General features: G+C 42.6%; 3 protein-coding genes across 4 annotated transcripts; all 3 read right to left on the bottom strand.

Annotated features, from left to right (window-relative positions):
* Window positions 1-5315: 5315 nt before the first annotated feature.
* TACSTD2 (tumor associated calcium signal transducer 2) lies at window positions 5316-6460 on the bottom strand. Its single transcript, XM_056845675.1, has one exon. The coding sequence runs from the start codon at window positions 6309-6311 to the stop codon at window positions 5394-5396; it is 918 nt and encodes a 305-aa protein (XP_056701653.1). The 5' UTR covers window positions 6312-6460; the 3' UTR covers window positions 5316-5393.
* A 23016-nt stretch (window positions 6461-29476) lies between these two features.
* On the bottom strand, window positions 29477-60022 carry MYSM1 (Myb like, SWIRM and MPN domains 1). Of its 2 annotated transcripts, XM_056845672.1 has the most exons (20): window positions 59916-60022; window positions 57958-58033; window positions 57326-57396; window positions 55463-55540; window positions 55302-55328; window positions 54710-54785; window positions 53172-53270; window positions 49717-50396; window positions 47108-47238; window positions 42975-43078; window positions 42037-42114; window positions 40217-40305; window positions 38932-38986; window positions 38801-38851; window positions 37696-37770; window positions 37165-37353; window positions 33026-33158; window positions 31341-31446; window positions 31191-31248; window positions 29477-29690 (listed from the first exon to the last, which is right to left on the bottom strand). In XM_056845672.1, exons 1-20 carry the CDS (start codon window positions 59984-59986, stop codon window positions 29526-29528), a joined length of 2412 nt encoding a protein of 803 aa, XP_056701650.1. In that variant the 5' UTR covers window positions 59987-60022; the 3' UTR covers window positions 29477-29525. The 2 variants fall into 2 exon arrangements, with proteins under 2 accessions (XP_056701650.1, XP_056701651.1); XM_056845673.1 differs by lacking the exons at window positions 55463-55540; window positions 57326-57396.
* Window positions 60023-68094: 8072 nt separating this feature from the next.
* On the bottom strand, window positions 68095-70350 carry LOC130473238 (CARD- and ANK-domain containing inflammasome adapter protein-like). The gene has a single exon (XM_056844765.1). The coding sequence runs from the start codon at window positions 70348-70350 to the stop codon at window positions 68095-68097; it is 2256 nt and encodes a 751-aa protein (XP_056700743.1).
* Between the last annotated feature and the right edge of the window lie 1739 nt (window positions 70351-72089).

Genomic DNA, 72089 nt, shown 5'->3' with positions numbered 1-72089 from the left:
AGTTTTCTTTTGTGGCACTGTTTTAATCATTTCTCTTCTGCTTAGCTATTAAACCAGTTTAGTTCTTCTCTCATCAATTGCTTTACGTTAGTTGGCTGAGGAAAATAGCAGCAGCTATGCAGGGGGAAAAGTGTATATTTTATATCTGACACACTGCGAGTAAAACTCTTTTTAAAGATAAATTGTCTTGACAAACAGGCGAAGCAGTTTAACCTGCTCTCCCTCTCAGTAATCATGGCCAAATAAGTCTTTATGGTCTCTGAAGATAAGGTGGTAGACTGCTCGCAATTATTTCAAAAATGGAGACAATCTGAAATATTTCATGTGTACTGAGAAGCTGAGCTGTATTCATAAAGATTATCTTCTTGAAAAAGAGCATTAGTGAAAATATATCAGGAATAATTATTTACTATGATTGAAATGGCAACTACAGAAAGTGGAGTTGGTGTAATTTTTTTCAGTCCCATCCTCACAGATCCTCTATATCATGCCCAGAGCTATGCTGTTCTTGGGTGTCTCCTGGGCCCTGGAGGCACCATTTTTGGCATGATGGGCTGCAGTGGGAGGTGGAAAGGTTGTATGCTCTGAGAGGAATGGTGTTCAGTCAATGTAGATGCTGAAGCAGCGGAGTATCCCCCCCACATAAAGCCACCTTTATTATGAGACAGGGCAACTTATTTTGCACCAGCTGAAACTCTTGACTTCAGGGAGAGTGTCATTAAGAGTATACCGCAATAATCTTGTTTATAGGCAACAGTGATACACACAATTCCAACATCCAAATTTGAATGAAAACATCGTTGCCTTCTTTATAGATGTTAAAGGCTACTGGCCACCACTGCAGTATAGCAAAATTCCAGGGTCAGTGGAAGAAAGCAGAAGCAAAATAGGAAAATTTGACGGGAGTACAGTACACCTAGGGTTGCCATCCTCCAGGTGGTCACTGGAGGTCTCCAGGGTTACAACTGACCTCCAGGCGGTAGAGAACAGTTCACCTGGAGAAAACTGCCACTTTGCAAGGTGGGCTGTATGGTATTATACCCCACTGAAGTCCCTCCCCAAGTCCTGCCCTCCTCCAGCTCCACCCCCAAAAAATCTTCAAATAAATCCCCCCAAAATAACATGGAGCTGGCAATCCTAAGTATTCCCTGACAAAACTCAGTATTGCTTTAACTGTCTATATACATAGCCTGGTGCTAGAGTTGCATTTTATGTTAAATATTGTTGAGTTTATTGATACAGCGATTGCCAGCAAAAGAGAACAAACATACCTTAAATACACTATAAATAGAAAATAAGCAATTACTAAAAACCCAGATAAAATATTCTCTCCCTTTAAAAAATGGCCAAAAATTTTAATAATTTAGGATTTAAAATTATTGACTCTACCCACCTTTTCTGAAATGTTAAATAAAATATTAGATTAAATAAAGACTGAAATGCAATGGGATGTTATCTGAATTTTCCATAAAAACTGGGTAAATGAATCATGGCAATTCCATACCACAGGGCTAGTATCAAGGCCCATCTTTATGAACTTGATTGTCCTCATGTTCCTGAGAAATATTCTCATATAACTACACCAGGAAAGCATGAAGGCTGTTTGCCTTTGACAATTGCCAAACATCCTTCATGCTACTCATACAACTTTAGGCTGAATTCCAGGGGAAATTAATGCTGTGTAGATTATGAAGGCAATTTTCTGTATACTCGACACCAAGAACTGAACAGCCTCTGCAGCCCAGCCTCTGATTCATGGGGCTGGACTGGGGCTGTCATGGGGTGTGACCTGATGAGATCATCCTGAATAGCAGTACTAATGGTAATACTTTCATATACCACTAGGAGTTGTGCCATATGGCAACCCAAAATGGTGCCTAACAATTAAGAGGTGAGAGGAGGAGGAGGAATAGGGAGAGAGGAAAGGTGATGAAAGGAAAGACCAGGGAGGAAGCTAGGGTTGCCAGGTCCCTCTTCACCACCGGTGGGAGGTTTTTGAGGCGGAGCCTAAGGAGGGCAGGGTTGGGGGAGGGGAGGGACTGCAATGCCATAGAGTCCAATTGCCAAAGCGGCCTTTTTCTCCAGGGGAACTGACCTCTATCGGCAGGAGATCAGTTGTAATAGCAGGAGATCTCCAGCTAGTACCTGGAGGTTGACAACCCTAGTGGGAGCGTGAAAGGACAGCAGGGCTGGGAAGGGTGGAGTGAGGGGAAGTGAGAGCTGGAAAGGGTGGTGAGCTGGAAAAGCATGGGTTCATGAGAGGACAAGCAGGAAGGGGTTTTTTTTGGGGGGGGGGAGAATGAGGGGTGAAAGGGAAAGCCAGAGCAGAGGGATGGAGGGAAAGCAAGCAGAGAGAGAGGTGGAGGCAGGAGTTGGTAGGGGGAAGAAAATACCCTTTGTTGAAATCCTTTCCGAGTCCCTCTCTAGTCTTCTATAAAAACAACAGTACCAAATTTCTCTCTGGGAGACTCTGTTCTCTCTTAGGTGATGAGTAATCAAAAAGTGAGGGACCTAGGAAGGCTCAGGAGAAGTCTCATGTCCCAGTTCCATCTTTCCTCTTGCTTTTCCTCTTTGCCTCCCTGGCAGTGCTTGCAGCCTCTCCCCCTCCCTTCTTTTCCACCTACGTTAACCTGTGTCCCCACTCGCTCGGCCACCTTTTTCCGCCCTCCCATCTTGTCTTCCCTTTTTATGTCTTCCGTTTCTCGCCCCTCTAGCTTTACTGTCTCTCCTCTTTTTTATACTTTTTCTATCTGTCCCTCCTTCCACCATGTGGACACCAATTGAACCAATCAAAGGTTGGTTACAGGTTGCCCAGCAACCCACAAAATAGCCACCAAGCTCTCCCAATGTAGTCTCATGAGAGCTCAGTACCACACTTTTCTTAAAGAAGCAAGCATTGCTTTTTTGCTTGGGCAAACCCCAGTTTTTTTAAAAAAAAAAATATTTCATGTTTTTCTGCAAACCTGGGCCTTCCCCAAAATTTGTAGAATGCCCCCCCCCCGACTGTCCCTCACCCCATTGTGTGGATTTTTGGATCCACACTCTATGCGTCAGTTCAGAATTGGATATAAGTATTTCCCCTCCCCCACCATTTCCTCTTTCCCTTCCCTGAAAGCCCCCATAGCCTCAACCCTTTTCTGGTTTCCTCCTCTCTTTGCCACCCACCAGGCAATTTAACTTCATCTGCCCCCATCTTCAGCTTTCTCTCCTCCTTCCCCCCACACCCCCCGGCAGCATCTTCATGGGAAAACTCTGGCCCCTTCAAGCCAGCAGCACAGAACTGGGCCCCGTTGAGCAGCAGGGAACCTGCAAGCACTTACCAGGTGGAGGGAGGTACCTTACCTCCCCCTGTATGCCCCTCTCCACACTATTTCCTCTTTCCTGCCTCAAGGCAAACCCCATCCTCACCTTCCTTTGCTTCCTTCTCTCCCTCCACCCAGCCACCACCCTGTTTATCTGCCCCTCATTTTCTGCTGTTTTATTTATTTACTTCCTTCATACTGTGCCTTACTTCCCAATGGGAACAAATGCAGCTTTACACCATGCTCCTTTCCTCCATTTTAAGCTCACAACAACCCTGTGTGGTAGGTTACATTGAGAGTGTGTAACTGGGCCAAAGTCACCCAGTGAGCTTCTACAGCAGAGTAGAGATTCAGACCTGGGTCTCCTATAATAGCAAGTTGGGAGGCCTGGGTGAGTCATGCGAGGCATGTGGTAGCAAGTGGCCCATCCTGATGAGTCCTCCCTCAAAGGCCAAAACAGCCCTAGAAACGGTTCCGCCACTCCCCATTTCCCCTGCCTTTTACTGGCAAAAAACTAGGCTTGAAGGCTGTGGTTGTCTAGCAACTCCCCACAATGGCCATAGTCAGGGCATTCGTTTCTTAAAGCTATGGGCTCTGCTTTTATTATTATTTGGGGTAGGGTTAACTCCCCAATGTATTTTTTTTTTAAGATTTCTTCCCTCCCCCCCCCCCCCGCCCCCTGCAACCTGTGTTTTTTCTCAGGCTTATAAAAAGATCTGCCTTGTCTGTTCACAGTCCAGTCTCTGGATTTAAGTATCCACAGATGGGGCCATGTTAAAAATTAGATATACTGATCATGAGGGGAAGCACTTTTCACAGCATGTTCTAAAATGCTGCGTTGAGTGGCTTTAAGGTTGGTAGAGTACACTATTTCCAATTAAACTTGTGAACAATGGTTAGCTAGGAAACAATTACATCATAGACTAGTGGTGCTCTTGAAAACTGCACCACATTCATTTCAAACTGCGCTGTCACCAAACAAAGACCGGCTGCCTTTTCCAAGAAATGTCAGTAAGTGGTCACTACATAATTGGATCATCTATTTCAGATACTGAACAACTTGATATCATGCTACTTTGTGCTGGCCAATGGCCGTAACAATAAATGTAAAATGTAATGATATCATGCGACTCAGTATAGTATTGGAAAGTGCTATAACAGAGCTGGGCTGAGGCTGATTTGGCAGCGATAAGCAAATTTACCCACACAGGAAACAGTTGACTATATTAAGGTCTACAAGCTGGGGGGGGGGGATCCTTTAGAATCACTTGAAGATTAAGAACACTTTAAGGATAAGAAAATTTATTTCAAGCAATATAACATTTTATATACATACACACACACCAATTCCATAGGAAAGGTTATGTTGACATTAGTTCACAAAAGATATTATTATCCTAAAAATTATTTTGGATCAGTGACAGAAATTATCATGTTTAAATGGTACAGGAAACCCTTTCAGGAAACCAGCCATTTGATCAAAAGTATAATAGAACGTCTGCCTCAGCTGAACAAATGAGTCACATAAAACATACACAATTTAGCAACATATCCAAAGAGCTCTGAAAACGTCACACACCCATATAGTGCAATCCTAGGTAAGTCTACTCAGAAGTCAGTCCCATATTATTCAGTGGAGTGTACTCCCAGGAAAGCATTTTTTTTTATTGCAGCCATAGACACACAAACAGATGTAGAAATGCAGATAATATAAATTAAGTTACCTGTGTAGCTGTGAAAGAATATTGTTTTCTTTTTTAAAAATCTAATTATGGAATTGGGAAACTCTGGGGTAAGGAACAATATAGGGAACTTTTCTCTGAGACTTCAATATTCATTTCAAATTAATTTTATCATATAGTATACCATATTAAAGGAAATGCTAACATTTCCATATCAATCTCCCAATCTGTTGTCATAGGAATTTCTAAAAACTGTTGCTTTTATCTTTGATTACAAATGTAAAAAATAACATTCAACACCCAACCACCCACCCACCCTCCCTCCCTCCAAAAAATATGGAATCATCTTGCCATCTTCCTTCCATTTCCTCCACGTCAAAGTCTCAGTTCTGCCTTCAAATTGAGGCAACTATGAATTTTGTCCGCTTCTCATTTCCCCCATCTCCTTAATCTCAACCTTCTTGTACTTGCCAGAATTCCGCCGCCTGGTAATCACAAGTACAGTAATTCCAATGATAATGGCCAAGATGACCACGACCACCACTGCAATGATCCCAGGTGTCAAGCGTTTCATAGAGAACTCTGGTAGTTTTTCGTCAACGTAGTAGATAAGGATTTCTTCAACATCAAGAGGTTCTTCACTGACAGAGAGATTAAAAATCCCACGATGAAAAGATTCACCCTTGATGTCTTTTTCAAAGTAATAGGCTACATCTGCTATATCGACATCTCCAACATCCTTCTTGGTAGCATTCTGCTTCAAGTCAATATGGATGACTGGGGGGTCATACTCAATAGCTGTGATGTAACTTTGATGGAGCGTGTATCTGTTCTGAATTAACTGCCGGAGACTGTTCACCAGTTCAAGCTTGGAGAAGGGAGTTTCTCTCTCTTTGTGTTTCAGATTAATGAAGATCCAGTTTGTTCTGACAAGCTCGGTGCATTTCATGCTTTTATCCCCCTTGTCAGTTCTTCTTACTCCAGCAGAGTTCACACACCAACAAGTGTCTGTCTGGTTGCATTGCCTTGCCTTGAAGTTGCCATTGTCATCACAGTCAGGGTTGTAAAGTCCATCATTGTCCAGAAAGGCACCTTCTGGTTTATGGAAAGCCCTGCCCGTTTTGCGGAACATTTCTGCTTTCATCAGTAAACATTTTGAAGTTAGTCTAGAACAGTCCACTGGCTGATTTGAACCTATTGCTGTGCATTCACAGGTAGAAACTTGGTTACAATTAGTCAATTTATTTGTTTGACAACTGCAACCATCCTGGGCTGTTGATGCAGTCAATAGTATCAGGAACAGTGTAGCCCCAAAAATAGACTCCATGGATTTGCGGCGGAAGAGCAGAAGTCTTCAGTAAAAGAGAAATGGATACAGCAACCTGAAGACAAGATCCATCCACAGCAAGAGCCTCCTGGTTTCTGTGTGGCAGGGTGCGGCTCCCTCTCTTTGTAAACTAACATCAGACTCGCCTGACCAGTTTAACTGGTGACTCACAATCAACCGGCCCGATGGTGACACAGTAAACCCACAGAGGAACAACAGTGCTGCACCTTTTTCGACTATGATCTTAGGGAGTGGCAGCAACTCTCCACTGCCTGCCTTTCTTTCCTCCCACTGAATGAGGAAGCATACCTTGCGAGAAACACAGAAACCAATACCAAATTAAGCTCTTACATATAGAAATGTGCCTCCCTCATGGACTGAAGCATAAGGCTCAGATTACTACCTACTGTCTGACCAAACCCCATCCACCCCCTTTCTGTCTGCTTCTTGCACATGCACAGCCACATGAGAAGGCTCCAGGCTCCTAGCAGATACCAGAGAGAAACACCAGCCCCAGTGGTCATTACTCATGGTGGATAGATTTGGGAGAGGAATAGAATAGACATTTTATTTATACCCTGCACTCTCCCAGTGAAAACTGGGCTCAGGCGGCTAACATCATAGGTTTACATACATAAAAAACAATTTTAAAACATTTTAAACAATGCTGAAATTAGGGTTGCCAGGTCCCTCTTCACCACCGGCGGGAGATTTTTGGGGTGGAGCATGAGGAGGGCAGGGTTTGGGGAGGGGAGGGACTTCAGTGCCATAGAGTCCAATTGTGAAAGCGGCCATTTTCTCCAGGGAAGCTGATCTCTATTGGCTAGAGATCAGTTGTAACAGCACGAGATCTTCAGCTAGTACCTGGGGATTGGCAATCCTAGCTGGAATTAATACATTTATCTATTAGTGGCACCACATCTATTATTTCCCTACAAAGAGAAATGTTATTATGGCAGCTATCACCCAACTGTTCAGTTTGATGTCATACCTCAAGGGGGAGGAGATGGAGACAAGAGAGAAACACAAGGAAAGGAAATGGCACGGGGTGGGGGAGGGAAGTAAAGGGAAGGGGATGGTCAGGAAGAAGAGAAGGGGGGAAAGGGGAAAGGAAGCCAGCTTCAAGATGGATACTGTTGCTGCCCTCAACCAACGAACACGATAGTTCTTCTTTTTGAGAATTTATTATATTATTGGGCAAAGCCTCTATGAATCAAGGTGAACTGCTGAAGCATCACCACATTTATCCAATTAAACTACAGTGAGATAATCATTAGGAGAGTCCTCAAACCTTGAACCAGTTGTAAGAGCAGTACTTTATATCTCAAATCTGAATCTGGTGCCCCAAATGCTGGTATCCAATACAGTTATACTTAGTGCCTTTCTCTAATGAGAACAGTGCTATGAGCTAATATGACAATCAACCGGGAATGAGATTGGATGCAGTTTCCTGCATCCAACACTACTAAAGCACAAAATGTTATGTGAACTGACCCATTCAGTGTCAACTGACATGTGAGGAATAGCACTCCAATGAACATTAATCTTTTTTGTGTCACGCCTCTTTGAGAACTACTGTCCAGCAATGGAAAGTTAATCTTGTGCAAATGAAGACTTTTAGAAAATCTGTGTTATTAGGTGAAAGACATTCCAACATGATGAGGAAGTATTGGTTATGGTTTCCTCTTTTATTCCAGCCACACTAGAGATGAGTCGAAAGATTAATGATTCAGATGTCTCACCTCCTTTTAAAGGAAGAAACTGCTGTGACAGAGCCAACTACAGGTGAAGACCATGGAATAGATGGTAGAAGGTAGTTTAACCCTTCCCCTTGCGCCATATTCCTGGAGCAAACTGCTTCAGTGGAACTGTTTGCCAACTAGGGAGAAAACACAGGTACCCATTCTATTTAGATCCTTTTCAGTCTTTCAACCCACATTTGCAACTCAAATTGCCTTCATCACAACAGCGGATGAGAACTGCACGGAGTACATTCCTATTGGTCCTTTTGGACCTCTCAGCAGTTTTAGATAACATTGACTATGGTATCCAAGCCAGGATGGAATTGGGAGGCATGATTTATTTTTCAAATTTATAATCCGCCCTCCCCAGCCAAGGCCAGGCTCAGGGTAGCTCACATAAATCTAATTATATAGTAAAATATAATAAAACAGGGATTAAAAATAGCCTGTACAACCTAACAATAATATTATTCTGAGGCACAACTAGGCCACAGAAGAGCCTGCTGTATTCCATATCCCCCAAAGATAACTATTTGGGGTGGAAGTGCAGGGCAGGGAGGCCAGCACTGATAGAATAAACCATAGCTGGCCTCAACCATAGGCCTGGTGGAATAGCTTTGTCTTGCAGGCCCTGCAGAAAACCCTAAGGTCTTGCAGGGCCCTGGTCTCAGTTGAGAGGCTATTCCACCAGACAGGAGCCAGGGCAGAGATGGCCCTGGCCCTTGTTGAGGCCAGCCATCAGCAGATTTGTATTTGAAGTATACCATGATGTTATGGTGATTTGTCCTTATGTATGTAGATTGCAGAAGATGGTGCTGCCCGAGGCTTTTTATCTATGGGGAATCAACCTGCAAGGTTCCATCTTGTCTTCCATGCTATTTATGCATTATATATCTAACTGCTAAGGGATATTACAGATTTGGACTTGTATCACCAGTATATGGATAACATCCTGATCTACCTCTGCTCTTTATCTAATCCCAGGGAGACAACTGAGACCCTGAGTTATTCGAGTTTAGTGATGGATAGGATGAGGAGTAACAAACTACCATTCCAGACAAGAGGGAGATGCTCTTGGTTGAAAATCTAATTATGGAGAAGGTACATTACTTGTGTTAGATGAAGATGCACTCCCCCCACCCTTGAGATTGGCAGATTGGGAGATACCAGTGCAAAGAGTGCTTTTTACCACCTAATGCTGGTTCACCAGCTGTGCCATTTTCTAGAGGGAAAGTGTGTAGTCATAGTAATTCATGTTGTATTGACTTCTCAATTAACATGTTCTAAAAATATGAGGAAGGTTTGACATGCAGCAAATACCCAGAAGTGATATCTTGTCTCTGGTGTGATAATAAGACGATACTCTGGGATTTGGGCAAAACTCTGTGGCTCTTCCCAAATCCAAGAGCATCACCTTGATGTCACATCCGTGATGTTATGTCAGTGCTGAGTATTCACTGGAAGTGATTTCACACCTCCAGTGCTATACCATTTAAAAAAAAATTCTTCTGCTTGCTCTCAGAAGTGGGGGGCGGGAGGTTTTATTATAGGCCCAGATAAATTGCAGTCAGGATAAATTGCAAGAAGGCGATAGCTGTGAGTCTATAAGAAAGGATTAACCCCTGAGCCAAAACCATTGATGTTAAGTATCACCTGCTGAGAGAGATGCAATAACAAGGACTTATTAACATGCAATGTTTTCTAACTGAAGAAATGGCTGCAGCTGTTCTCACTAAACCATTACCCAGAGATAGTCACTGGAACCTCCTAACAAAAGCGAAAATGATGTAATAGTTGGAGAAGCAACTGCATGTAATCTGTTTTATCAAACTGTAATAAAGGGCATGTTTGGTCCATTTAAACTTGAGGGGGAGCTGTAATGTATACTCTCTCTGTGTTCATAGCCTACTGAAACCTTATCTTGTTTTCCCTCTGCCTCTTGTGCTTCCCCTCTGCATGTAAGTTTTTGTATCCTGAACATCTTACTGCTGCTGGAAGGTCTGCAGTTAGGTCCTGCTTTTTGCAATCCTATTGTTGCAGTCAATTTTGCTGAAAACAACTCTGCATGTGTGGGATTGAATTATTTCCACAGCTATGCTAACAGGTTATGCATAATAAGATATTCTCAGCTGCGGCAGCAATACTGTGGAACTCATAATTCATTTACCCTCCTCTTTATTGGTCTTTAGATGACGGGTCTGTTTGTTTTGATAGATTTGGTTTTCTTTTGCTCCACTGTTTTGTTTTGGTCTGTTTGCTTGCTTCTTAATTAATTTCATTATTTTATGTACTTCTAAGCCACATACAGGAATATTGTAGAAGATTGAATGGGAATATTTAGCATTTGTGTTTTCCCACATGGAGCAAACAGAAGTTTGGATGAGGAGGGAGGAATAGAAATTTGAATAATGGCATGAGCAAGAGAGTTAATCCCCTCCTTCCCAGCTGTACTGGCTGGTCCAATGGCAGTGGTATTTATAATTAATTGATCAGAGTCAGTTACAGGTTTCTTTGTCAGTTAGCTTAACGTCTATTCCAGGTAAATTGATGGAAAGCATTATTAAAGATAGAATTGTTAAGCATATAGAAGGGTAACACCTGTTGAGCAAAACCCAATATGGCTTCTGTAAAGGTAGGTCCTGTCTCACCTATCAGAGATTTTTGAAAGTGTCAGTAAGCATGTGGACAGGCATGAGCCTGTGGACATTGTATATTTGGATTTCCGAAAGAAGAAGAAGAGGAGTTGGTTTTTATATGCCAACTTTCTCTACCACCTAAGGGAGACTCAAACCAGCTTACAATCACCTTCCCTTCCCCTCCCCACAAAAGACACCCTCTTATGGATTGAGAGGACTGAAAAATAGGAAGCAGAGAGTAGGAATCAATGGTCAGTTCTCACAATGGAGAGATGTGAGCAGTGGGGTTCCTCGGGGATCTGTGTTGGGACAGGTGCTTTTCAACCTGTTCATCAGTGACCTGGAGTTTGGGGTGAACAGCAAGGTGGCCAAGTTTACAGATGACACCAAATTATTTAGAGTGGTTAAAACAAAAATGGACTGTGAAAAGCTCCAAAAGGATCTATTCAAACTGGAGGAATGGGCAATAAAATGGGAAATGAGATTCAATGTGAGCAAGTGTAAAGTGATGCATACTGGGACAAAAAAATCCCAACTTCACATATACACTGATGGGATCTATGCTGGCAGCGACAGACCAAGAAAGGGATCTTGGATAGTTCGATGAAAATGTCAACCCAGTGTGCGGCTGCTGTGAAAAAGGCAAATTCAATGCTGGCCATGATTAGACAAGGACGAGAGAATAAAACTGCTGCTATCATACTGCCCTTGTACAAATCTATGGTAAGACCACACTTGGAATACCGTGTACAGTTCTGGTCACCACACCTAAATAAGGATATTGCAGAGCTTGAGAAGGTGCAGAAAAGAGCTATCAAAATGATTAGGGGGCTAGAGCAGTGGTCGGCAAACTGCGGCTTGCGAGCCGCATGCGGCTCTTTGGCCCCTTGAGTGCGGCTCTGCCCGGTCGGTTGGGTGACGGGAGACGTGGTGCAGTCGGGCCGTGGGGTACGCGGCGCAGGGGAGGCACGCGCAACTCATGCCTCTGTTCCTTAAAGTTAAAACTACAAGCCCCATGATGCGTCTGTATCCTCCCTGGCAGTTCCCTCTCTCCCCGCCTCTTATTCTCTCAGCCAGCGAGGATCCTCCCTCGACCCTGCCCTCCACCTTCTACCTGGAAGCTCCCCAAATTCACTGGGAGGACAATGCCTCCGCTCCCGCCCCGCCTCGCGCTGCCGGGCATGGGCGCGGTCATGCTGGCTCCGGGCTCGCCCGCAGGTCAGCTGTTGGGCGGGGACAATGCCTCAATGCCCGCCCTGCCTTGTGCTGCCGGGCTGGGGGCGCTGTCATGTCGGCTCCGGGCTCGCCTGCCAGTCAGCTGTTGGGCAGGGCGGACTTCCTCTGCCCGCGCCTCCCGTGAGTCGGCTGCGAGGCCCAGCACTGCTCCGTGTGCTGCGGGGGTGTCAGCACGCATCCATGGCATTGTAGTAATAATAATACTTAGCATTCATGGTGTACTTTCACATGCTCATTGTGCTTTGTACATGTTACATTATTTCTTAAAATATTTATAATCCACTTTATCTTCTTAGATTCAATTGAATCCTTATGACAACCCTCTGAGATGGGCAAATGTTATCCTAATATTGGGGATCAGAGGAGATTTGCCTCAGGCCACAAAGTAAGTTCATTTTAAATAGGGAATTCCTGGATCACAGTTTGCTGCTCTCTTAGCCAGTATGCTACACCATCTCTTAGACTGAGGGCACGTGCCCACACAGTGCTTGGAGCTTCAGCAAGTTGTTAAGACAGGCAGGACATTTTGCCATTTCTTTTTCTAGGCCGTATTATGTTGCAAGCTAGTTGAGAAAAACAGAAACTGCCCAGCAATTGAGGGCCAATCTAGCAATCTCATACCATCCACCTTTGCTCTCTTGAACGACCCAAAGAGGCAGCATCCTACACAGAGATACACTAACAATTCTAGGGTTCCCAACTTTGGGTTGGGAAATTCCTGGAGATTTGGGGGTGGGGACTGGAGGGTGGGGTTTGTGGAGGGGATGGAACTTAGTGAGGTATAATGCCAAAGAGTCCACCCTCCATACTAGCCATTTTGTCTAGGGAAACTGATCTCTGTAGTCTGGAGATCATTTTTAATTCCAGGAGATCTCCAGTCCCTACCTGGAGGCTGGCAACCCTAATTACAACCCTCAGTTTCCCTCACCCATATGAGGGAGTACTTAGGTAACCCAGCAAGTTAAAACAGTTCAAAATTACTATTCCTTGTATAAAACATTTACAGCGAGACTTGCCCTATCCTGTTTAAATGAAGCATGTTCCCTAAGAAAACACCGAATACGTTTTATAGTGGTAGATATTCCTTTTAAGATACCTGTCCTCCAGTTGCCATGGTTATGAACATGAGGCTGTAAATTTCTCAGACAGTATGCTAAAGGTTTGACATGGGAGCCTATATAAGATTTTTAAATTAATGTTGTTGTTGTTGTGTACTGAGTACACTTTCATCAGAGGATGCTGCTCTACCCTGTCCAGGAAACAGAAAACACTCAAAACATATCAGTCCATCACTAGAATGGGTTTCTGCCTTAACTTAGCTTGGAACAACCAATACTTTAATACTTCTAAACCATGACTCTAATACTCTACTCATAGGAATCTTTGAGCCAGTGGTGATACTTACTATTACCAGAGTATGTCTGATAGGGTTCCCAACACTGCCTAAGCAACTGTTGGCAGATGTAGGGGGCAGTGCCTAGGGAGGGTGGAGTTTGGGAAGGATGTGATGTCAGTTCCAGGTAAAGACCATAGAGACTTGTGGGAAATCCTTGATTGTCACCATGAAGACCATTCCACCACCACCCCTCTTTCTCCTCAGTTTCTTAAGTATGGGAAATTGGTGCTGGGAATTCCCTGTTGGGCCTGAGCACTTGAGAAATATTATTTCAGAAGAGTGTTGACTTTATAGATAATAGCATTTCTAGAAAAACAGAGTGGAGCTAAAAATACCTGGACAATAGCTGGCCAAATTGTAATGATCTGGAGGGGAACAGGTGTGCAGAAGTGACAGCCAGGCCCAGAAAATAACAGAAAATGGCAGGATTGAAAAGCAAAATGGTATCATTTCCACCTTGATTCGTCCATTACTACAATAAACCAGGAGTGGGCATAGATACACTTAAAAGAGTATCCTAATAAGTTCACTGGTGGAAGAAAATATTTGGAGTGAAATTTTGGAGGGAAGGAGAAAAAGAGAGTGATTAAACAAGTTTTACCATAGAGTTTTGCACAGATCTTAGATCATCACACTTATGTCACACCAGTGATGTGATGTCACTTCCAGGTATTTGCTGGAAGCGAGATTGCACCCCCCAAAGAGTTTTGCCCATATCCTAGAGTGTCATATTGATGCAATGTCATGCCACCAATGTGGTGCCATTTTTTAAACCCCTTTTCTCCTGCCGAACCTCAGTGAGCTGGTGGGCAATGGATAGGAAGAATGGTCTCCCTATTAGGGCATGTTTTTGCTTGTAATCCAGGTGGGGCAGATCTCATAGTAAGAGTTGTTTTATATATAGAACTGGGGGGAAATGCTGGCTCTATGTGTACAGTTTAAGTTGCTTTGATGTCATCCCAAATGTCAATCCAAATGTCTCTGTTCTTAGGAAGCAAACATTTAGAGATGACCAAGATGGCTTGGCATCCAACACAGCTTTTAATGAAGCACCCAACATCACCTAGAGAAAACCAACTTTCATTGGAAATGACAGTTGACTGGGTATGTTTGATTTACATGAATGCAGGATTATACTGTGTATAAAGTGAGTAATACTTTGTATCCCTTAGGAAAGAACGTTGCATGAAAAACCCATACCATTTAAGGGACCATGCAACACAGCAGATAAAAACATGATGTAGTAGTATTCAATAGCTTCTCTCTTGGCTCACTTAAAAACTCTGGGATTACATGGGCCCTGATTTGTCCAGTAGAAAAGTAGAGCACTAAACAATTTTTTTTCCAGCAAAATAGCATTGCAGTATTTGTATTCTTCTCTCCACATTTTCCTTGTCAAAATATTTTCTGCTTACAACTAAAGGGAGCTTTTCTCTATAACCTGACATGGAAAACAACCCAAAGTGTAATTTTGAGAGCACTGGCAATTTCTAGAATGTTAGTAAATAACTGAATAATATCAGTCCGGTAGATGACTGTGGACAACTAAATCCATGTAGTCTAAGTAACATTGAAGAAAGGCGGAAATATCAAGTATAGGTGAGAAATGCTATTGGGAAACCGCACACATCTCCGTCCCATGCAACCAGGGTAACACAAGAAACCCCAAAGTGTACAGGAAAAGCTCATGCTGACTCTGCCTCACACTAGATCAGTTACGTGGAAACTGGGTCAATGCTGAATCAACATATGTCACTAGCAAGTGCAAGAAGGAATGGGCTGCTGCATCTCCCAGTCTGCCTTCTGTGTCTCAGATCTGCAAATGCAGGAAGGATTGCCTACTGAAAGAATGTCTTCCTCCATACCTTCCTATGTTCCTATTGTAATTCTGTCCAGCATATCTGCTTATTGTGCTTGCCTGCTAGGGATATTTGTTCTTTTTTGGTCTGGTCTCTGGCTTTTTCTGACTTCTAGGAAAAGCTGGTCAGGAGAGTACAGTCACTTCAGGTTTTCCAAAAGAAATGTAAGGCATTCATAGTGCTTTTGGCTGATCTGTATAAGCCTTTCTGTTGATGAAGATTTTGTGATCAACAAATAATCAATATAACCTAGAAGAACAATGAACGAATTCCAGTCTGAACTTTTAACCTTTGTAACTCTGTTTTTGAGCAGAAGGGGAAATGACAGGAGTGACTCTGAAAGAACTCCAGGCTGAATAGAAAGAAGATCACAGATGTAGTAGAGATTTCTAGGGGCAAGCAACTGCAAGATGAAGGTACAAGAGTGAAGTGTGCAAAAACACCACGATGTTTTTAAGTATGCTACAACTGCAGCCAGAACGGTCTTGGCAAGAACCTGGAAACAAAATCATATCCCCGAAATAGAAATCTGGAAAGAAAAATTGTTGGAATATGCCAGCATGGCTAAGATGACTCACGAGATAAATTCAAAATCTAGTGAATCTATAGAGCAATTTGACGACAAGTGGGCGTTATTTTATACTTATATGACCTGCAACTGACTAGTTGAAATATGCTGGCATTGTATTATAGAATTCTGTTTTAAATAATTGCTAAGTTAAAAATAAACTCATATACAATAGAATAGTATTATAAATAGAATAACTTAATGACATACTGTATCAATTTTCTTTTCCTTATTATTATTACATAGAAAACGTTTTATAATATACAATTTGCAATATATCACTGAGCTTACTTGTTTATATCTATATAATAACTATATTTACTGTTTTTATATTTACAATGCTTTCCCCTCTCCCTTTTTTTTCCTGTACCCCTTCAATTATATCAATAAAAAAAAAAAAGAGTGAAGTGTGCACCAAAGTTCAGGATATAGAATGACAGAGTCAGCAGAGACAGGTGGATATGAAGTCAGTGGATGAGTAACAGAGTTCAAGGCTTGTGGGCTGACTGGTTCCAACCAGATTCTGCCAAGATACTTCCTTGTCCCTCCCTTCTTTTGTGGGTTGGTAAGTGTATAAGAAGGAGACCAAGACTAAACCAAGTAGGCAAGAATTCACTGAGCAATATTACACAATGGTGTGCACACTAAAGACTCTATTGTGTCAACTCTTCATGTTGTAGGGCTGGCAACCCCTAAACATAAACTCATGAAAACCTGAATGTGTGATCCTTCTGCGTGTTCAGATTATAATTTTAATTCCAATAAAAGTTTCATACACAGTGAGTGAACAAAAATCACTTGGCTTCTATGTCATTCTTACCTGCTAAAAAGGTCCCAGAGTTGTTAGAATTAGTCTCTAGTGAGTCAAGTACAGCTAGCTTTAATGGAAAAAATTATTGTATGCCTACACTCCGTTCATTTATCTTGCTCTTCCTACTACTGCAATCAGGTGTTACCATATCAACATTTTAGAATTTACCCGTACATACTCGGGTATAAGCCGACCCGAGTATAAGCCGAGGTGCCTAATTTCCCCCCCAAAATGGGGAAAAATTAGGCACCCATGTATAAGCCGAGGGGGAAATGCACCCCCCCCCCGCAGGCTTACCTGACTGGGCTCCAGGCGCGCAGACAGGCGGGGGCGGGGGCCGCGGCCCCCTCCCTGCGCTCAGGAGGCCCCGCAGGGTCAGCGGGCAAGCGGGAGGACCGGCCCGGGTGAGGTGGGGGGGAAGATACCGCCGCTGCCCAGCAGCAGGCGGGGTGGGGTGGGGTGCGGGGTGAAGAAACCGCCGCCACCGCACAAAAGGCGCGATCGCGCAAAAGGCGTGATCGGGTGGGGTGTGATGAAACTGCTGCCGCTGCCGCCGCACAGAAGGCGCGATCGGGTGGGGTGGGGGGTGTTTGGGAAGAAGCCACCGCCGCGCAGAAGGCGCGATCGGGTGGGGTGGGGGGGAGAAGGCAGGACAGCCCGCCCATCAGCTGGCCGGCGGGAGCGAGCTGGGAGAGGGCCCGGCAGGCGAATTACCGTATTGACCCGAGTATAAGCCGAGGTGAGTTTTTAAAGCCAAAAATCATGGCTAAAAAAACTTGGCTTATACTCGAGTATATACGGTAGAAAAATTAGTTGCTGACGGCAATTGTGCTGTATACTGATGAATGTGCCACAAAAGATCACTATCAAACAATTTCATTTTATTGTACCATCTCTCCTTTAAGAAAAATAATTGAACTTTTATTTCCTTTTACCTTTTTTAAATTACAGGAATCATTCCAAACACATTTTTGTACCAGCAAAACCTTTTCAATGTGTGTCATCTTTGGGGAATGTCATTGGTGTACATCTTTATAACCCTAAGCATTTTTTCTCAGAAGTAAGGCCAAAGTTGAAAAGACCTTACATATCCAAGTGTGTAGATATTATTGGAGCTTAGCTCTCCATTCCAAGATTCCTCCCCTGAAACACAAAACTTTGGCTACCAGAACAACACACCGACAAATAGGTGCTTTAGAGAGAAAAAACTGGTAGAAAATCGCAGGGTTCAATGAATAGAATGGTTGGATAGCCATGAGTAAACATTCTCTAGGGTGTTAGCTGTAAGAATTATATGACTACTTTCTTCATATAATGTTATTTGTAAGGATTAACAAGGAAAAACTTGTTACATAATGTGGCATACACACAATAACTACTGTTCCTTTTCAGAAGGCAAAAATAGCTGATTTGCTATTCTCTTTCATTTATGTTTAAAAAGCTCAGAATACTTGCACTACATCCTCCTGCCTTGTTGACAATTTCAAGGGGTCTGGGTTGAGTTAGGGAAAAGCTGCCTCTGGCATGTACAGTGATAACCAGGACATAAATCGTCTTGTACTCTTTCCTAGACCTTGTGGAAATTTCAATTACAATCCATAAGCAATAAGCAGATAAGTGAAGTTGTCATGATGAGACATAGATGGAGAAGCAGTCTTACAGATATGAGGGTCCAAGACCTTGAAGTGCTTTGTATGTGATAGCCAATACCTTGAACTGAATTAGGTAACTGATGGGCAGCCAATGGAGTGACTCCTGAATGGGTGTAATATGCAAGCTCTGCCTAATTCCTGATAATAACTGAGCTGCGGCATTCTGCACCAATTGAAGTCTCTGTGTTGATTTTGAAGGCAGACCTCTGTAGAGTGCATTCCAGTAGTGTAGTCTTGATGTTACCATGGCATATATCCAGATGGCTAGATTGGCTGAGTCAAGGTAAGGTGCCATTTTCTGGACTAAAGTAAGTTGGAAATAGCATTGTTTGTGGCTGCATTAACATGCTTCTCCAGCAGTAACGCTGGATCTAGTATAACCCCTAGGCTCTTAACAGTCAGCAGGGGTCAGCTGAACACCATCAGAAGTGGAAAGCATGATGTTGTTTAAGGCCTCAGCCTTCCTAACCAACATTAGTTCCATCTTGTCTGGGTTCAGTTTCAATTAGTTCACTTTCAGCCATTTAACCACAGCAGTCAGGCAGTGGCTCAAAGCCTCTACCACATCACCAGGGGATTTCGATAGAGGAAGATAGAACTGGGTGTCTCATGCATATTGATGCCATCCAGTTCCAAAGTGATGAATGATTTCTACTAAAGATTTTACATAGATGCTGAATACTATGGGGAATAAGATTGAGCCCTGAGGAATCCCACAGAACCGCTCCCACTCTTAAGATGACTGATCTCCAACTGTAACCCTTTAGAGTCCAACCCATGAAGAACAATTTATACCACTCCTTGACACATCCCAATACCTCCCAATGCCTCAACAGGATGGCATGATCTACTATATCAAAGGTTGCAGATAGGAGCAACAGTAGGGCCAACAAAGAAGTATAGCCTTTGTCTACATTCTGATGGAGCTCATCAGTTACAGCCACCAGAACCGTCTCTGTCTCATGGTTTGGTCTGAAGCCAGAATGAAAAGGGTACAGAGCACTTGAGTTATCCAAAACAACCTGGAGTTGGTCCTCTATTGCTCTTTCAATCACTTTGCCCAGGAAGTGCAGAATATAGACTGGTTGATAACTGACCACATCATTTATCTATTCGGATGGTTTTTTTAGGTAGCGGACAGATAACCTCCCATATCAGCACTGTCAAGGTTTGGATGAAAAACAAGTTAAATACTACCTTTTTGAATGCCCATCTGGAAAATGGTTGCCAATAAAACCAAACTTATGGTGACTATTTTACACTTGGAACACCTTGATAATTCTGCACTTGAGCAAATGTCATGTTTTTACTACAGTATGAGAAGTTCTTGTCAAGTAGGAAAGCACTAACAGCTGTATCACCAGAAGAAAAACTAGTGCCAGAGAGGAGAATACTTCTGTCAGCATGCATAATTTTGGGGGTGGGGGCTGCTAGCTTTCTTCTGTTTTAGAGATTTTTAATTTAACAGCCCATTCCCGAGCTGTTGGCAGCCGGGGACGGTAGGGAGGAGACGCCACTGCGGTGCCTCCTAACCCATTTCTTGGGCGCCAAAAACTCAAAAAAAGCCTTTTAACGGCTTTAAAAGATTTTTAAATGGGGCTTTTCATCCCATAGAGAACAGCGAGGCTGTGTCTGCTAAAAAGCAGATGCAGCACCACCATTCTTGCCACCAGCATGCTGGGCTGAAATGGGACAGGGAGCTGCCTGGGAACGCCGGTGTGGGACTTTACGCCGGTGGGATGCTGCGGAAGGCCCCGTTGACATCCTGGGGTGGCGCAGCAGTTCTGGGAGACTGGCGTCCGGGCCTCCCCGCTGGTGTTAGGACATTTATGGTGGCATAAGTAGCCCGGACGCCAGCGTGGGGGGTCCCAGACGTCAGCGTGGGGAGTCCCTACTTTTGTCCTCAGAAGTCAGGAATGCGCTGCAAGGCTGATATCTAGTTGTGATTTTATCGTGTACTTCTCCATGAGCGTAACTTAAATATTTACATTTTCAGAGTAAAGACATTTATGAGAAAGGACTCTCCACCCTCATACTGATCACTGAGATTTTTTAAAGCCCAGTTACTACCAACACTGGAAAGGTGCTATTCGTTACACTGCTGCGGCTGATGAATATACCTGCACTTGATCTGAAATACTCCAACAAAGTCACCCACTACAATACCAGCAATTAATTAGAAAAGCTTTGTAATTATCTTTAAAAGTAGGATTTAGGGAGCTTCCCTTTCTGTAAAAACAAACCAATGTGGTGAAAAATACATTTTTCCAAAATCATGCCTCCCTGGCTCAACTATTTCTTACAGTTGTTTATATAAGCTCTTTCCTATCACAAAAGCTACAAGATAAAGATATCACAAAAGCCACAACCTTTGAGATAAGGACTTTACTGTATGTTAAGGGCAGTCACTATAACAAATTAGCTACTATATAGCTCCCTCTGCTGGTTCCATCTAAATCTGAACCCCAGTTAATTACGAACAGATGTCGGTTGAAATTTTACACAATGCTTTTTGGAAAACAATAATTATGAACACAGAAATGGTTTGAAGAAAACAATGTTTGCTCAATGATAGCAATGTAATTCTGACTTCTGTTATTTCTTAGGCACAGCTCACACAATTTAACACTCTATTTTTGGCGCAAATTAGAAGTTCTACACTGTACACCACTTCTTACTTAGAAAAGGAGGACATCCTTGGCTGATGGACAGTTCCTCCCATTGGGACAAGAAGCAGGGACAAAGCACTTCCTGCCATCACCAGGAACCAGCACTGTCCTTCTGCCTCAGCAGTTTCTCTCCAACCTCAGGGAGGACTGAAGGGATAGCCAAGGAGCTCTGCTTCACACTGCTCCCAGTTTTTACCTCCTTTCTGCTTCCTAGTGCACCTAGGCTAGGTTTCAGCATTCTGCCTCTTTGTACTGGCCTCCTTCTCTCCCTGATTTCCTCACACTATTGAGTGTTTTAAAAAATAACAGAAGTTGTAAAGTTTGTACCTTAGCTGAGGTGATGGCTGTGAGGTCATCTGAAGAAGAATTTAAATCCTCTGTGGGGGAGCTTAAGGAAATTTTGTTGGACCCTGATGCAGAGGTGTCCTGAATCTCCAAACTACTGGCAACAGAGAAGCAGTGGGCATTTTCAAGGCAGAACCTTAACCCACACAGCATTTTCCTCCAACTCCAAGGGCAAGGAACTCCTTAAGGCATACCAACCACTGAGTTTTGTGCCGAGCCACCAACACAGCGAAAGGGTTCCCAGAAGTGACCAGCAATTGGCTCAGTCTAGGGCAAGGCAGTCAGCTCTGCCTCAGAATTGGGGTAAGTTGACCCCAAATACAGGACAAAAAATGTCTCTTTCATTTCCCCTGGGGGAGAAGGAACAGTGGCAGCATTTCAGGGTACAAGAAGTAGCTGCTAGAGTCTTTGGGGAACAGAACACTGCACGGGGGGAGATGCCTCAGACAGAGCACTTCCCTCCTAATCTCCTTGAGGGAACCTGTTTGGTGGAGCTGGATGGGTACTCTGAAGCTGGTCCTGCAACCCCTGCAAAGGCAGGACAGGAGGGCGGGGCTGCAGCCTGTTGGACATGGGACTTACCTACGGCCCCAGAGGCAAGGCCAGTGGTTGGTGCAGTTGTCGAGCCAGGCTTCCTCAGGGCTGAGGTGGGCGGTGAACTGGCAATGGCATGGCTTCAAGCCCTAGCAGACCAGGAAAAAGATGCAGCCCAACAGTGGCCTGATGGGTTCATGCCAGGGAAGAGACAAGAACAAAGTTGGCCACAAGGGGGTGAAGAACATTTCCAAGCCTTTCTCAAGGATGGGAGACAACACCCGGGACTGGCTGGTTCCCCACGAACCAGAGGAAGGGGAGGCACTTACAGAGACAGTGAGGAGCTATTTAAACTCCTCCAGTCCAGAGCCGAGAAGAATATGATTGGGGCTACTCCTCTCTCAACAGAGGTAGAAAAGAAGAGTCCCACAGGAGGAGGTGGACCAGAGTGAAAACTCAACCTATTCCCTTCCCAGGCTGAGGCCTCTGCAGAAAATGAATTCAGTGCATCCTTTGGTGGCCACATCTTCAAGGAGGAAGACATGCAACACCTTTGCTCAATGACCCACCAGCCATGGATAGCTGGATGGCCTGCCCTTCGCACTGCTAGCTCTGGCCCCTCTCCTCACAAAGCCTATGCAATTCAGAAATGGCTACATAATCCTTGCAATGGAAGCAAACTCCTCCTGGCTGACCAAGATAGCTAGAAAGGCCTTGATCTACAGCAGGAAAGTTTCTGAGAAATGTACTTCAGAGGCCCCTCACTCAATGAATGGGGTCTGTCAAGCAATATTGGCTCTTAAGCATGTAAACAGATTAGTACAACAATGCAGAATTGGAATAGAGATACAAAAGTGGACCTTTGCATCCAGGATCTCCCACCAGCAGAAGCACTTCTAGTTTAGGGCTCTGTTCTCTTAAGAGTCTGTTCCCAAACTGATGGTTGTAGTGTTAGTCTGTTTCAGAGCATAAACATGAAACATAGGGAACAAAGGGCATCAAAACAAAGGGCATGGACTTACTGTGAAACTTCCTTCTACTTTTGATGTTGGGAGGATGACTTATCATGGGTGATTCCCACCAATCAGTCAGAAGGCCGGTCAATTCAAACTTCCTCTCTCTGGCAGTGGGCTCACTAATCCTCAGTTTGGGAATTCCCCAAGCCATAACTAGATATAGCTAAGGTAAAACAACTTCAAAATAACTGCCAATATAATCGGCCAAAAAGTAAGGTTAAGAACGAAAAATAGCACAGAAATCAGTTAGACAGAAAGATAAGATATGCTCAGGTACAGCCATACAAGATATGCTCAGGTACAGCCATACAATATGCTGAGGTACAGCCATAAGATATGCTCAGGTACAGCCATACAGATGAGAAGGAACCTTCATGGTAAGTCTAATGTTTCTCTCTCACTCTGAGTGGGAGGGCATCTTATCATGAGATGTCTGAGAGCAGTTCCCATCTTTGGTGGGTATACTCTGATTGAAACACTTATAGCACCTTGAAACCAACAGCTGCATTCACTGAGAAAAGGGTGTCAATTTTATAATGATATACAATGGTGGAGCTAGAGGCCCATGTGGCAGCCTTACAAATCTGTTCCACTGAAGCATTGTCATCAAAAGCTGCATTAGAAACTGTACTGTGAACAGAATGAGCTGTAATTCCTTGGCAAACAGGAAGCTTTCTTGCTTGATAGGCCAACATAATACACTGTCTCAGCCATCTACTAAGTGCCAGATTGGAACACCCTCTTGCCCTTGGATGGAAGAATTAAGATGAATAGGAAGTCCAACTGATGGGAGGGGGCTGTCCTTCTGATTAAAACTCTCAAAGCCATTCTCAAGTCCAGCATATGCCACTATTTCTGTTTAGGATATGTAGGTTTAGGGCAAAAGAAAAGATTCATAGAGCTGGGCCATACAGGCCAGCTAGTCCAACCCCCTGCTCAGTGCAGGAGATCTCCTGTGACCTGTGAAAACAAGAGTTAACTTTAGGTATAAAAGTGGGGTCAATCCGGAGAACCAGCTTGTCATTTTCTAGCTATGAAAGCATCCAACTGATAATCTGTGTGAGGATGTGACAGCTCTTTAGAGCCAGCATCTTAATGGGAATTTCCCTGATAGGTTCAAACAGAGGCTCAAGTAAGAGCCAATAAATAAGATCATGTGGTGGTACCAGGAGGAGGAGTATATTACAGTAGGAGTTTGCTAGTTAACTCCCTTGAGAAAATGGATTATGTGTGGGTGCTGCAATACAGGAATGCCATCAGCTGGATGGACATGATCAGAGCTGCCACCTGTCTACTAGCCTTAAGCTGTTAGTCAAACCCAGATTGTAAAAAGTTGAGCACCTGTGATACTGTCGCAGCAAGAGGCTCAAGTGATTTCTTCTTTCACAATCATATTTAGGCCTTCCAGGTCACCTCATAAATCCTGGCAGTCAAAGCCTTCCTAGAGGCTAACATGATTTGGGCTACTGGTTCAGATTACCCTAGATTTAGGATATTGCCATTCAATTTCCAAGTTGTTAGATGTACCCACCTGGAATCTGGATGCCAAATGGAACCATGAATCATGTCTGGAGAAACTGGGAACTTGTAGTATCAAGCTGTCTAGGTAAGGATGGATATGAACTCCCTGCCGGCAGAGGAGTATCACTTAGGCCACCATGACCTTTGACAATACCCTGAGGGGCGAGGCTAAACCAAAGGGAAGAGCCTTGAAGTGAAAATGATTATCCATATAAACAAATATGAAGTATTGTTTATGATTTGGTAAAAAATGAATGTTTAGATCAGGGGTGGGTAAACTTTTTTCCGCCAAGGGCCATTTGGATATTTATAACATCATTCGCGGGCCATACAAAATTATCAACTTAAAAATTAACTGACCAAGCCCCAAGCAGGCAGCTGCCCCAGATGCCCCCCCCCCGGTGTGGGCAAGCAGGTAGGCATCCAACTGGTGGTGCACTTGCCCACCTGGTGGCACAGGATGGCCTGTTGCACCACATGGGCGTAGCCATCCAGCTGCACTCCGGAGTTGCTGCTGCTCCGCATTCGTCGGTGCCAGATTCTACAGCCGGCTCCTGCTACCTCCACATGCAGGGATGAAATAAGGACACACTGGCTAAGAACCCCCCCCCCACACACACACACACACGCACCCATTCTGGGCCTGCCTCCTTTAACCCCTCCATTGTCGCCACTTCCGCCCCCAGCTCTCTTGTAGTACAGAGGGAATACGTTTCTCCATAGCCCAGGTGGGAAAGGCTTAACACAGTTTCTTGGGCGATCCTAGCAGCTCCATAGCTAATGGCTCTTTTGCAAGGGGTGGGGAAGGTTCCTTTTCTCGCAAAACAAACACATCTGTCTTGAATAGAGGCTATTCCTGTCCGCAGGAGGGGGCAGATCACCAGTCTTAGATCCTTCTGAGCTAGAGATCTATCAGGACCCATGGCCAGACCAAATGAGTTCGCAGGCCTTAAACGGCCCCTGGGCCTGACGTTCCCCACCCCTGGTTTAGATAGATCTCTGTGAAATTCAATGAGTCTATAAAATTGTTGTGTTGAAGTGCTTCTGCTATAAACCAGAGAGTTTCCATTCTGAAATGTCTGTGGCACACAAATTTGTTCAGGGATATTAAGACCAATATTGTCCTCCAGTCTGCTGTTTTTTGAGGGGATTGTAAAGAAAATGGAACAAACTCTAGAGCAGGTTATATAGTTGAAATATTCAGATGTTGACTGGCTTTTCTGGTATGCTGATATTTCCCTTGACATTTGGACCTGAGTGGATAAAGGGGTGGATTATTCCTTTTTTCATTTGATTTTCAAATAGGGACAGGAACTACTTTGTCTGCTCCTGGGAATCTGGGGGATTTTTTTTGTCTCCCTTAAGTATGAGGCCTTTGGGTTCTTTTCCCCCACTTTGGGAAGGAGATTCTGAGATGGCTACTATGACTTGGGCATATATTTTTAAAGATGTTTAGGCTGTTCAGGAGTGCCCACTTCCTCCTCAGATAATTTCCCCTTCTTTCATATCAGAGTGCTCCGAGATTCCTGTAGCAATACTTTGGCAGTCAAACTCTGGTTAAGAACCAGGTTCCTTAAGGAAACTCAAATCTTTTGTGCTGCTTTGGTGGGCCAATGAGCTTCTTGTTGTTGGAAGCAGGTTTGTGGGTTTAAGAGGCTTGATTTCACGCCTGAAGGGGGGCAGAATAGTAAGGCGTAGAAGCAGCTAATCTATTTCTTTTGTTCCCACTAGAGGGCAAGCATGTAATTCCTGCTCAAAGAAAAATTCCTCCATCTTCCTCAGCCAGCTAGCTATTGGGGTGGGTGGGTCGGTGGGGCACTCAGAATTACCTTGGTCTCTCCCATAACTTAACAGAGCCTTTGGGAGGGGAATCAGATCTGGCTGTGCAGCTGCCAATCCTCTGCTGCTGGTGTCTCCTTTTTTCAGGGCTGTCTCCTGACAAAACATCCCTCCTCTCTGTTGCCTACATGTGGCCAATTAGTGGCCTCAATACCTAGCACCTTGGTTTCCTGGCCTGCATTTTCTACACAAGCCTCATGGTGGGCTTCACTTCATCCTCTTTGATAAAAGGGTTGATCTTTTCTTCCCTCACCGGAATTGGGGGAGGAGGTGTCTCCATCCCCCAGAGGGGAGAGGAAACTGGATGCAGTGTATGTCTCAGTGCTGTTAGCTATTGCCTCAACCACGCAGGTGTGCTCTATTTTAACTTTAGCGGAGAATGAGGTGAGAAATGTCAAGAGGTATGAGAAGTAAACTATCTAGCAAAGCTCCTCTGAGACCAGTGTTCCTATTCTAGGCAGGAAATGAATTGAGCCGCTGCTGGAGACAGGAAGTTTGAGGAGGTAGGAATGTCATCATAGCAATTCCTACCAATCAGGCAGGAGGCAGATGAACACAAAGTGAGAATGTACACATACATGGATGGTCTCCTTCTACAATCTCTATCCAGACAGAAGGCAATCAGTATATTACAACTATGTTGGAGGAGGTTGGTTACCAATAGTTTCCTGCTCTGGAATTATTAGAACTGCTAGAAGAGGAGAATGCCTTCCCCTGGTGGTTGCAGGAAACTGTGCTTTGTTCCTGCAATTCCTTCCAGTGGAAGGAATCACCTACCATTCAAAGATGCCTCTCACACCTCTGAGTAAGAACAAAAGAGCTATACTGGATCAGACCAAAGGCCCATCTAGTCCAGCATTCTGTTCACACAGTGGCCAACCAGCTTCCTCGAGGAAGCCCACAAACAGGAAGACTGCAACAGCATCATCCTGCCAGAGGTGAACTATCTCTGGTACTGAAGGGAGTAGCTGTCCATCATGATTAGTAGTCGCTGATAGCTCAACCCTCCATGGATTTGTCCACTCCCCTTTTAAAGCCTTATCAGGGTAAGTCCAATGTTTCATTTCCTGCAAGTGCAGCATGAAGCTGCCTGTGGTTGTTCATTCCCCATATCAAAGTGGTATAGGTTTAACAATGCAATATTTAAATGTCATAAATAAGTGACAAAAGGTTCACCAGGCTTTTGATCCAAAGTGTGAAGAATTTGCAGTGCTGACAGTAAACAGCATATTTTTGGAACTGCTCATCCTATTTGACTGTAGCTAAAAGCTCTTTTTGATAGCATGCCCTTAAACAGAGAGTATAAAACTGGGCTCTTAAATGCAAATATGAGTCAAAACAAGGAACCTGCCCTCTTCAATACCCCCTTCATGATGGAAAGTTTCAGTTTTTGATATATAAACAGACTGATTTGAAACCAAAGCAATATTTTCAATACCTTCACACAGTTTATTGAAGAGGCAATACTGCCAGGAAAAGTTCTTTTCATTATTTTCATAAGCCTTCCCCATTATTGGTAAAAACATATCATGGGTAAATACATCTGTACTGTGCTTTTACATGAGGGTCAAGTAGTCAGTAATTCGTTTCTGTACAAATTCACATTATTTACACCATCAGTACACATATTTACAATATAATGTATATATTACTCAATAATAATGTTAAATTGCAATGCTATTATGGCAAACGTTTTTAAAGCAATGACCTTGCAGGGGTTACAATTGATTCAATGGAAACAGACTGTATCAAAACACAGATCACATTTCAAAATGAATGCAGGTTTCTCTAGCACACTAGAATCAAGAAGTCCTTACATGCAGATGAATACCATTAAGTCAAACAGATTCTGATTGAAAATATTGTCGAAGGCTTTCACGGTCAGGGTTCATTGGTTCTCGTAGATTATCCGGGCTGTGTAACCGTGGTCTTGGTATTTTCTTTCCTGACGTTTCGCCAGCAGCTGTGGCCGGCATCTTCAGAGGAGTAACACTGAAGGACAAATATTTGCATTTAAGAGCCCAGAGAGACACTGTCCTTCAGTGTTACTCCTCTGAAGATGCCAGCCACAGCTGCTGGCGAAACGTCAGGAAAGAAAATACCAAGACCACGGTTACACAGCCCGGATAACCTACGAGAACCAGATTCTGATTGGTCACTGAGAAACATCTTGCTTGCCCATATGAATATATCAAGTTAACTGAAAGATGCTCAACCTGCAGGGCACATAACTGCACCCAAGTTAAACTAGCCCTCTGCTTTAACTGACGCTTATATGCAACATGCAGCCCATTAGCACATAAAGCTCAAGCTCTACTAGGTAAAAATGCATACCTGGGAGATGTTTGCTCTTTTCTGTCTCATGTATTATTCGTGCTTGGAATTCCAGAGGTCTCACCATATCCTCAGCCCAACTCCTGTTCAGCAGAATTCTTTTCCTAACCACCCACCCACCCCATCTAGTCCCCAGAAAAGTTTTTCTAATTTGTGTAATTCATTCAGATAGTACAATTTAGTTGGGGGGACTTAATCTAATATCACTTTGTCAGTTCAGTTTGGGGGGCAGGGAATGAACTGAAACACTTTTGCATCGTCTGGGTGAAGATCTGCAAACGAAATGGTCAAGACTGAGGGATCTGCCCTTGGGATAGCTGTGAATTGATTGCCAGCATTTTCCACCTATGAATGAATGGCAGCTGCAAACACACCGTTTGGGCTGGAGCTGCATTGTGGGAGCAAGGGAGGAAAAATACAAGCATTATGCCAATTACCCAGAACTTTTCCCCCAAAGGGCAAATCACATACCTGCAGGGCTCCAACTGAAGTCAGGAAAATGTAGGGAGGCGGCTCAGCTGTTTATTTTTTTAGCTAAATCCATGGGAGGTACATCTCCCAACACCACATCTACTTTGAACCTCATTTCTCCATAGGAATTGTGCCTGTTACAAATGCTTTATAAAAGGCTTTCACTCCCTTCCTATTAGCAATATACAATACTGCTTCGTTTATGAATGGGATCAATGTGTTTGCTAACAGTAACATCTTACACTAGACACCGAAATGTACTATACAGTGATGCTCCTTAAACGACAAATGTAAGCTAGATAAGATACAATATGAACATTGACTTCTTGGTCCAAATAGAACAGTATAACTTTAACTACTCTGGGCAACCAATATAGGATACCTTACTAATGCCAAATACTCCATGTATATGTCTGCAGTACAACCATAATTTCAAAAGATTAGGAGTAAATTGGAGATCAGATTGTTTGTCATGATTATTTCACATTGTCTTTCAGCGCAAGTCATTTTCTTTAACAATACTGGATGTTGTCACTGAAGAATGGCAACGTGTTAGAAAGCAAGTGATAGTTCTTTTCAACACCATCATGTAGGCAGGTCATTTAGACACATGTTATTACTTTCAGTAGTATTACTCCATTTCTCATTACTGTAGTTTGAGAGGAATAAGTTTTCTATCTGAGCCAAGCATTCTTCAGCAATGAAGCTATTTGCCACGTGGTCCAGAGTCTTCCTCAGACACTCCAACAGCTAGTTTATAGTTGAAGGACAATACAAAAAAAACAAAAACACATTGCTTAAATAATGTTTAGGAAGAAAAGCAACCAGAAGTATATTGTGACTGTAGTCAGAACATTTTAGGGGATAGTTTACTTATTACAATACAGTTAGTGCTTTCTCACCATCTACCCACAGAGCTGGTTTTTCTACACTGAAAAGCTGTACCCACAAATAAGCCACAGCCTGTAATACTACTGATATACTATATAGAGATACAATGGGTTGGATCCTACAGAACTGCAGCTGCAGTGATTACATAGAAGGAATTATTGCTGCCTCAACCTTCCTACTGTGGCCTCCTCCCAACTGCTCCTGAGGGGCAGGGACCTTTAAGAACATTGCAGGAAGTGGTGTTCAGGGGGAAGGGGCTGCAGCCAGAAATCATCCCCATCCTCTTGTGTAAATCAAAGAGCTCACAGAAAGAGACAGGGGCAGCAGTGTGTCAACGTCTCCTGGCTGCAGCCCCTCATGCTGCATCCTACACCATTTCTGAGGGTTCCCCATCCCTCAGCAGTAGCTGGGGAGTGGGCACAGGAATGTGTGGCAAAAATCTCTGCCTTGAACTCATTCTGTGCTTCTACAAGATGCACCTTCTAGTTCTTGTAGAAAGAATCATGATTTCCAGACAAATGTCAATGATTTTGCAACTACTCTATATGTAATGACCAAAGTAATAACTACTTTTCAGCGTACTACCTCTTTCTGAAATCCAAATCTATACTTCAGTTGTGTACATAGGTGTTCAATTCATAGGCTATACTAAGTTTCTGTTGTATCCTATACTGTCTTTATTGCACGCAATCATTAAATGATACAAGCCTTATAATGGACCCTATAGCATTATACCTATGTATTCCATTGACTATTTACAGTTAGTTTTGGACCTAAGATGTTGGCAAGCAAAGTCATTGTGAAGCAAAAGAAACTAAACAAAACCCTAGTGGCTAATAGTAGTTCCTTTTTAGTCTTTTACTTTTAATCCAATTTCTCCCATATTTAACACAACTGTTTTAAAACTTCATACAACCAGGTAAACACAACGTTTCAATTTTCACACATATCCAGAAATATGTAATCCAGTGGAATCTAGGAATCTAGCACAAACGTAAGTAATTCTATCATAGAATATACATACTGTAGGCAAAGATGTATTATTTTTACCCAGTTCTTTGTTACACATCTCTGAATTTATATTAGAGATACGTAGATATAGGGCTGTATCCAGTGGTAATTTTTTGCTAGTGGAAGGGGAAATGCTTTGAGCAGATCCTCCCCTACCACTACAGACTTCCAATGCCTCCCCCCGCCCACATGCTCTTCCCGAGGATTCTGCTACATTGATGGACATTCCTGTTGTTAGCAGAAAGTTACCACTGGATCCAACTCATAATTATGTTTCCCAACCTTGTTAACAGGCAATAGTTATTATTCCAACTACACGATAAGTAACAAATAATTTGCAATTATTACCTTCTGTAAGCAGGTCAGATCTGAATCTCTGTGGAAGATTTTGTCCATGGGCACGCAACTATTGGAAGAGATATGTCAATACTATTATCAGAACATACAGAAAGGTCTGGAAATTATGGAAAGAGTTCTGAAATGTGAACAGCCACATACCTATGAGACATTCTGTATTTTTCAATTATCCATCGTGTTTTTTCCAATACTAATTCCCACTGAGGTTCTTCCAACATCTGTTGTACTTCAAACTTGTATGGCAAGCCTGTAAACCATTAAAACACATTCAATAGAGTACTTAGTCTAGTACACATACTTCTCTGATCTGCAATTCATTCTTCAACTCTTAGGTTGTGGTCACATCAGCAAGAAGATAAACACCTGAAGTTGGTCTATACTGTCAGACCATTTATAGATCAGCCAAGTTATAGTAAAAAATAAGGTTTTTTCAAAATCAGTTTAATTAAAAAACAGAATGCAGCCTCAGCCATAAACTTTCCACTGACAATGTCTGGAACTCGAACTAAGGCCAGGATCTAAAGAACTGTGAAGCTTCCACACAGCAGCTCCCTCTCCTCTGGCAGACAATTTCTACAACTGGGAGAACCTTCAGAACAGCTTCTGATATGGTTTGGGGTTTCATGATTCACAGAAAAAGTAGTCACACTAGGCACACACACTAATTATGTATTTACCTTTATTGTACTGTTAAGTAAACTGTGGGGATGTTTGATCAAAATGCAGATTAAAAATGTTTCAACACACACACTATTGAAAATAAAAGGGTAGACATCATCTGTGACATTTTAATACTTACATTCTACCCTAACCCATAGAATTAATTTTCTATTTTTAAAGCTCAACTGTTCTCGTTTAACAAGATTACCTCAAGGCTGAGGCTTTGCATGATTTATGCTTAACAAATTATTCAGTCAGAAAAATTACTTATTACATTTATACTATTTCAGGTACACAGATAAGTCTTTTTCATTGTTTTTCGGATAAAGGATAATTTGCACTCTAGATCAAGGACTGCGGAAAGTAGTAGCAAGTAAACACAAGCCAAACTACACACTGGGTTTGGACCTAACAGAACCAAGGGTCTGTAGGGAATAGGCCTTGAATTCACGCACTCTACTTCTCCAGCTGTTACGTGCAACTACTGCTGATGGTAATTTGTGTGTGTGTGTGTAAAGAGCCGTCAAGTCGCAGCCGACTTATGGCGACCCCTTTTTGGGATTTTCATGGCAAGAGACTAACAGAGGTGGTTTGCCAGTGCCTTCCTCTGCACAGCAACCCTGGTATTCCTTGGTGGTCTCCCATCCAAATACTAACCAGGGCTGACCCTGCTTAGCTTCTGAGATCTGACGAGATCAGGCTAGCCTGGGTCATCCAGGTCAGGGCGATGGTAATTCATACCAACATGGATATACTTCCTTGAGGAAACCTGGGTAGAATCGGGAGGAAAAGGAAATTACACGAACAGGGAGGGGTATGCTCTCAGTTCCTGAATCCTTTACAAGTCAGTTAGTCCTATGTTCCTAACATTCTGTATCGGATGAACCCTCAATTCGACTGCACTGTTGATCACCACCACTTTCTTCCATTTCTAAAAATAATTTTGTTTTTTCATGAGTAACAGAGCCACAAAAACTGGGAAGTTCAAGGATTGTATATTTCCCAAACATTTACATAGTAAATATCTCAACATTTAATTACAGAGTATCATTCAAGTACAGTGACTAACATTTGAGGACGTATTTCAAAGTGTAACTTTGAAATACGTCCTCAAATGATGAAAAAGAGTAACAGGAAGTTTAGGAAAAGCTTGTAAAAATACTTACGATAGGAGCCATCAGAACTACTCTCATCACTGATTACCAGACATGTAATTTGGGAATATGGCAGTGGGTTATTTCGATTAAATGGACTTATGATCACTCCAACAAACATGGAGCCACCTCTGGAGAAATAATTCTACATGAGGGAAAAATATGGTTTGTTAATCTCTTTCTAGTGAAGGCTATGTAAAACAGATACAAATCTGCTTCATAAAACAGGATTGCACTTACCTGTAACTGCTGTTCATCTTCAGTCTTCTGTGCAGGCACACACTGGGACTGCGCATGAGCAGGCCTGCCACGGAAAGATCTTCTCGTTTAAAGGTCCACTAGGGGATGCCTGAGCCTTCATCAGAACCACTGCAACCATTTCCTGCCTAAAGAATCACATGATCTGATGGAACGGCACACCCTTTCCGTCACTTCCACCTGAGCAGCCACAAGCAAAAATATACTTAGAGTTTGCAGCAGGGCAGGTGAGACGGAATGTGTGTCTGCACAGAAGACACTCAAAGAACGGCAGTTACAGGTAAGTGCAACCCTGTTTTCATCTTCAGTCTTCGGTGCAGTTCCACATTGGGATTCTAGCAAACTATTCACCAAAGTGATGGGAAGAGTTCTGAGAATCATTTCACCAGAACACAGACTGCAGTACCACCAGGGCTGGATCTTGGGGGGGGGGTCTGAGGGGGCAAGCGCCCCAGGCGCAAGGAGAGGCTGCCTGCACAGGCATGGAGAAGAGGAGCATCAGGGCTGGATCTTGGGGGGGGGTCTGAGGGGGCAAGCGCCCCAGGCACAAGGAGTGGCTGCCTGCACGGGCATGGAGAAGAGGAGCATCAGGGCTTGATCTGGGGGGGGGTAATCTGGGGGGGTAATCTGAGGGGGCAAGCACCCCAGGCGCAAGGAGAGGCTGCCTGCATGGGCATGGAGAAGAGGAGCATCACTACCGTGGCACAGGTGCAGCTGCCCGCTTGTGGCCCGGCTGGTGTGCCCACCCTTCCTTGTCACGTGCACCATGCCTACAGCAGTTGTGAGCGAAGCTAGGGGGCAGGCAAGCAGTGGCAGCGTTGTGGCAACTGCCCCTGGGGCCTACAGCGTCTGGCTCCAGTGCATGCATGCACGCATGGCACACACTCACCGCCTCCCCCCCATCCCAGCCACTCCTTCTCCCACATCTGTGCCTGAGCACCACTTTCCCAACTGATGACTCCTTTCTTGCATCCAGGCTTAAGGTGTAGTGTTTCACAAACTTATCAGCAGAAGACCACATCACAGCTCTGTAGATCTCTTGGATCAGAATTAAGTACCCAAAGGTCAAGAAAAAAAATCAACATTCAAGGCCAAAGGATTATATCATGAAAAGGTTATATCAGTACAAAATATGTACATATTTATTACAGGCTAAAATCAATAACATATATAAGGCCTTGCAATAGCCTGCCAAATCAACATAGTCATGTAAACATACAACACAAAGGGACCTACCATCACAGAAATAGACTTTGACCAAATGCGTTTCAGCCAAATGGCCTTCTTCAGTGGTCAAAACAATCACAATTCCAGACTACAAAAGTACACGACTTTTTAAAAATCTTTATGACTGTTGGTACGTTGTGTTCTGCAAAACTTCATCTGTTTTATGCTTCCATTACAAATGGGCAACTAATCCCCATGTTTCCCTCTTAAATGAGATGTTATATTTTAGCCATAAAGTTCTTAAAATATCTTAGTCATAAAGATGTCTCAAAGTCTGGAGCAATTATAAAGTATTCAAGTTTATGATACATTTTACACTTCCTCAATATAGAAAACTAGGGAGTGATGTCATCTGGCTGATTTGTAGTCTGGAATTGTGATTGCTTTTGCTATTTTTATTAAAAAATGTGATGTTATTACAATAATCTGATTATTGCATTTGAATTTAAGCAGTTGTCTCCTGGGTTGGGTTTTCAATTTTTTTCTTCTTCCGTTCCTTAAGTGGTAGGACACAGTTGGAGGCGGTTCCCATGTTCCATCTTTTCCACATGCAGGTGTATCCCCGTTTCAAGTTGCCATGTTTCAGGATGTGACATGAGGTTTCAAAGTCAGACATCTTCATGGTGAGCAGCTGTAACCAGAGTTGGGCCAGTCAGTAAATCACCCCATGTGCTTTTTTCAAGCTAACCCGCTTGGCGCATTCGGTAAGCGCAGGCCACAGCGAGAAACAAAAATTCACACGCCACTGCACAGTTGGCTCTTAACTGATGAGGAAACCCCATGAATGGGAATATAGCGCCCGAATTGAGATTGTTTTGACCACTGAAGGACATTTGGCCGAAACGCATTTGGTCAAAGTCTATTTCTGTGATGGTACATCCATTTGTGTTGTATGTTTACATGAATATGTTGGTTTGGTAGGCTATTACAGGGCCTTGTTGATTTTAGCCTGTAATAAATATAAACATATTTTGTACTGATACAACTTTTACACTGTATAATCTTTGGCCCTGAATGTTGATTTTTTCTTGACCTTTGGGTACTTAATTCTGTTATTTTTAGGGTTACATTTCCCCCCCTTTGTTGTTAGTGTGATCTGTTGGATTGGGATACCTCTGAAGAAGGCTGCAGAAGATGAATATACTTTCCTTCCCAGTGCACCTAATTTCTTCTCTTCCTCCCTGGCCGTGCACAGCATTTGTTCGAGGTACAATTAGAGATTCTCAAATGATGGTGTTAAGGGAATGTCTCCTACCCTTGCGTCAGGAGAGGGGTCTGAAGGCACCTCTGATCTCCCCTTGGATCTGACAGTGGGTTCATCCCCGAGTTCCTCACTGCACAAAACGTTAGCTCCATGGTTGGTGGTGCCATCGTAGTTCCTGGGACTGATGGTCTCTTTGGACGCACAGAAAAATGCTTTGGATCCAGACTTCGAACCAATTTGGTGTAATTATCCCAGTTTTGCAGATATATGGATGATGTGAAGTACGGCCAAAGCACTGAAGGAAAATTGGGTGGCCACAGAACTGATAGGGTGGGTACAAGATGAGACTCTTGGATCCGGAAGAGGTATTTGATCTGGTTCTACTTCCCCTTCTGATAAAGAAAGGACTGGTGACACAGATCTAATGGAAGGTGTCCCTGGAAATGGTGAGGGTATCTACTCTGATTCAGGCAGCAGCTCCAGGGCTGGAACCGACCATGAATGATGCAGATTCAGATTCAATTTAGAATGGTTTTTGTGTTTTGTTTTGCTCCTAGCCTTTTTCGCCGAGGTTCCAACAAGTTTAACGGAACCGTAAGAGAGTGGATCTATTCTGATTCTGGCCTCGAAACCAGTGGGCAGACTTGGTCAACACCACTGAAGGTGGCTTTGAAGATTTATGTGGGGCAGGCTGAGATTTAGAGGTGACTCAGAAGACAGTAATGCCTTTTCCCAAAGGGCAGTCTTTAATTTTGATATCCTGTCACTGCAGACCTCAGGTGTAAGCTGTTGGCAAGTTTTACACCTGGCAGCATTATGACCCTCACCCAGATACAATAAACAGACTACGGTCATCAGTCTGTGTCATTTCCCCCCACACGGGAAACACTTTTAAAAGAGGCTTTTCTGCACCATTCAGAATCGTACTTGGGGGGGGGGGGGGTTTGACAGAGAAATCTTCTTTTCTAAAGGAACGGATCAATGAAAAAAAAAACATTCAAATGCTCCTAGAACTATGAGAATAGTCACTGGAGTGTTGACTGAAGGAAAACACCACAGAACAATTCCAAAAAACTTTCTGAGATATGTAACAAGAACTGCTTAAGAGACACCTACTCCGTCAACGGTGAAGAAGGAACTTAGGGAAAGGGGGCGCCGCTCCATCAGATCATGTGATTGTTTAGGCAGGAAATGTTTGCAATGGTTCTGATGAAGGCTCAGGCATCCCCTAGTGGACTTTTAAGTGAGAAGATCTTTCCGTGGCAGGCCTGCTCATGCGCAGTCCCAATGTGTGCCTGCACAGAAGATTGAAGATGAACCCCATCTATACCTAAAGACTGCACATTGTATTTGCTATTTCATTATTCAGATTAAATTAACTGGCAATAAATTGATTGGGTAATGCTTTCAAAGGCTTTAACTTATACCCTTACTTATTTTCACTTGCACAAAGAATATTTACCTGGTATTTAGCCTGTGTATCAATATCTCGTATTGAAGGATTAGGGTCAAAAGCAGGGTGGGAATGATACCATCCAATAATACTGTAACCTCTAGCAGCAAGCGTTTCTGATGCCTGAGTTTGAGATACAGGATCCATCTCACATTGTAAGCCTGTACTGAGGCTATTGCATGGTTCTGCTACACAGATCTGTAATGAATAAATAAAGAGGGTTATACAATTGCATTACAATTCAGCAATGATTTAATATTTAAGTACAATACAGAATTCCAAAATCAGTATCTCCTTGAATAGTAAATTTACTGAAGTATTCCCTACAACTTTTATATGCATGAATCTACCACAGGTGCAGCACAAGCACACAGAGGAATCTCCCTAAGACACAGCACTGCTTTTCTTTTCTTCTCTTGGTGCAAGGATATTCAGTGTACCAGGGCACAACAAGGAACAACTCTCCACCTGGCCTGATACAGTATTTGTGCCCAGGGTAGCCGGGATTAAGAGCTCTTATTAAATAGGTATGCCACTTACTTCAACTATTCCATCAGTTTCAGAATATCTTCCACCTAGCAGACCTATTACTTCTGCCATTGAAACATGAGCATGCTAAAAACAGAAGAAAAATATTACTTAATTAGAATTCTTGGTTTTATGTAGTAGAAACAATGTATGGCTGCCTCTCTTCCAAGTCCACTGCTCCCCCAGAGAAGTTCAGGGTAAAAATCATTATATAAAGGCTAAGATGACAATCTGCAGTCTTGCACCCAAGAGCTTTTGTTACCAGCTGTGTGCATACACACACACACACACACAAAGAGGGAGGAACCATGGCTTAGAGATACAGTACTTACTTTGCATGCAGAAAGTCCCAGGTTCAATCCCTGGCATTTCCACTTAAAAGAATAAGGTAGTAGAGGAAGTGGAAAGCCTCTATATGAGATCCTGAGTGGATGCTGCCAGTCAAGAGTAGACAAGACTTGACTTCGACAGGCCAATGATCTAACTTGGTTTAAGGCAGCTTCAAGTGTTCCACATATACACACTGTTCAACCAGTTTTTTACTTAGTACACCAAAACACGCCAGCTAAAACCTAAGTCATGCAGTGGAAGGAGGCTAACTCAAATTTACCTCCAATTCTACCCTCTGCTCCCAATCTGGTTTCAGGCCTGGTCATGGGACTGAAACAGCCTTGGTTGCCTGGATGGATGACTTGCGCTGGGAGATGGACTAAGTCTGAAGTGACTTGAGAGCCCTTAATGCACACACCCATTGCAGTTTGACCTTTGTGCAAGTGTGTCCCTCAACAATACAGCTAACAGTATGCTGGGGATCCCCCCCATACACTACTCAGAGTGGACTGTAGATGGGATACAGAGATAGCAGAGAAATCAGCAGAATAAATCTAAGGATTTAACCATGTGCTGGTTAAGCTAGAAAATAGACCTACCAGTTTCAAAGAGACAGCACAGTCCAAGGCATATGTGCAGACACAGCAAAAGGGGACAATCGCACATTCACAGCAGCAATAAGGGCAGAGCCCAATTCTGTTTGGCTCTGAGTTGAACATAGCATTTCTTTTGGCTCCAAATTGAGAAAATTGAAACAAGTGGAAAAGAATTTGATATTAGCACTTACCAAATCCATAATCAGAAGCGCCTCTGGTGCTATTGTTACTTGGAATGGTTCCTGAAAAGATAAAAATGATCAAGAAAGATCACTTAAGAGAACAAAAAGGTGCGCTATGGTTATTATTAAACCATACTTACTGGCTTTTGTTCTGTGAAGGAACAGCAAGGGATCAGCTGAAAGGGATCAAATGAACTATAAAACAAAAGAAAATTTATCTAAAAATCTAAAATTAATTTGCAAAACAACATATAAAAGTCACATAGTTTCCTCCCACAGTTCGGTGGGTGGTCGTGGTGGAAAATGCTATCAAGTTGCAGCCGACTTATGGCGACCCCCATAGGGTTTTAAAGACAAAAGATGAACAGAGGTGGTTTGTCATACACTGCCTCTGAATCGCAACCCTGGCCTTCTTTGCTGTTTTCCCATCCAAATCCTAACCATGGGCTACCCTGCTTAGCTTCCAAGAGCTGATGAGATCAGGCTAGGCTGGGCCATCCAGGTCCCATAGTTTAATTCCTGTAAATGCTGTTACTCTGCAAATCTTCTTCTCAGGGACTTATTCAAATGTGTACATTTGTGTTAGTATAAAACTAAATTGCAGGGAGCCTCAAAGGTTGAGCCTGAAACTATAAAATCTATAACAAAATAATTATATGTATTATATAGTGTACACAATAAGTTTTTTTAAAAAAAACACTGGAATACATACTACATACTACATACAAAACTACCAGTATAAACTGTTATAAAGATATCAAGCCAAGTTTATTTATTTATTTCATTTCATTTATAGGCCGCCCTTTCCCAGCCGAAGCCAGGCTCAGAGTGACTAACTTCATCCTAAAATCATTTTAAATCTTTATATATTACATAGAATTTAACCATGAAATACTGTCACTGCCTTCAACCATATGCCTGGTGGAATGGCTCAGTTTTACAGGCCCCGCAGAACTGTTTTAAATCCCAGAGCCCAAATCTTGCTGGGCATGGCGTTCCACCAAGCCAGGGCCAGAGAAAAGGCCCTGGCCCTGGTTGAGGACCGCCAGATAGTTTTGGGGCCAGGGATCACCAGTAGATGTTCTCCAGCCGAGTGAAGTGCTCTTTGGGGGGTATACCAGGAGAGGCGGCCCCAATCCAAGCTGATAATACACTCATAAATGACCAATACAAGACCATATGTATTTGGCCTATTGGGCCTAAATTGCAACAACATTTTTTATTTGAACTTAATATTAAAAATTAAGTCTAACCATGCAGTCAATGGGCTTAAAAACAGTGTTAACTCTGCACTGTGAGACTGCATTGTAAATAATCAATATTTACACTATACACAATCCTGATAGGAACGTTCTTGCATGAAGACATAGAAGCTAGTTAAGCACTACTTTTAAGATATATCATAGATATATTTAAAATGTAAACCTTTTGCTATGTCTTAGTCCTTTAGATGTTTTTGGTGGTCTGTGTTTTTCATCTTCTCGCCTCTTAGCTAACTCTTCTGCAGAGAGATGCTAAAAAGGAAACCTTAATTAGGCAAATTGATCAGGTGAACATCTAGCTGAAAACACTGAGGCTACAATCCAACACTTCAGCTCATTTAGATCACGGCATAAATACACTGAACTGGGCTGGACGGCACCACTGCCATGATTAAACGGGGGTCAGTTTTAGAATAGGATTGCACCAGGTGCATGGTAGCTGCAGGGATGCACTATGACCCCAATGTGAATGAGAACCGGACCCGTCCGTTAGAAAACCTTTCCTTGCTTCCCGCTGGCTATTCAGTGACTATTTCTCTAAATTCCAGAAAAGCATAACATTTTGCCACCTTCCAAAAATGACACACTTGTTGGGTCTGTCCTGCTTCCCTAGCTACTGCCTTGAGGTACTAAGAATATTAAGAACTACCATGCTGCGCCAGACCATAAGGTCTAGCTACTTCGTCATTCACAAAATTAAATCAAAAGAGTTTCCATCTAGACATTAGGAAGAATTTTCTAACAGTTAGAGCGGTTCCTCAGTGGAACAGGCTTCCTCGGGAGGTGGTAAGCTCTCCTTCCCTGGAGGTTTTTAAGAAGAGGTTAGATGGCCATTTGTCAGCAATGCTGATTCTGTGACCTTAGGGCACTGGTTCCCAACCGGGGGTCCATGGACCCCCAGGGGTCTGCGAGAACTAAATTAAGGTCCACGAAACAAAGTTATAAACCCATAATAAATTAATATTTTCAATTAAAAGTTCTCTATTATAAAAATATATATATTCAAATATTATTCTAAGTTTAATGTTTAACTAACAGTTATGATTAAAGTTTATTTTCAAATTCTCAGAATTTTTATTTTGCACCTTGGGGTCCATGCACCGAACAAAAAAGTCCTAGTGGTCCCTGGTCAAAAAAAGGTTGGGAACCACTGCCTTAGGCAGATGATGAGAGGGAGGGCATCTTGGCCATCTTCTGCTCACTAGGTGTGGGCGGGAGCTGGTTGTGAATTTCCTGCATTGTGCAGGGGGTTGTACTTGATGACCCTGATGGTCCCTTCCAACTCTATGATTCTATGGCCAGGCAAGCTCACAAAGAGCACAAAGTGGCAACAGCCCTCTGGCAATACGTGGTATTCTGATGGTACAAAACATGAAGGTCTAACACAAAACTGCTTTGACTGTTAAGTCAATTAAACAGGGCTGAAGAACAAATGAGACTGAGCACGCATGCAAATATAACAATGGCTGCCAGAAAGTGAAGAAATATATGGCTTATATAAAAAATATCATGGCACTATCTATAGCATTTCAGGTACCCCAGTGTCTCCCTATACTGCAACATATAAAATATTCACTATCACTGTCTCCATCTTAAACACTTTAATGCCACAACTGAAACCATACAAAGGAAGTACGTAAGGTAATTCACATAGCAAGTGAACATATCAACTCCAGGCTGAAAATAACTAGATTAAAAGGATTAAATCTATGATTTCCCAGTAATAGCTGTTGAGTTTTAAGGCACAAGAATACAACAAAATCTGGAGCATGCATATTCAACATTATGCAGAATTAGCCTTTTGCACAACTACCATTTGTTCACATTGTTTATTCTAAGCATAGAAATTAAGTCTACTTTGCACAGAATGTGATTTGGCCAGAATAGAATATTCTGAACAGCAAAAACATACATGAAGCATTACCTAGAAGTGAACTTTATGAAGTTTTCAGTTAGTACTATAGACGTTTAAAGTCATATTACCTCAAACGTCTGTCCTTCCAAATCTCTGGCATCACACCAGTTTCCCCAAGGGTCTCTGACTCGGCGTCTCCTGGTACGCTGTAGCAAGCATAAATACATTAATATATGCATTCAAAGACATTCAATATATTTTAATAGGCAGGAGCAATACACACAACCATTGTAGAGTGTTGATGCAATACAGAGGGAGCCCCCAAATCCAGCTCCATGCTCATTTCCTACTTTGGACTCCCTCAAGGTTTATGATATTGCACATTGCAAAATTAACAGTGCAATCCTAAGAGGGGCAGCGCTCAGGGAGCGTTACCGCGGGGTATCTCGGAGATACGTCGGCATAAGGCTCAGTGTTACGCTGGCGCAGGCACCCTACACCACTTTCGTGCAACAACACAGCTCCACAGTGGCCCCCCATCAGTGCGGCAGAGGCCCCTGCGCCGGTGTCATTGTGGGCAGGCCTGGGGGCCTGGCTGCATTCAGTCAGCTCCCAAAGCTCTTTCAGCCTGGGAACACCCCATCAGAGGCGTAAAGCTATGCCACGAAAAACACGGCATAGCCCATAGGCACCAACTGAAGTGAAAAATCAAGCACCCCCCGCCCCAACTGCTGAGGCCACACCTACAAGGGCCAGTGGAGCTCAGGATATCAACCACAGGAGCAACCAATCACCTCCCTCCTTCTAGAAGCAAAAACTCATTAATCCCTAGGCAAGATTAGTACCACTGTATGTGTAGAATTTCAAAACATATTTAATCTAGAAAGGTTGTTAAGCAGAAAAAAATGTGTTCCCATTTGTCATCTCATCAATAATAAATTGTTGCTAGAGTAAACCACACAGAAATGGAACTTATATAAGAACCAAAAAACTACAATGAAGGAAACATTTAATTTAAAAAGTAAAGCGAAACTTTTAGGGTTGTGTCCACTGATGCTTATCTTACCATAGACTGTAGCCGTTGCACAAGCCGATAGGCTTCTATAGTGTCCTTGCCCTCTTTGGGTCGTATTTTATCAGCAGACTGTGGTCTGTTATACACGGCTTGCTCTAGAAAAATGAACAAGAGAAGTGACAATTCTATCTGAAGCTCATTCAGATCCAAGCAAAAAGGCAACTTCACTCTCATACACACCAACAAATGTACTGAATTCTAAGAGACAGGGATAAAAAGTGGACAATAGATCAATACTTGTTAGGTGGAGTAAAATATCCCCCTCCCCCATTTTGTTTGGACAACTTTCTTATTTTTTCTTATGCCTTTCATATGTCATTCATGAGGAAAATTTTACAATGTAATGGATTCTAAGTATAGGGCCTCTCACACTACTACTCTCTTAGAATGCTTGAAGGCTATAGGGAGCGAGCTGGCAGGGGAATGAAGGACAATCTAAAGGAGAACAGGAAGAAACAATCAGAAGAAAATAACAGAAGCAAGCATATTATAGAACAGCATCCTCTAGACTACATTATACTGTCTACTAGATTATATTTCAGCATATTTAAGTTTTCATTCAGTTCATTAAAATTCTACTCAAACAAACCTCATTTATCCCCATTAAGAAAAGTAGTTATAAAAACCTAAGCATTCAAATTCATTTATTCACCCAGAAATTCATTCAGGCCCATATAATGTCAAATAGGTGGTTGGATTTTCAGAAAAGAAATTGTGAACATCAACATATGTTCAATGCAAGGCAGAGAGATAAGGTCTCCCACTTCTCGTACTGATGAATTAAGACTCATGCCAAATTCTCAGCTCAGTCAAAACAACTTCCTGCACCTGGTTCCTCATTATGCATTTGACCACAATCATAATACTGGCTTCAGCTCAGAGTCTGTTGTTGTTCTGAATTTCAACCCAATGAGGGGCAGGGGAAGCATGAAGGGGTCTATCAGAGGAAACTGGCTTGAACATGTTATACACAGTTGAATCTCTTGCCATGGATCTTGAGACTTACTCAGCGAAAAAATGTTTAGGATACACTGGACCCCACAGCGACTCTTTAGTAATGGATTGCGTAAAGTGTCTAATTGCTGGCCCTTTAAATGTATGCTTTGGGAATGTCCAGTCATTTGGTTTTTCTGGGAAGAAGTTATTACTCGTATCAATTTTGTATTTGAATTTTCATTGATTTTTGAGGATGCTTATGTACTTTTAAACTATTTGCTCTTACTGCAGCTAAAAGACTCGTATTACAACACTGGAAAGATAAAAGCCCATCTTCAGTAAATCAATGGATTGAGGACCTTAGAACTCTATCAATATTTGAACACATGGAATATAGACAGCAATTGTGCATGGACTTACATTTAGATATTTGGAAATAGTTTATAGAAACTTATGTGTAGATCTTATGTGTAGATCTGCCACCATTGTTGTTATATGTTTGCCTTTATATATATCCTTTTTTTAAAAATCTTATTTAGTTGCTGGGTTTTAAGTTTTTTCCTTTGTTGTTTTGAAAGAAGGGGGGGGGGAGAAGATACTGAAGCAATGAGAAGTACAGGGCTGCTGAGAGCCACTGCAGGCTCCCAAAGATTCCATCTGGGCTGACCCATATGACCCTGATTCAAACCAAATATCATAACAAAATAAATGGCTTCCTGATGTCACGAGTAGAATAATTGTTCATTAGGTAAGAAACAGAAATGGATAGAGGACAGAACCATTAAACAGATTTTACTTATGATTTACACTGTGCAGATTGCAACAGGTATGGTGCAAAAAGAAACAAGCAAGAGGAATCAGAAAGACTCCTCAGGGACCTAGCCAGGATACTGAAGCACTCTATAACCTGAATACAGATGAGACAAAAATTACCTAGGAACGAGTCCGACTGAATGAAGTGAGACATCAGTCCCTTTCAAAAGTACTTAATTGAAAAAAATACTTCAAAATATTTCTACTCACTTAAAATAAAAAAGAAAGCTGATAACAATGTAAAGGGAAGAAAAGATTGGGAAGATGTGAAAAGTCACTTGTATGCTCTGTGGAGAATTGGTATAGTATACCCTGATCATGTCAGATCTCAGGAAGCTGAGCAGGGTCGATATTTGGATGGGAGACCACCAAAGAAGACTTCGCAGTGGAAGGAAATAGCAAACCACCTCTGCTTTTCACTTTCCCTGACAACCCTATGGAGTCGCCATAAATCAGCTGTGACTTGATGGCACTTCACACACACACAGAGCATACTTAAAGATGCAGAGGAAAACAGGGTAATCGCTTAATTATATTTTATAACTTATTTTATTTCTCACACTGGCCAGCCAAATGGTTCTGGGAACGCCATGAGCAGGGAATAAAGGCACCATCCACCCACTCACAGTGGCCCCTAACAACTGGCATTCAGATGTATACTGCCTCTGAACCTGGAGGTTCTATTTAGCCATCACAGCTAATGACCACTGATAGACATGTCCTCCTGGGTGAATCTGTCTAACCGCTTTTTAAAGTGTTATGAACCAGCAGATGTCACCTCTTATGGTAGTTTATTCAATACATTAATTGTGCAGCATGTGATGTATAACTTCCTTGTGGCTGTCCTGAGCCTACTGCCAATCAATTTCACTATGGATAAACAGTAGACATGAAGCAGAAAAAAACCGACTCTTCATTTCCTTCACATCATTCATTAGCTTATAAGCCTCTACATTCATATCAATTATTTATATCAATTATATAAGCCACAGCTCTTTCTAGCCTAATTGATCCGGCCAAAAATGCCCTCCCCCTTCCACCAAAGATTCTGGTAACTCCTCAGGTTTTTTTGTATCACCCCTGATGATTCCCAGTGAATCACCTACTCAGTTAGCACAGTCTGTTTCTCAATATATCTGTCTATAGCCCTGTGCCTACCTTTGTATATTTATATTTACACACATATGTCTACCAATGGAGGATATATTTCTTACATTTGATTAAGTGGGCTCTAGTTCAAAACTGCATGTCACAGTAATATTCAAAGCCCATTCCTGAAGGGGGGGCAAAGCTCCTTAGGAGCTGGCATGACCTCATGCTGGCGTAGGTGCCACCTTATCATGGAATAAGGTGGCACCTACACCAGTGCAAACACACCAGCGTCCAGGAGCCGCTGTCCGCTACCGCAGCAATACCGTCAGGGCTTTCACAAAAGTGAAAGCCCGCACAAGCGTGTGTGGGGGGCGCGTTCCTGGGAAAGGAGCTACCATTAGGCAGCTTCCTCACCCCTTTCACCCTGGGAACGCCCCCTCGCACTGCAGCAGAGCTGCACCACTTTTTTGGGTGACTTAGCCCTCTTGGAGGCAATGGGGGGATTTCCCCACATTTTTGTTTTTTAAATTTTTAAACTTCTTTTTTGCCTTGATGGTGGTTGGGAAACCTTTGCTGTTAGAAGTAAATCAATTAGAAATCTCTTGTACCTTTACCTAGCACAAAACCACAAGCAAAATAGGGTGCTACTTATATAGGTAGGTACAGATTTGTTGTATATAGCCAAAGGCCATTACAATCAAGTAGACACAATCAAATCAGAGGGTGCTACTTATATAGTGGTACTGAATGAGGTATACTGGGAGATTATGTTCTCCACCGTGAGATCTTCGAAAGAGTGATGGAACAATAAACTACCACCATCATAACCTGGGTCTCGTCTGAGGAACCAAGGGAAGTACAATACTATGTAAAGTTAGTTCGGTCTAAGCCCATTCATTTCAATAGACTGCATCTGGTATAACCATGTATGGCTGACTTAAACACATGTTTTTACATTTGATATACTTAGGCTGAAATTGGGGTAGAAGATATGAACAGAAGAAAAAGCCAGACAAAGATAGTCTAATCTGTTCCTGTAACAGCTGGAATGATCATAGTCCACCACCACAACACTCAGCACCTCCTTTTTGAAAAGTCAGAATTTTAAAATTATCCCCTCCAGCTCCAGGCCCTCACTCTTACGGGCCCATTATGGTCTAATTTTAAAACTGTAAGATGCTGTAATGTGATATGTCCATAGTGTGAGTTATTTTTAGGGGTCTTATCAAAAAGTGGGGTGCAAATACAGTAAATATTTGAACAAATTACAGCTGCCTTCTTACCACAGCCAAAGTTAATTGCTCCTATTAATTCCAAGTATGTGTGTATCCGGCCTATGCAGTTTACATCACCACAGTTCTTCAATCCTGGGCGTACTGATGTTTTGTTCAGGTATTTTGGCTTGATTCTTTCCCTAGAATTAGACCACCACAAACAAAAAGGTAAAAATATAAATGATGCCTGAACATGACAGGAAAATTTGCTCACGGTATTGTTATAATAATAAAGACAGGATTCCCTTTATGCACAGTACCATACAGTCATAGCAACTGTTATAAATTAACTGTATCCAGGATTCATTCATTAAATTACAAAATCTCATATGTTGTAATTTAGAATTTATTGATTAGATTTGCTTTTTTACATATTTATTTAATAAAATGTTTTGCAAGCTTAGCGGATTCTCCTCCCCCCAACACACAAATGATATGAAAGCTCAACACAAACAAACCAATTGCTCAGCAATGATTTTTGTAACAGGCTGGATGTTCTTAAAGAATGCTTATGCATGTAAGATCTTTTAAAATGACAAACTGGGAAGTAAATGCCACACAGTGAGATGAGTCAATACATTAATTTGTATATTGCAGCCTTTTCAGGTACGTTTTCAAAATTATCTACAAACCACATAAGCAATTTCAGCTCTATTAACATGACGGGAGTTAAGACAATGGCAGGCTTAAGATGTAATGATAAACAATGGCTTGCTATTACTACACCAAAGAGCTTGAAGAATTTTCTCAGGCTCTTGTACTCACTTCTCCTCCCTTCATGTGACAGCCAGTAATTAGAAAGGTTCACAACAAACCTTGTTTGTTTACATCTGAACTGGTAAACTGTGACGTGTTTTTCCCTCCCACTGTTAACCCACTGTTCAAAATCCTGGTTTGCAGGGGGAAAGCATAAACCTTTGTTTGTGGCAAACTATGACTGAAACACGATGTTAAAAGGGTGCAGCGGCCAGTCTTTTGTTCAGTAGCATGGACTTTCCAAGTATTTTTGCCTTTCACTGTCAAATGCAGGTAGTCTTCATCAACGGAAGGGCACGGAATCCAAGAGATAGGATCAACAGCAACTTTTGCCAATTCAACCCAGGATTTATCAGCAAGGGGTCAAATTCCATTCGAAAGTCGAATCCCAGGAAAAGGGCAGATGGTGTGTCCAAAATTCTTTACAAAGTGCATCCATTTTTTCCCCTAGTACTCACATCCCCCAGTTCCTTTGTGCGTATGCCTAAATGCTTAAATCTTGCTCGATTTAAGCATTTCAGAGAAAAGGAGGAGAGAACACACATGGCTTGTATTTCCTGTGTAACATCTGCAGGAAGAACTCAAGCATTTCCCCAGCAGAGAGATATATGATAGTACATCAACATAATACCACGAACATCACTTGGACAGGAAAATGCACCCGTTCCAACTTCAGATTTTGCACAAATGCAAAAGGAGTAAACAGAAGCCACTTGTTATTCCCTCACTTCTATATAACATTCAAAGCCACCTCAAGATGCCAAGATGAACACAGCACATCAGGAATTAAAAAACCATGATTTTCATACCCCCAGGTTTCTTGCATTAATCAAAAGAAGTATCTCTACAACTTGAAAGGCTGGGGAATGGCAAGATCAGATTCTCTCCAAAGATATTGTACATAAAGCCTTATTACATGCTCTCCACTTGTCTATTGAGCTGATCCTGAATAACTGAGTGCCCAAACCCTGATAAATTCCAAGTCTGACACTGAAGCACTGACAGTATTTTTCATGCTATGCTACTAATGATAGCTAACAGGGGCAATTAACCAGTGGTCTCCAGGCTAAATCCAGCCTACCAACTGGGACATACATGAAGAGCTATGGGGAGGGAAAGGGGTTTCATACATGAAGTGGTCTTACATTGAGCAAGATCACTGGACCATCTGGCTCAGTATTGTCTATGCTGACTGGCAGCAGTTGTCTGAAGTCTCAGGTGTATACACATTACATACTGTGTGTGTGTAAAGTACTGTCAAGTTGCAACCGGCTTATGGCAACTCCTTTTTGGGGTTTTCATGGCAAGAGACTAACACAGGTGGTTTGCCAGTGCCTTCCTCTGCACAGCAACCCTGGTATTCCTTGGTGGTCTCCCATCCAAATACTAACCAGGGCTGACCCTGCTTAGCTTCTGAGATCTGATGAGATCAGGCTAGACTGGGCCATCCAGGTCAGGGCCATTACATACTACCTGGTCCTTTTTTAACTGGAAATGCCAGGAATTGACCCTGGGACCTTCTGCATGTCAAAGAGATACTCTCCTCCCACTGAGTAATGGCCCCTCTTTTTCTCTCCACTTGGGTGAAAAAGCAGTGTTGGGCATGACCACACCCAAAAATATGGCAAGGTACCATTTTATGCCAGCTGGTGCCTGACCCTACTCAAATTACTCCAGGGGGATGGTACCATTAAGTATCTTGGATCAATAAAGAAGTTCGCCATAACTGATCTAGAAGACTGACATACTTCCTTTACACTTGATCAAACATTCATATACTTGCTGTGCATATAGTTAATATTACTGAATATTTTTTTCCAAACTAAAAATAGTATTGAACACTTTTTCCAAAAAATTCTTACCACTGATCTAAAATGTAGTTCCTAATTTTCAAGTAGCGTTCAGGAGTTTTGGCCTGACGTCCCACAAAAAATTCTGGTATCGCTTGCTTTTCTTCTTCTAGTATGATATTTTTATCCATTTCCAGTTCTTGGTCAGGTGGCTTCAGCTCCTCCGCATCCATCTGGTTCTCCTCTTCCACTTGGTCAGAACAATGGAAAAGAAGGCTGTTGTCAGCCAAGTCGCCCTGTTCTCCACAAGGCTCTGAATTAGAAAACCAGCTGGCACACTTGGGATGATTTGAATTCACAAGTTCACAATCATTTTTTTCACAGCATAAAACTGCACTTCCTGGACTTTCAGCTTCACTTTGTTCTGGCTTTGTAATATTGCTTGTAGTTAGAACAGCAGTTGGATCCAAAATCGGTTCCGTCCAAATAGTTTGTTCAGCTGGACTCTTTTCACTATCTAATACTTCAGACTTCCCAAATTCTTGTTGAAGTGCATAAGAAAGCTGCTCATCCATTTCATCTGTGATGTCTACCTCCTCATCATCTGATAATTTTTCAATTTTTACTGCATTCAGATTAGGGTCTGCCCGACCTCTTAACACTGCTTTTTCTTCTTCATTCTCATTGCTATTAAGAACAGGAGCACTGAGGCATGGATGTTGTTCCATTTTCTGCAAGCCATCTGTTTTTGTCTTAACAGATAAACACAATAAGGAGGATTAAGAATGAAAGAATGAAGTTCAAATTTTTAAAAACACTAGTAGCATAATCACTTCCTTGCTGTCTAATGTATGAATTAAACAGCTCACCTTAATAAAAGCTGTTCACCTTTGACCCTTCCATTTGAAGGGCTGTATATTTCCCTTCTACAATTCTGCTCTTGTGCTATGTGCAGTTAAAAAACAACAGCCCAGTATTCAGAATGACCTAATCATATAAAGTTATCTAGTACTACAGCGTAACATTTACTAAAAGCTTCTTTCAGTTTACTTTGATTATGCAAAAGAAAAAAATATAGGAAGAAACATGTGCTTAGGAAACTTATACATGTTATAGATGATCACAGTATTCTACAAATCCCAAATACCTTGGTTCATGCAAGATTACATAACTATTATTAACAGTATTGTGCACTGATATTCAGTTATTTACTCTCAGAAACTACACCTACAGTGGTGTTCAAAGGTAACAAGAAGAAACCAATATGTAAACAAGCCCAGATTTAATTAATAATAATAAGAGTTGGTTTTTATACCCCACTTTTCTCTACCTTTAAGGAGTCTCAAAGCGGATTACTCCCCACAACAGACACTTTGTAAGGTAGGTGGGCTGAAAGAGTTCTGAGAGAACCGTGGCTAGCCCAAAGTCACCCAGTGCGCTTCATATGGAAGAATGGAGAATCGAACTCAGTTCTCCAGATTAGAGTCTGCCGCTCTTAACCACTACACTACGCTGGTTCACAACTTAAGCATGTATCTTCCTCCTTTATTTTCTACTGCATACTTCAAGTAAATTCCACTTAAGGGAATGTCAAGGTCTTACAGATTTGAATGATACGTCAACTAAAAAACAACAACACAGAATACACAGGTTTGCTGGGTTATTTGTTGCACTGGCAAATGTGGAAATTCTTTGGTTCTTGTAGGTTATCCGGGCTGTGCGACCGTGGTCTTGGTATTTTCTTTCCTGACGTTTCGCCAGCAGCTGTGGCAGGCATCTTCAGAGGAGTAACACTGAAGGACAGTGTCTTTCAGTGTTACTCCTCTGAAGATGCCTGCCACAGCTGCTGGCGAAACGTCAGGAAAGAAAATACCAAGGCCACGGTCGCACAGCCCGGATAACCTACAAGAACCAATGAACTCAGCAGTCCATTTTTCTTCTGGAGAAGCTAGCAAGTTACACTGGAGGACCCATGTGGACAAAGCCATGCATATTATGAAGGCACAGTAGGGAGAGGAAAATCTGGCAAAATCACCTCATCATCCTCAGAAGCTCCTTCAGCAAAAGAGCGGGCCATTTCCTCCCGTTCCTCTTCCTTTCAGGAGCTCCCCCCACCAACCCACATGATTCTTTGTACACGTGGGTCCCGCAGCTTCCAGAAACAGCTTTTCAGTGGTCAAAAGGAGCTGCTGGGGGAAGGGGAATGCAAGAAGATTCATGTCCTTAAGCACTTCATAGCAGCAGATAGTAGGATACAGCTCATTAAATCAAATGCTGTCCAAACAAATCATAAAAGCAAGAGGAAAGAGAAGATTTAGATTTGCACACACAGCCACAGAAATGCATTAGTAAAAACCAATCTTGTAGTTAGCATTTTCTTTGTAAATACAATTTGGACTGTACAGTTATTGTTGCATTGTATTTCATCATTCATTTTCTCACAAAATGAATACCAGAATTGTAGCTTGATTTGAATCCTTAGATACCAACAAGATTTTCAGGATATAAGCTTTTGAGAGTCAATGCTCCTTTTGTCAGATGTATCTGGTGAAGGGACAATTGACTCTAGAATACTTATACCCCGAAAATCTTGTTGGTCTCTAAGATGCTGCTGGACTCGAATCTGGCTGTTCTACTGCTACGGCTACCCTCAGAAACAGAACTGTAGCCTGTTAGCTAGCAACATATATATGAAGACTATGAGAAGGAAACTGAGCACAAGAGAAATACTTTGACCTTACCTACTAGAAGCACTACCATTTCTTCTAACGTTAAAAAGATCAAAACCTTTGAGCCAGTACATCTCAGGGACTTTCTCCCAAGCCAAGTGCAAGTAAGGTACATAAAGCAGCTAAACAGGATAAAAGATACGTTTAGCAGCACCTCTCTGATGTTCTCTCAATTGAGAAGAGTTATAGAGCCCATTCTGTCTTGGCTTGCAGGGGAACGAGGATGAGTCAGTAAAGCCAGTGTTGCTCAACTCATGCTCAAAGTTTTAAAAATAGGCTAAAAAAATGGGTCTAGGATCAGGCTTTCTGTGCTAGAAAGCAGGTGAGTATAAGAACTTTCATCCATGAGAACTACTGGTAACTATGGATGGACAGAATCTAGTAAAAGGGAGCAAGCAGGCTAGCATACACAGGAAAGGACTCCCCAACACACACAGAAAAGACTAGAAGTAAAGACTAAAGATGGAACCTTGCAAGGGTCAGTTTTTCAAAAAAAGGACTTGAAAGGGAGATACCTACATAGACCATAAGGTCATAAGAAAAAACTTTCTGGTTGATGGTAAAAAAATTTAAAACCACTAAAATACAATGCATATCCATGATATAACCATGATTTTTTATTATGCTGAGGTAATCCATAGCGCCATCTATACAGTTACACCTTTTTAAGTCTATGGGCTTAGAAAGGGATAACTCTGCTTAGGATGGCATTTCTACTCCCTACCTTTATTCTCAGAGAGATGTTGCCAAATTTTGCTACCCTGCCATTCTGTCAACTAAAAGTTATTGCAAGCTTACCTTGTTCTTAAAATATTGCCTGGCGTAGCTCTTTACTTGAAGAACATTGCGACTGCTAATCATCATAGCAATTTTTGTCCACCGTCTGCCAAACTTAGCCTAACAAAAATGAAATACAATTTCAGCCTTTTCAGAGCAGGGTCCACATTTAACTTCAGTGTGTAACATGGGACCAAATTTGTTTAGCACATGTCCTCTTTCTGTTTTTCTCAGGACACAATTATACTACACATACAATGTTTCATAGTTATTACTTCATTATACAGAATCCTGGGAAATGTATTGGAAACAGAAAAATACACCTGACAGAATTTATATTCCTTTATTATCCATCTTTCCACCATAATGGGGATCAAAGCTCAAATTTGTAGCCACTGTACTAATTACAATCATCAAAATTGGGGGCAGGGAACCATGACTGTGAAATTAATACAAAAATATCAAGAGTATACAGGTATTCTCTTCCCACCCTATTATTGTTATATATATTTTTAAGTAAATGTTATAACTGGGACAACCCATCCTAGCTTTGTTACATTTGTGGGTCCTGGCCCAGCAGCTGAAGACCAATTGTCTAGGGCAGGGGTCTCAAAACTGCGGCTCCAGAGCCGCATGCGGCTCTTTGGCCCGTTGAGTGCGGCTCTCCGAACTTGGTTCGGAGTCCCTGCTCTTGTGCCCGCTCACGCCGGCAGCCGGGCTGCGGAGCCGGCGTGCCTGAGAGAGAGAGAGAGCGGGCGAGCGGGCACACTGTCTTTCCCCCCACACACACACCGTGGAGAATGGCCGGGTCCCCCTTTCCCTTGCTCTCAATGGTTGGGAGGCTAAAGCCTCCCCTCCCCTCTAGCCGTGCGATTGCTGGGAGGGCGGCTCGGCGGTTCCTGCCCCCGCCTATCAGCTGTTGGACGGGGCGGACTTCCTTTGGTAGACCTGGCCTCCGGCTGAGTCCCATTGGGAGGCCATGTCTACCCACTGGCTTTCTTGGCAGTAGACCTGGACTCCGAGGAGTGGGAAAAGTCCCCCATTGGAGGCCAGGTCCACCAATTGGCTTCTATGGGCCTCCGGAGGCCAGGTCTACTGACAAGAAAGCCAGGTAGACATGGCCTCCCAATGGGACTCAGCCGGAGGCCAGGTCTACCAATAGGCTTTTATGGCGGTAGACCAGGCCTCCAGACGAGGACTCCGGACGGGCAGGGGGAAATGGCAGGGACTTACAATTTAATTTTTTTCAATAAATAAGATCATTATTAAGTATGATATCAAGTTTTATTCAGTGTACCTATAGTTTAATTAAGACTTAAAACTTTAATTAAAGTTTATTAAGTTAATAAACAGTGTACCTACCTATATAGTTTAAGTTTAAGAAATTTGGCTCTCAAAAGAAATCTCAATCGTTGTACTGTTGATATTTGGCTCTTTTGACTAATGAGTTTGCCGACCCCTGGTCTAGGGTCAAATATATTTATTATGATAATACATATATTTGTCTAGGCAAATAAGAACTTTAAAATTCATTAATAGTTTAACGACATTATATTTACCAGTCCTTGTTCAAATAACTCTTTTTCTTCTAATGTCCATTTTAATGACACACTAGATTTTGTAGGTGAACGTATGCTAGAAGAAAAACACAGCAAATAATCTTTTGCTACACACAAATGCCCATACAAAATGGAGTTATAAGAGTTCTTCACTACAAATAGCATGCACTTCAAAGTATTCAGAAATGGGGCATAAACAGGCTGTTGATTTTTTGTTTCAAAAAAAGGCAAATTACAAGTTTAAGTGTTGCTTTTGTCTTTTGTGTACATCAATTTATTTACTGCATTGTTCACACATTGCTATTTCTTTCGTAGCTGACTGGTAGGTTCAGAACAAAACAAACAGATAATAAGCTAACAGCAGAAATTCACTTGTAGCATGAAGTGATTGTAAATTCATTAAATGCAGCCATTTAACAGTTAAAAATATAAACATTGAGTTTATATCGATAAAATTATCCTACTTGCCAAGGCAATTCTGCACAAGAATTATCAGCAAACTATCCAAACTGAAGTATGAAGACAGCTATCAACTCCTCTAAAATTCTGTAGTATGAAAATCATTATCCATAATAGCCTTACAAGTACATACGTGAGTTTTCCATCTTTCTTGTGAGGACTGTAAAGCACAAAACAAGACACATTCAAGTTACCTTATGCCCACTGGTGGCATTTAAAATACATGCTTCCCATTTTAAAACATTCTAAATTATATCAAGATGTGATTCTCACCCTCCATATAGCAGATGTTACCTTTTTATGCACTTTTTATCACTTTCCTTCAAATCTTGCCAAAGTCTTTCTGAAGGTGATTTACTAGACAGATAGTATCTGGGAATTATTAAGGACTGTATTTTGCATACAATTTGTTTTCCCCCCATAAATAATAATAGGTTATACCAAGAAAAGCTGACACTGTAAGATAATGTAACTTCTGCAGGCTTCAGCTCATGGATTAACTATAACACAGTGGCAAAGATTTCATTCACAAGCTTATGTAACCACATGGATATGGCCTTCCCCTGATCTCCTTCTTCACACCATGTTCAACATTTTGACTGAAGGAACGGTAGTTTTCTCTTCATTCCTATGTCTTGTGCAATGCAAACAGCCATCTTCATTTACTAAAGCAAGAGATCTTACCTTAATGTAATAGTAACGCACCCACAAAAATTAGAAGTGTCAACAATTTACAGAGCTATTTCCATCTGCATGGCTATAACATCAATTTTTTCAGTATTCAGTCTCTCATGACAATTAGCAGTTCTTTTGAGACCCCCAAATGCCTTCTGTCAAATTAACATTAGCAAAAGTTATAATATGCAGATGCTGCTCTCCAACAAAGGAACAGTTTTTTTTAATTCCCATTTTAAAATATTTGGATTTTATTTAAACCGACAGAAAGTCACAGAGCATCACCTAAAACTTAAACAGTATTAACACTCAATTACCTGTTTCAAAAATTTAACAATGCAACTACAAAAATGATGAACTGATTTTCTATATCATCAGTAACTGGAACCATGCTGGGTAAGATCATGTGCAGTCCCAGCAGATGTTGGTGGAGGCAGATCTTTTCTGCCTCCCCTTACCCAAGTAGTCATTTTTGAGCATCAAAACAACAGTGCTGGGGTTTGACTGAAGGATATGTAAAATGGGCAACTTCAACTAAAAGGCAGAAGAAGCAGTCAAAATCACCCCTCCCGCCTCTTATGTTAGTTGAGCCCCTACCACCAGTGGAAAGGATGCCAAGGATCCAACCCAAACAATGTCTATTCTATCACTGGACTTCTAGATTTTAAGACCTAATAATTTCAGAAGCAGAACTCACTCACATCCTCTGTCTATGAGTCACCTCCTGGTGAAGTTCTGTAGATCAGTTGTTTCCCAACCCGTGGGTCGGGACCAAAAAATGGGCTCTGAAAGTGAGTCACAAGCCAGCCCTCCCCAATGGCCACTCCTGCCCTTTAAATCCTTCTATTTCTTTCCTCCTCACCAACTTCTTATAGTCTCATCTCCCCCCCCCTCTTTGTGACAATAAGGGAGGGGGAAGCCATCTGTCAGCTAGTAACCAGATGTGTGTACATGTGTGGGCCCTGTCTTGGCACTGCTCCTTCAGCAGACCAACCTTTTGCCCAGCTTCCTGCAGTGCCTCATTGCTCTCTACCTGATGTGGGAAATGTACTAAACTGAGCCCCTTGCCACCAACCTCTTCACCACTGTCTGCAATCTTTGTGTATTCCCTCAATCCAGTGCCCCACCTCCTCAAACTCCAGCTCTGGCCCAGATAAGAGGACGAGGTGAATTCCCAGTTACTTGGGGTTTATAGTGGGGGCAGCGGCACTCTTTCCGCGATGTTTGTCAGTTTCTCAAAAACATCTGGTTTGGCAATATGTAAAATTGAATTCTGGAACAGATGGGTGCCAAGGTCATAGTTTGCCTAGGGCACCCAAAAACGTTGGGCCAGCCATGGATGGGTTACCATACCCAAAAGGCTGGGAACCACTTCTCTAGATCACCGATCAGCTGACATGTTAACTACAAGGCCAACACTACAGTTCTGTTTCTTACTAAGGCTGAAAATTCTATTTTGTCAAATGGACAACTAAAGGATACTCTTCTTCCAACAACATCTTCTCAATGACAGCCTTGTTCTCTTCACTAATTGTGCTATCAAGACTCCAAGGCTAGAAGAAAAATATTTTATTAAATAAACATTTACAAAACCCAGATTTTTGTACAACAATCCTTACATCAACTCTGTAGAAATAGGACAAGATTACTCTCATTTTGCAGTGCAAAAATGTAGTGGATGAGCAGCAGTTTTTTTTTAATCAGGCAGAGGTTTCATGGCTGAACTGGAATTTGTAAGAAAAATAAATCAATAAGTAAGATCTACCTGAAAAGCTCACCTCCCTTAAAAACTGTGGTACAGTAACATTGTAAATAGGGTAATGTTCAAAATACCAGTTTACATTTCCTACTGACACACACAGAACAGAAGTTCTTGTTCATGGACATATGAAGCAGCATGCAGAAATGCATTATCAGCCAGTTTCATGCAGCTAGCTATGTGCTCATTTTTCAAGGCTTTGAAACCTGGGGGTAGAATTCCATTAAGTATTTCTTAAAAAAAAATATCTCCCTGTGGTGGTCTGGATGTATTTTAATTGGCCAAGGCAGAGAAACACCTTAAGACAATGTCTCCAAGACAGAGATTCTCATAACTTGTTTCATAGCAAACTTACAAGACCAGTATCAGTTCTCCAAGTTGAGTCGAGGTAGTGATCTTGGAGTAAACTGGATGACGGGTTGTCATGGCTTCTGAAATAAAAACATAACCTCATGTCAAACACATTTTAAGAACACTGATTCTTACAGAAGCTGCATTTGTACCTAAACAGAATTAAGCTTCAAAACTATAAGCACCAAGAGAATTATGTCAATCGTCACAACACTTTATAAAGGTAGTTTTTATAATACAGTTCAGAAAGTCAAGCTAAGATATTAACAGCTGCTAGTATAATAACCACCTTGCTGTAAAGCTGGAACTGCCTGAGCTTGGGGAAGAGTACTGAAGATGCACTTTAAAAGTTTGACAGATCATATGAACCAAACATAACCTACCCTTATTCAGGAGGATATGCCAACTTTTTGTACTACTGAGGCACAAACTGTCTATTTTCCTAAGACAAGATACTTGGCAGTTTTCTTCTACTGTCCAGTGGAAACAGTAACCTTTGCATGAAGGAGTAGCTCAGAAGGTGAGGTATGTTCTCCTTCCTCAATTTAACTTAAATGTTCTGGCAGCAAGAATGGCAAAAGAGAGCATTACTTACAATGTTCAGCAGCTGGAAACAGCAACAATCTTGTAATATAACTAGTCTCACATACATTATTACATATTGCTGAAGGCCACACACTGCTAATCTACCCTATTTGTTAATTCTTCAATTACCTATTCTGCAGTGGCTTCTGAATTTGGGTGCATTAGCAAACTGACAAGTTTTCAGTTTTAAGTCCGTTAAAAATGGTCTGTAGGATGCCGAGCCTGAAAACGAATCTAGTAGTACCTAACTAGCAAAGACGCACAACTCGTTCAGCAATGTTTACTATCTAGATAGGTAGGGTTGCCAGGTCTCTCTTTGCTATCGGAGGGAAATTTTTGGGGTGGAGCCTGAGGAAGACAGGGTTTGGGGAGGGACTTCAACACCATAGAGTCCAATGGCCAAAAGGGGCCATTTTCTCCAGGTGATCCGATCTCTATTGGCTGGAGATCAGTTGTAATAGCAGGAGATCGTCTGCTATTACCTGGAGGTTGGCAACCCTATAGACAGGCAATGACGGAGATGGGAACAGGGTGGGCTGAATGGGAATCTTACAAAGACATTTTTACGAAGCAATCCCCTAACTTCTCCTTTAAAGAAGGCAAAACAGGAGTACGGATTCACTATAAACATGTAGCGGTAAACTGGGGTTCATGGGGGAAATAGAGACCCAAACCGTTATTTCAAGAAAACAGTTTATTCTGGCAGCTGCGACCCAGAGGCCCTAAGGGGCAGAAATCTCTGAGTCCCGACTGTACTGTGGAAAGGATATTTATCCAAATTCACGTTATGGCGGTACATCAACATTCTGTACATATATGATTGTTTTACAGACAGCAAGGCGACTCAGTACAGTTGCAGTTTCATCCTACCATTGCTTATAGTTCACTCTGACACTCCAGGACTCTTAACCCACTTACTTAAAGCACACAGAGAGCAAGCCTGTATCTAGGTAGACATTCCTTCCCCCAGCCTCCCCAGCAGTCTGGATGCCAATTATTACCGGGAGATGCGTTGGGCCACCGTTACAAACAGAAAACACACGGAAGGGCAAATGTCTGGGCGGCCTCTGCTAAAGGGCCTAGGGCAGGGAGGGTCGGAAGCTAACCGGGAGCGTGTGCCCACAAACGTCGCGGGGAAAGGGGCAGAGGCACCCTCCTCCGCGGAGGCCCCACGGCGGAAAGCGCACGAGCCAGGCCCAGGGGTCCTCCGAGCAGAAGCCGCAACCAACCGCCACGGCCCGCCTCCAAAAGAGGAAGCGCCGCTCAACGGCCAAGTGAGGCGAGCTCCTATTCAGGGGCCCCGGCCGACGCAGCGGCGTTCCTGCCGGAGGGACCCGGCGCCAGGCCTCCTCCCTCCCCCCCCCCCGGCCTTCTTACCCCGACCGCGCTTCTCCAACGGCCGCCGCGTCCCCTTCAACATCGACATCAGCCTCCTCCACGGCCTCCATGCTGGACCCTTCCCCAGATCTCGCGAGAAGGAGACAGGAAACGGTGTGTGTGTGTGTGTGTGTGTGTGTGTGTGTGTGTGTGTGAGAAAGGGCTGGCTGTTCGCGTTCCGTCAACCTCACTGACGTCACTGGAACGCCGACAGCCGCGCGTGCGTCACGCGCCCCGTGCCCTATCCCTCGGCCGCCGTCGCTGATGCTTGTGTGGAAGAGCAGGATCGCGACAAATAAGGCTCGGAGGGAGCCTATGGTGGGAGGAGAGAGAGAGAGGCAGAGCAGTGGACAAGTAGGGAAGACAACAGATTATTATTATTATTATTATTGTGTTTTGTTTTTTTTAAAGAAAAGAAATCCCTAGTTCTAAACCGTACATGAAATACTACCTTTAGGAAACCAGGAATGAAAGACGGGGGTGAGAGGGGTAGGAAAGTTAGTCACAGGAGCGGGTTGGTCATTTATTTCACTGGGGGGAAGTCCCCGTGGGCAAAAAAAAAACAGGGGCAGTTAAAAAAAGGGGGAAGCCTTGCAGCTCAATGTTGACAAGCTGCTCTCGGCCCCGTCTACACCCCATGGGAGGCTGGCAAGGGCTGGATAGAATGGTACCTGGTTTTGCCCTACTGCCATAGAGGGTTGCCAACCTCCAGGTGGTGGAGAAGAAAAAGGCACCTGCATTACGTGATGTACTTTGCTGACGTCTTTTTGTAACCTGATTTATGCTTACCCTACGTGGGATGGTATCAAGCTTGTGTATGACAGCACACTTTTTGGAAGCAATATTTGAAGGACTGAAGAAGGATTCCATATTATTGTGAATCTGAAACGGCCGTATCCTATGGAAGATTGTGGCTTCTTATGAAATTTTGTACACAGAAACTCCTGTGGAAGATTGTGGCTTCTTATGAAATTTTGTACACAGAAACTCCTGTGGAAGATTGTGGCTTCTTATGAAATTTTGTACACAGAAACTGGATTGCTACTGTTACTCTGTTGAGACTCCTGAAAATTATTGCGGCTCCTTGCTGTATATATTGTACATATTGATTGTTAGTTTGTTGTGTGGTTACCTTGTTGAGTACTATATTATACATGTTTTCACTTCAGTAGCTTATATAAATTGCACCTTTTGTACATGACTGTTGCCCCTATACTGTTTTCCTAACCTCCAGGTGGTGGCTGGAGATCTCCTGCTGTTACAACTGATCTCCAGCCGATAGATAGAGAAAACGGCCACTTTGGCAATTGGACTCTTTGGCATTGAAGTCCCTCCCCAAACCCCGCCCTCCTCAGGCTCCGCCCCAAAAACCTCCTGGTGGTGGCGAAGAGGGACCAGGCAACCCTACTGCCTTAGCTATGGTGTGGCTAACCTGGCGGCATCCGGCTTTTCCCTGCAAAGGTACACAAGCACCCAACTTTGCAGGGCAGTGCCGCCTTTCTTTTCAGCTGGTTGTGTGGTCCTCCATCAGGTCAGCAGGGTGTGGCCGTTTTCCGGGGTCCTTTGGCCTCAACCTATTCTTGGAGTTGAATGATATAAAATGAGATTCTCCGGCAAAGCCCGTGTTATTTAGTTTTTCTATACGGCGCCTAACACATCTGTTAACATTAAATGAGTGTTTAGGCAATGGGAAGTAGAGGCAAAATCCTGTTCTTTTAATGGAAGACTTTAGTGCAGTGGTTCCCAAACTTTTCGGGCCACCGCCCCCTTGGTTCCACAAACTCAACTCCAGCGCCCACTACCCTATCCTATAAAAAGCATTCTTCAGAATAGGGGTTTGCATGACTCATTAAAGAAGATAATAATAAAATTTCAAAACAGTAACAATTAATTGCACGTGTATTCAAAATCAAATTAAAAAATTTTAGTTGAGAATTATTCAACAAAACCAGCATGGTGCCATAGCTTGATCTATTGTAAATTAGTGAACAACACAGTTGAAGGGGCCCACCTCTAGCACCCCCCTTGCTGACCTCTTGTCTCTTAGTGCCTCCCTAGGTAATCCCACCGCCCCCCAGGGGGTGGTACTGCCCAGTTTGGGAACCACTGCTTTAGTGGAATTGTGGTGAAGTGACAAATTACAAAATTAGACTGCCACTGGGTGGCAGGCCTATGAGAGTTCTTAAAGAACTCACATGGAAATCGCTGACTGCTTAACACAAATGTAATTAAAATGCAAATAAAATATTAGCAAAGGATTGGAGAGTAGGTAATGTAATGGATTTTGGTGTGAGAAGGGTTAGGAGGTCTGCTGGTTAGGCAAGGGTGTCCATTAAGGATTTCAGGTATTTTAAAGACAGGTATGCTGTGGGTGTCGTTCCTGTGAAAAACAAAGGGGGCAAACCTAGCAGATCAGTGTTACAAAAGTTAGGTACTGTTCTTGTCAAAACAGTTAAAAGTCTGAATTGGTCAAACGAGAAACTTGCTTTGTGACTGTTATGCTTTCTCAGGCCCCAGCTCTCCAGAAACTTTGTTACTGTGATACTGGGAGGGATGGCCAAAAGGAAAACACAGAAACAGCCAAGCCACACATGTATGCGTGCGTTGAGTGCTGTCAAGTCGCAAGCCACCCATACCACTGAAATCTATTTCTTAGTTGTTTTCATCAAGCCTACTTCCTAGTTCCTTCAAGCCTATAATTCCCTCATAATGTCCCAAGGGAATGCTGGGTGTCACCCTGAGTCCAAGCATTGCCCTCATTGAGGACTAGAAGACTAACTGCACAATCCTGGAGGGGGCAGTGGTTAAGAAGCGCCCAGGGCAGTGCCGCTGCGCTGCCTCCTGAGCAGCTTCCCAGTCCAAAAAAAAGGGCAAAAAGGTGACAAAACCCCATGAAACTCCTCCATTGGGTTTCACAGGGCTATGCTTGCCTTTTTGCAGGCATAGCTTAGTGCCGACTAAAGAGGGCATTCCCAGGCCCAAGGGGCTTTGGGAGCTGACTAAAGCCAGCTTTGCCCCCAGGAATGCCCCAGGAATGCTCCCTTGAGTGCTGGCGCGAGCCATCATGCAGTGGAAACACTGTTGGGGAGGCAGTGCCAGAGCCTCGCACTGCTCCTTGGGGCTGGCATAAGTGGCCCCATGCCAGCTTTAGTGCCAGTTTAGCCAGCGCAAGTGGCACTGACACTGAGGTTACACTGGCTTTTAAGCCAGTCCCCCCCCCCATTAGGATTGGGCTGTCCATGGTCCCAAAAGTCTCAATTATAAAAATAAGTGGATAGGAGTGGGGAGGGGGAGAGAGAAGTTTTTAGGTTGTGAAATTTGAAGTCCCTTGTTTCTAGATCTGGAGATGGTGCATTTTGAGAGAACAACACCAAGAAAGCATTGCATGTGGAAGCAACCTAGTTCGTACATGGGAAATCTAGTAAATGTTTATGTACTTGGGCTTCCCAACATTTTTTGATGAAGTCCCTCACCAAAGTCAATGGGGATAAGAGGACAGGTTTTCTTACAGGAAGCTAATTGATGAACAGGAAGCATTGGCTGAAATAAATGGGGAGTTGTGAGTAAAGGATCCCCAAAGGATTTGTATATATGGGACAGGATTTTTTAATAAATTATGTGGAGTTGGGGTGAGCAATCACATGACCCAAGTGGGCAGTTGCAATTTATTATCAGTTGTTATTTAAAACACATATAGGTGGCCTCAGAGACCTGCTCAAGGCAGCTCACAAAAAATAAAATCATAAAGACATAAACCCATTAAAATTAACAGTTGTTTAAAAACAGCCAATAAAACCCAGAAATGTACACTTACATCAAAGTATATAAAACATTTGGCAGCTTAAATGATCCTCAAGCTAGAAGCAGATTGTAAAAACAGAAAGATCAACCTCCTAGTTAAAAGCTTGGATAAAAAGAAACATTTTCCCTGGTGCCTAGAAGAGAGGGGGGGGGATGCCTGGAGAGCTTCAAAGGGAAGGGCATTCCACAGGCCAGGTGCCACCACTGAAAAAGCCCAGTCTCTGCCATCTGCCTCACCTCTGCAGGTGGGGACACAGAACTGAGGTCTTGCTTGTGAGAAGGATCTTTACTGGAAGGCTGGATAGTATGGGAAGAGGTGATCCTTCAAGTGCCTTGGTCCCACACTGTTTAGGGTCTGATAGGTAAGAACCAGCACTTTGAATTGTGCCCAGAAACAAGTAGCCAGTGCAGATCTAATGGCACAGAGGTGATACAATCACTATTCAGTATGGTGAAACCTACAAAGTGGATTGTGAGGAATGGATATATCCAAACTGAGTGAACAGGCAACCAAGTAGCAAATGAGATTAACGTATAATTTATGAACAATGGAGTCAAAATTGCTATGGCTGCCTGAGGAAGATATTTTGAGATTAGGCCTATAGATTTGCCTAATAAAGGCACAAAATTATTTTTAGACATTTTATAAGATTTTATTGTAATTAATTAAAAGAAAAAAATCAACAGAAAATAGAAACAATCCAATTTCATCAAAGATTTTTTAAAACAATATATACATATTATATAATAAACAATAAATGATGATAACAGTTATATTAGAAAATGGTGATAAAATAATATACATTGAGTTGTGATAACTATTATAATAAATCTAAACATGAATTTCTAAAAATGATTTCCAGATATTAGAAAATAAGTGCATAATTAGTTGTCATCTTCCTTCTATTCATTTAAATGTTTCTCTCTTAAGCACCTTTTAGTATAATATAGCAAAGAAACTGACTTTAATACATGACATATATCTCAATTCCTTTTCCACTCCCCATTTAGAGGTTCAAAATTATGATAGTCTGGTACAGCAATATCTGCATTTCTAAGGTTATCGTCCTGTGCTTGCTTACTTGGGAGTAAGCCAGTTGAACAGAGTATGATGTATATGCAATAAAAACATACCCACAGTTGGACTGTAAAATAAGAGATAGCTGTTGGACTCTTTGGATGTGACACTCCCCGCCCCCAATCTATTCATTACACTCATGTAAATGATGTAATGCCCCATCAATATGAATCAATTTAAATCCATCTGTGGAATAATGTCTATATTGGATTATTGCCTTGTTACAGTTTTCATTGTTCTCTTATTAGTAACGTGTGTGCATTTCCTAGCTAAAAAAGCCAGTTGATATTTCATATTTAAAACTAGTGCAGGTTGAAATAATTAAACTACTAGCTTTTGGGAGAGTCTTTCTAGCTCAATTATAATGTTGTTGAGGAAATGTTAATCCTGAGATTTGTGTGAGGATATGTCATGCAGGTGTATCCCTGCTTGGGAACCCAGTATAAGCCACTCTGAGCTATCTGAAGAAAGCAGCAGATAAGTGTAATAAAATATAACAAAACAGGAATATGAGGCCAGATAAAACACCATTGAACTTTATTAAGGGCACATCTCAAAACAGCTTCCAGCCAGTGAAATGTTTCCATTAAATAAAATGCATGGAAATACTTTATGTTTAGACTATCAAATGCATTCCATTACAGTTCTTGGAACCTAAACAAAGCCATATTGATCTAGTTCAATAACACAGTGTCTAGAGTTGGCTTTAGATTGACTTTGGGTTGCCTCCATCTGCATATGGGGATATGTTTGATATAGAAATCCTGCCTGTATTTGGTACTGTTTTCTGCATGTCAAATGAGGATACAGCCACAGTCCTGAATTCAATTAGTTCTCTTTCAGTGCTGAAAATACTAGCATTTACAGCTTCAGCTGTTTTCAGCACCTCCTGCAGAAATAGTTGAATTATAACCTGCCTATGAATACAGAAGAGTTTGGACATAACTATTATCAGGTCCCAGGGGCAGAGACTTGCTTTTAATGGGTTTGGATCAGGAGTCTGCAGGCTAATAAAAGGAGTTCAGTGACCTTTATGATGATCAAACAATCCTAAGGGGGAAAAATACTAAGAAATAAATACTGACAAGGTTACCTTTTTTGTCTCATTAGCCTGACTAAAAAATGGGAACACACACCTAAAACTTTTACAGTTGCTCTAATAATCTAAAGCAAACTGTTAATGTTAAATGAAACCAATCTCCTGTTGATACTTCTTTCTAGTAGCTTAGTGGATACTGGAAAATGTTATGGGCTTACCAAAGCCTGGGCCTAAGCTTCTTCCAGAACTGTTATGTTTGATTTGGGCTGCCCTTCCTAGAAATGACCGGAGCTAGCCTTTTCTTGCGATTAATTTGAGATGGCTCTGTCACCTGTGCAAGTCATCACTCGATACAGCTCTAATCAAGTGATGGGGCTTGCTTGTGTGAAATGGTCTTAAGAACTTTCTCTTCCTTCTCACTGAAGACCCGTTCACACAAGCAAGGATTTTAGTTTATATATTAATTTTTAAAACAAACACTTTGGACAGATGCAGCTAGCAATGTGTTAGATAGGAACAATTACTGGGTTTTTTTCTGTATTCAGGCTGTTTTTAACTAAGCATTGAAATGATCCCTACTAAGGTTTTGGTTTTGAAATTTCTTGAAATTTGATGGCATCCAGTAATTCATCAATAGAAAGAAGGTATGAAGAAGACTCTGGGAATTGCTCTGTATTTCTACAGAGTAACCTCTTCTGCATATCTACCAGATGCAACAGTAATTTTCACGTGTGCTAACCAATCAGCTTCAGCTCTGTAGTCTGTTGTATGGCCTTAATTGGGTTGGGAATGGCTCAAAAATGTGGCAGAATGTGCCATGTGTATTTCATAAACGCAATGACATCTAAACATCACTGGATTTGGGATGTGCTGCTTGAGGCTGCAGGTGGTGGTGGGAAGGAGTAACTTCAAAGAAGAAGAAGAGTTGGTTTTTATATGCCAACTTTCTCTACCACTTAAGGGAGACTCAGACAGGCTTACAATCACTTTCCCTCCCCCTCCCCACAACAGACACCCTGTGAGGTAGGTGGGGCTGAGAGAGCTCTAACAGAGCTGTAACTTGCCCAAGGTCACCCAGCTGGTTTCGTGTGTAGGAGTGGGGAAACAAATCCAGTTCACCAGATTAGCCTCCGCCGCTCATATGGAGGAGTGGGGAATCAAACCCGGTTCTCCAGATCAGAGTCCACCGCTCCAAGCCACCACTCTTAACCACTACACCATCCTGGCTCCTGATCCGAATTGAATGCTTCGCTGTGCAAACTGTTCTTCATCCAGGTGTGCGTACAGATAAGATTTTCTGCGTACAGATAAGATTTGGTATGGGGGAGTGTTCAGTCATATAATCTCCCCCTATGTGCAGGGTGAAGTGGTACAGCCTAAACAGAGCTACACCAATTTAGTGAGAACTAGGTTTTGGGTTAAGCTAGGTATTCCGGCAGGGAGAGAATGGGGTTTATGTTAAAAGAAAAAAGGAATATGCAGGCTGTGGAAGTGATGCCCTACCCGCTCTCCTCCCCTGCGTCACAGTGCTCTTTTGCTTTATGTATTTTTCTCTCTCCATGTCCAGCTCCAGGCTATGTTGAAAGAAATTTGCTTAAAGCAGTGGAGGCCTATAAGATCAGGTGGGGCAGGGGCAGAGTTTCTCCTCTTTTACCATGCACTTTGTTTTCAATTAAAAGTAGAAACCCACCCACTGCTTTACACATGAACAGGAGGATTTATGAATGAATATATGTGGATCATGCCAAGAGCAGAGCAGTCCTAAGGGGGGGAGGGCTTTGGAGACAGTGTGACCCCAGCGCTGACATAAATGGGCATTTACACCGGTGCCGGGCCACTTACACCGGCGAGCAGCGTGGCAGTGCCATGCATGGGCGCCGGCGCAGCCGCCATGGCAGCACATCTCCAGCACTGGGGCTTGTACCAGTGCCAAAAGGGGCATTCCCGAGGGCTGGGCTGACATTAGTCAGGTCCCTGAGCCCTTTTGCCTCGGGAACACCCCCTTTTGCCAGCACGAACTTACACCAGCAAAATTGGTGCCACAGCCCATGGAATGGATATAGCAGTTTCACAGGCTTTAGGTTAATTTTCCTGTGTGGCTTGCTGGCAGCGGCACAGCAAACCGTTCAGGAGGCGGCGCAGCTGTGCCATTCCCAGGAATGCTGCAACTACCTTCCTCCTTAGGATTGCGCTGCCCATCCAATCAGGCCCTTTGGCAACAGAAATGCCTATTATTCATAAGCCCTACTCTCTTTGCAGACTTATTTTATCAAGAACATTTTCTTTTTCAAAAGTGTAACAATCTGAGCTTGGTTTTCCATTGAGCTGGATTCTGCTACTTGTAGTGGGGTCTTTTTCAAGCTATTTGTAGCCTGAAGGTTTGCTTTCTCCCCCACAGAGTGATGGACCAGTGTACTCACACAATCATAATTACCGGCTTTGCAAGCGCAATGCAGCGGTGTGTCTTTATTGTTGTCCAAAGCATTAATAGACGACCCGTTGCTCAGCAAGAGCTGTATTAAGTTGCTATGTCCATGTTCTGCTGCCAGATGCAGTGGGATTTTTCTCCAGATGTTTCGGTCATCAGTGTTTTTATTCTTCCCGGCCGCCAAAAGAGTTTGTACTATCTCTGTATTCCCATTAATGGCCGCATAGTGCATTGGTGTACAACCATCCATGTCTTTGGCACCAAACCTACCATTCTTATTTAACAGAGCTTTCACAGTGTTAAGATGGCTTCCTATGGCTGCAAGGTGAAGTGGGGCCTTTTTCTCTTTATCTACTGCGTTGGGGTCAGCACCAGAATTGAGAAGCAGTTCCACCATAGCAGGATTTCCTGTTTCAGCAGCAAGATGCAGCGGCGTCTTGGACCACTTGTCCTTAAGGTTGACATTGGCCTTGTAGTGCAGTAGCTTTTGAGCAACATCAACATGGCCCTTATGACTTGCCATGTGCAATGGAGTGAGTAGCTCTTTAGTGACTGCATTAATTTTAGCCCCGGCATCAATTAATAGGCCAACCAGCGTTCCTTTATTGTGTAATGCTGCAACATGGAGGGGTGTTTGATCTCCTTGGCCAGCCAAGTTAGCATCCATTCCTTTGCCTAGAAGCATCTTTGCAATGGAAGCGGCTCCAGCTTGAACTGCCAGGTGCAAAGCACTGCTTGAGTTGGGGGTCTTGTCCTTCAAGCTGGCCCCCATGCCCACAAGCACTTTTGCTGACTCTGTCTTTCCCATTTCACATGCCACAAGCAAAGGCGTGTAGCGCATTTCATTGTGGGCATTTATGTCTGCACCTCTTTCAATTAAAGCGGCTACAATGCCATGCAAGTCCTTCTGAATGGCTTTATAAAGAGCTGACACCATTGTATCAGGTGACAATCCTTTGGAATAATCCAACAATAACTTGAAAATCGATTGGTTGTTGCTATTAAAGGCTGCATCAATGATGCTGGAATCGATGTTGGCTCCAGCTTCCAGCAGGACTTTCACTGTCTTCTCAAATCCCTGAGACACAGCATAGCCCAAAGCAGTTTGTCCTTTCTCATCCTTGGCATCCACAGGAGCACCATGCTTTGAGAGTGTTTGCACCAAGTTGCTGTCATCTTTGAGAGCAGCCATGTGCAGGAAATTGTGCTGGTTCTTGTATCGTCTTCCCTCCTCCCCCAGAATGCTCTTCAGAACATGAGTATGGTGGTTCCAACTGGCCAAATGCAGTGGGGTCTTGCCTTCTTGATCCAAGCTGTACATATTGGCACCAGCTTGGAGCAGCATTTTCACAGCATCGTTATGACCCTTCTCAGCAGCTCTGTGCAGTGGGGTTCTTCCTTTTTTATCCTTGACACCCAGCTTGGCACCTTTGCCGATTAAATAGTCAATAATCTCGATGTGCCCATGAGCAGCTGCAATATGTAGGAGGGTTTCATTTGAGGAGTTCACTGCATTAATATCACTGTGCTTTAAATATTTTTCTAGATCAGAAAGATTACCTTTAGCCACAGATTCAAAGATACAAAGAGAATCCGAATCAGCTTCTACAGGCTTTACTTCAGCTGGAACTTTTTTTCCTTCATGTTTGATCTGAGCTGTTTTTTCCTGCTTAGCTAAAGCCTGTCTAGCACTGTCTTTCTTCTTTTGGTGATGATCTTTTGGCTTTTGAACCCACCCTTTGTCTTTCTCAAGTAGGTACCCTATCAGTTGCCTTCTCGCATCCCCAATTTTCTCATTCACATCACTGACATAATTCCTCAGGTTGTTATATAGTTGTGGCTCGATCTGTTTCAGACAGGGATAAAAAAACAACCTGCAAGCTCGCTCACCTTGAGAAGCCAGGATGTCCAAAACTCGGGAGTTCTTTGCTATTCGTGTCCTGTAGTAGGATAAAACCATTTTCTTCTCTGGTGCAAGAATGCCATTGTCTATCAGCCAGTTCACAAGGTGGTCAGGGTTGTTTATGCCTTCCACAAGTTCATCCTTTTTAGTTTTCAGTACTTCTATAGCATATGGATTTGTGAACATGCTGGTTGAGTACATGATATTTTTAGATTGTTAAACCACAGGTAGATTAACCATTACACAGTTTTGCTCTAATATCTGCTGGCAGATATTGTGATGGCCCTACTGGAGATGGCAAGAATTTTAAAAAAAAAAACCTTTTCTTGTCCAGCACTGTTGACTTCAGATCATCTTTTCTGTTTGCTTCACAACCAGCAGAGTTGATGAATAAAAGAAAACAAATCAAGAATTCAGTAGAAGTATTCCAGTAGATACGTTTGCTTAAATAAAATTGGTGTGGAAAGCTCTTGTTTTCACAGTTGGTAACTAAGCTACTATCGATTGGGAGGAAACTTTTTTGTTTGTTTGCCATGCGACCCATCTGTCAAACATGTCAGAAGAAAACCAGCAGGCTGGTTACTGTTGCTATGTAATTAGCCTGTGTGTAATGTTAAGATAAAACTGTATACCTTTTCTTGTTCTATAGAGGCGTATCCCACCACGTTTACAAGTTGCAGTGCTGGATTGCGAGACCAAAGCAATCTATGTAAGATAAGCGGCTAAAATAAGTTTAATGTTTACAAAAGAGTAGACCCTAAAACATTTTTGACATAACAGAGAACAGTAAAAACATAGTCTTATTGCTGAGAAATTGCCATGTTAATGACTGCAACTTGCAAGAAGATAATGAAATAATGTTTTTAAAAAGCGATGTCAGTGTTGTAAAATCACAGTGTTTTGAAGAAAGCACTGTTAAGTTCTGATCAGAATTAGTCTGATCATATTTTATTTTGTTTATTTGTATATTACCTCTCAACTCTTAAGTATATCGAGAGACTTAGAACAATCAGACAATAACAATAAAACCATACTTGCTAGGATCCTGTGATAAATTTCTTATTTAATGTGTTTCAGTGAAATGGGATTCCCTTGCCTTTTCCCTCCTCATGCAGCCTGAAATGCTCCCCCAGATTGCTGCCCCTGAGGGATAGAAGACCCTCAGGAACAGTGTGAAGGGAAGATTGGGGGATCTGCAGTGAGAGTGAGAATCAATGAAAATTGCCACTAAGGACTTAGTGCATGTGACATCTGAAAGGTCTCAGAGCAAACAAAAGAACATCAACTTTTTGTGAAGGTCCTCTGGAGTGGACAAGTTTTATTGAGTGTTGGAAGGACAAAGGAGATAGGGACAGCCACACTAATAATAACAATAATTTATTAGACTTTTAGGATGCTCTATCCTGACAAGTAGGGCTCAGAGTGGCTTACAGCATTGTTATACCCTTTAAAACCAATACAATATATAAATTAGCTAAAACATCAATTAAAAAATGACTGCGTCCTTCAGTTCATTTATACATTCCAGCAGCAAAGTGGGGGGGGGGAGGAGAAGGGAGCTGTCCTTCACCATCTGCCTGGTGGAACAACTCTGCCGCATTCTGGACCCGTTGAAGTTTCCGGACCAGTCTTAAGGGCAGCCCTGCGTAGAGCAAATTACAGTAGTCTAGACTGGAGGTAACCATTGCATGGATCACTGTGCTAGGTCAGGGCAAGAGGGCACCAGCTGCTTTGCCTAGCAAAGATGATAAAATGCCACTCTGGCTACAGCCATGACCTATGCCTCCATTGTAAGGGAGGCATCTAAGGTCATGCCCAAGCTCTTGACCGCAGATGTAGATGTTAATTGCACCCCACCAAGAGGAGAAGGATGTCTTATAACCAGGAGGCAGCAGCTGTGCGGGGTGGGTGGGTGGGAGGCTGTC

The sequence above is a fragment of the Euleptes europaea genome, chromosome 2 (genome assembly GCF_029931775.1).
Source record: "Euleptes europaea isolate rEulEur1 chromosome 2, rEulEur1.hap1, whole genome shotgun sequence".
Taxonomy (NCBI): Eukaryota; Metazoa; Chordata; class Lepidosauria; order Squamata; family Sphaerodactylidae; genus Euleptes; species Euleptes europaea.
Note: the sequence above shows the minus strand (reverse complement) of the source record. Positions and strands in the feature narration are given on the sequence as shown.

What these genes read in the sequence shown, in the direction of transcription:
- TACSTD2 (XM_056845675.1), bottom strand. Translation starts at nt 6,311, where the DNA reads ATGGAGTCTATTTTTGGGGCTACACTGTTCCTGATACTATTGACTGCA.
- MYSM1 (XM_056845672.1), bottom strand. Translation starts at nt 59,986, where the DNA reads ATGGAGGCCGTGGAGGAGGCTGATGTCGATGTTGAAGGGGACGCGGCG. An exon ending in GTTGGAGAAGCGCGGTCGGG is followed by an intron (nt 58,034 to 59,915) that starts GTAAGAAGGCCG and finishes TTTTTATTTCAG; the next exon opens with AAGCCATGACAACCCGTCAT. An exon ending in GGACTAAGACATAGCAAAAG is followed by an intron (nt 38,987 to 40,216) that starts GTTTACATTTTA and finishes TTTGTTTTATAG; the next exon opens with TTCATTTGATCCCTTTCAGC.
- LOC130473238 (XM_056844765.1), bottom strand. Translation starts at nt 70,350, where the DNA reads ATGTTCACAAATCCATATGCTATAGAAGTACTGAAAACTAAAAAGGAT.